Here is a 72089-nt window from a genome sequence, read left to right as displayed (position 1 = left end):
GCATTGCATTCAAAGTCAAAAAAGTCTCAGTGCAATTCTGACGTGGAGTTGCATGAAAGAATCTAGTTTTCGCTGAGTCAAGTTTTAATTTCAATTCAATCATCCATTGTTCAGTTGTTAGAAATACCTCAGCAATTATAAGCCTTGACTGGGAAATTGAGACTGTAATAGGAATCAGGATAGTTGTATCATCAGCATAGCTGAATATCTTAATTCCTAACTTAGATAATTTTAAACCTAACGAAGATAGGTAAGCATTAAAAAGTAGACGAGAGAGCGGGAAGCCCTGAGGCACACCACACGGATTACTCCAATTCCCAGAATAGTCATTATTGAAATGAGCCTTATAACTACGAGACGAAAGCCTTGGAACCAATCATAAACTAAGTGCACTTTCCCCTCTGTTTTAGCACTCACATATGTGAATAAAAATTCTAAAATTTGTGCACACACATATCCCCCCCCCCTTTAAATGACAAGCAAAGGTGGAATTAAAGGGTGCAAGACCCAGACTGTTGAGGACAGTGGTAATGTATCTCATTAACATTTGACCTGTTCATGCAAACTGCTCTGAGTGTGGCTGCAAAAACTACAAAAAGGTGGTATACAAATCCTACTCCCTCTCCCTGATGTCATAATGCCTCATTCCACCAATGCCTAAGAGCCATCTGTGATGTCACAATGGCTTCATTGTTCTATATTTGGCTCACTTCTGATATTGTAGTGGAGGAGAGTGCGGTGTAGCGCTTAGAGCCATAGCCTTAGCACCTTGAGGTTGTGGGGGTCAAACCCTGTGCCGCTCCCTGTGATCCTGGGCAAGTCACTTAATCTTCCACTGCCCTCTGGGACAGATAGAGAAAATGCTTGAAGTACTTGTATGTAAACTGCTTTGAGTGTGGTTGTAAAACTACATAAAGGTGGTATACGAGTCCCAATCCCTCTCCCTGATGCCAAAATGCCTCGTTCCACCAATACCTAAGAGCCAACCTCATCAGTGATGTCACAATGGCTTCATTGTTCTATACTTGGCTCACTTCTGCTATTGCATTGGAGGAGAGTGTGGTGCAGTGGTTAGAGCCATAGTCTTCGCGCCCTGAGGTTGTGGGTTCAAACCCGGCGCTGTGACCCTGGGCAAATCATTTAATCCTCCACTGTCCCAGGTACATTAGATAGATCGTGGGCCCACCAGGACAGATATGGAAAGTGCCTGTATGTAAATCTGCTGAGTGCGGTATACACGTCCCAAGCCCTTTCCTAGTGCTCCCTGAAGCATCCCTCTATTACTTCCTCTTGTTAAAGTTATGTTTTAAAATGTATAACCACCTTGAAATAAATGATAAGGTGGTATACCAAATTTTTAATAAACTTGAAACTTGAGACATAGCTGCGGCGTGGCAGGACCTAGATCAGAGACGTCACAGAAATGGAAATGGAGGAGATTCTGCGCTCTAGGATTCATGCCAGACAAAATACTAGAGGCCAGGAGAATAGTAAAAAGCCCCATTGTTCTCCAGAAGGCAGAGATGAACATGTTATTTCTGATCTAAGAGGCATGCCCGCTACATCGCAATGTAGCCTGAAGGATCAGGTCTCTCTCCATCATCACTTTATCTGTAGCAGTGTCTCCAGCTGCTGAAGCCTGTCGGTCTGTGTTGCTCCTGGAAGCTCCAAGAGCTGCTCTGTGTGCCTCATTAATATGCACATTAGCAAGGCACAGTGTAACTGGCTGTCTGAGAGCTGCTCCCTCTGCAGACAGCTCGGCACATGCAAATGAAGCCCTTGACAAGGTACATGCAGAAATATGTGTCGCCCAGTTGCATAGTCAGGACTGATTTTGTTGGTGGGGCTGGGTTAAGATGGATGGCCAGTGACCGGCGTGGATGTCGATACTGCCCCCCACTTCTCCCCTCGACGGATTGGTTCTGCCATTAACTGGATCGGTCTGACTCCAAGGTGTAAGACCCTCTATCCTCCATTGTGGCTATGCCCCTTGTCGAGGCGGGAGCAGGAACGTCGCATTCCATCCTATACAAACACCTGACTAGATTAAGGTTGCCAACTGGATCCAGATTTGCAGGACAGGGTTGGTCCAGCCTTGGGTTTATCCCAGTGCATGCAGTGACTCGTAGTTCTGATTTCCCCATTGCATTCCATAAGAAAAGCAAGATTTCAAGGCTCACGCTGAGCCCGGGACTGCGACCCTGTCCTACAAATCTGGATCCAGCCTTAAAATAGATGCAATGCCGTCTTCAATAATAATAACAACTTTATTGTCTATACTGCCAACCCCCAAGAGTTGTAGGCAGTTTACAAATAAGAGAACTGGACATTCAGTGATGACATACAAATTTGTAAAAAGCGCAAATACAGTACTTAGTTGAGTAGAAATTTTTTTGCTAGTTTCCTAAAAGAACAATATGATGCAGCTTGATGGATCATGTCATCTAACCAGGATTGGACTTTGTCTGCTTGAAAGACCAATGTTACATAGAAACATAGAAATTGACGGCAGAAAAGGGCCATAGCCCATCGAGTCTGCCCATACCAGTGACCCACTCCCTGATTCTTACTCTCCTAGAGATCCCACATGAATATCCCATTTCCTCTTGAAATCTAACACGCTGCTGGCCTCAATCACCCGCTGAGGCAGCTCGTTCCAATGATCGACCACCCTTTCGGTGAAGAAGTACTTCCTAGCATCACCCTGAAATTTCCCTCCTCTGATTTTCAGCGAATGTCCTCTGGTTACCGAGGGCCCCGTAAGACTGAAGATATCATCTTTCACCACTATACGCCCAGTAATATACTTGAAGGTTTCAATCATGTCTCCTCTCTGTCTTCGCTCCTCCAATGAGTACATCCGCAGTTTTTTTAACCTTTCTTCATACGTGAGATCCCTGAGCCCCAAAACCATCCTGGTAGCCATTCGCTGAATCGACTCAATTCTCAACACATCTTTTCGGTAGTGTGGTCTCCAGAATTGAACACAATACTCGAGATGAGGTCTCACCATGGATCTGTACAGTGGCATTATTACTTCAGGTTTTCTGCTGACAAAACCCCTACGGATACAGCCCATCATTTGTCTTGCCTTGGACGAAGCCTTCTCTACTTGATTGGCAGCCTTCATATCGTCGCTAATGATCACTCCTAAATCACGTTCCATCGTGGTCCTGGACAAGGTTTCACCATTTAGTGTGTAAGTTCTGTGTGGATTTTTTTTGCCTAGATGCATTATTTTACATTTTTTAGCATTGAAGCCTAGCTGCCAAGTTGATGACCACTGCTCGAGCTGTCTTAGGTCCTGCGTCATAAAGTCAGGCACACTGCTTTTGCCAACTATGTTGCATAGTTTGGCATCGTCGGCAAACAGTGATACTTTTCCTCTAAGTCCTTGGGTTAAATCTCCTATGAATAAATTAAATAGAATCGGCCCTAAGACGGAGCCCTGAGGTACTCCACTCATCACTGCTGACGTTTTGGAGGGGGTACCGTTTACCATCACCCTTTGAAGCCTACCATCTAGCCAATCCTTTACCCATGTAGTGAATGTATCCCCTAATCCCATTGATTTTAGTTTGTTCAACAGCCTGCGGTGTGGGACGCTATCAAAAGCTTTGCTGAACTTCTTGTAGCGGCAATTTTTAGGATTCGGAAAAGTAAATAAACAAGTACAAACTCCAATAAGCAAAACAGTTACACTAGAAGCTTAACATGGTGATACAAGAAATAATAGCGCCAACAGTACAACCTATAGGCAGAAAGTTTAGAAGAAATGTGATAATAAGAAACATATCTCGCAACTTCTTCTTTTATCCAGATCTACAATAGAAGCCCCCCCCCAAAAAAAAACAACAACAACAAACATTCCCCAAACCCACTATACCCATCTGTATACAAGCTGAATAGCTCTTATGGCTGCAAGTGGCACCTATATGGCAATAGATAAGTGTTGGGTGGGGATGGGTGGGGGGGCTCACATTTTCCACCATGAATGTAGTGGTTAAAGTGGCTTATGGGATTTGCTTCTCCTCGCTTAGGGCACCTTTGTGGCATTTAGACCCTTCTAAAACAGGTCTAATTCCAAACATATAGGTTCTGTCTAGGATATCTTGCAAAATGTTTGATTATTGCTGCAAGACGTCCATGTCTAACCCACTCTTGAGATTGCCCAAAGCCCGCCCGGACCATTCAGGTCTTTATCTGCTGTCTGTGACTGTTATGGCAATGCGTGGGCTCCGATTCTGAGGCCATAGTCCTTTCAACTTTCTGGACTATTAATACTACCGTGCACTGCTAGGTATTTGCAGTATTTAGTTCTGTTTTTCATTTAATATGTTACCATACTATGTTACTATGTTACATAGCACGCCTCCACCATGCCCATCTCGTGCTCTGACCATACAGAGGTTGGAACACCCCGCTTGACGTATAGAAAAGCGATTTTGATTACTGGCACTAGGACATCCTGGTGATTAGGGCGTCCAAGTGCTGATTTAGGATACTTTTTGGACATCTACGTTTTCTGATTATGGGCCCCCACAGGCAGTCTGCAGTGAAATCACCGTCTTACAAGCTCTTAGAATTCTCTCTCTGATGGAAGAATGGCCAGTCCAATTGTAGTTGCCTCTTAGGCAGATGTTGGGTCTCTGTGGTCATCTGTGGAGATGACACAATGCCAATAACTCAGTGTTTAAACGATTACAAACATCCTTTGCCCGGGTCCTGGAAGAATTCACAGAAGGCATGTATTTCACAAAGTTGGGCCTCACAGATTTGGGTCAAGGGCTGTGTATCATATGTAGACAAGAATGACTTTTTGTGGAATGTCATCTTGCTTTTGCCATTTCTTTTTTTTTTTTTTTTTTTTTTTAAACTTGAAATTTTATTGAGTTGTAGTGAAATCCAAAAAGGAAAAAGGTGTACAAGGACAAGGGTGAAAAGGTACCATATGTTGTCTTGATTAATAATAATAATAATAATAATTTATTTCCTATATACCGCTATACCGTGAAGTTCAAAGCGGTTTACAGTGAAGATACATTTTGTCAGTAAGTGGGATACAAGTGGTTTACAATAAAGATACATTTTGTCAGTAAGTGGGATACAAGTGGTTTACAGTAAAGATACATTTTGTCAGTACATGGGATACAAGTGGTTTACAATAAAGATACATTTTGTCAGTAAGTGGGATACAAGTGGTTTACAATAAAGATACATTTTGTCAGTAAGTGGGATACAAGTGGTTTACAGTAAAGATACATTTTGTCAGTACATGGGATACAAGTGGTTTACAATAAAGATACATTTTGTCAGTAAGTGGGATACAAGTGGTTTACAATAAAGATACATTTTGTCCGTAAGTGGGATACAAGTGGTTTATAATAAAGATACATTTTATCAGGACATGGGATACAAGGGGAGAGAGGGTAAGAGTTAGTCTCAAATCTAGAATTGGGGTGGTGGCGAGGTAGAGAGGAGTGCCGTAGCGAGGGATTTTCTAAAGTCCGTGTATGTAGTGGCCTCAAGTATGGGTTTTCCAAGCCACATGTTCAGCCTGGCTGCCTGGAAAGATAACATTCTATCTAGAAACTTTTTGTATTGGTAAGATTTCAGGGAGGGGTAATTAAATAGGTTTGTCCTGCGAGTGCTCTTGTTGGAACCGTTACGATAGCTCTCTAGGTGTTGTAACACCTGAGTGGTAGCAATTGAGCTCAATCCCACATAATTCGCTCCATTCAAAATTAGCCTATCTTTTGTGCTAAGATAAAGCATAGCCACATTGCACAATGGCATCCGTCATCCCACGGCGCTACAAACCATTCCATCCAGACTCTCAGGGAATCCTTGCAGAGGAGCATTAACTCGGCAACAAAGAGTGACAATTTTCTGCTTGACTACTGAAATGCATTCCGTCCCAATTATCAATTATTCACCTGCTGAGTTAGTTATAACTCGCTTAAAACTTACCAGTACGGTGAAGTAAAAGTGGAATATGGAAGGAATTTTCTGCATGTTGCAATAAAATCCGGTCCCCTTTAACTAGGCCCCAGGATTTATTTATTTATTTAGATTCCTGTCCCGTCCTCCCACGAGCTCAGAACAGGTGACGTAAGCGCATCCACAGTAGATTACAGTACACTTCCCCCTCCGTATTCGCGGTGATTAGGGGCACAGCCGGCCCGCAAATATTTAAAAAACCGCGAATAATATTTGGGCCGGTTCTGCCCCTAACCCCCGCTTCCCCCAGCTATTTTAAGCACCGTAAGCCCCCCCTTAAGCCTTCCCTTAAGCCCCCTTAAGCCTGACTCCACCCCCAGAATGTCCCTCTGGGCCTAGTTCCAAAGTGGCCAATTAAAGGCCAAGATAAGTGCTGCTGAATATCAATGGATAGCTGGCCTCAAGTAATTTAAGTAGGCAGGAAAGCAGAACTTGGGTGTAATTATATGTGATGATCTTAAGTTGGCCAAACAGGTAGAAAAGACAATAGTGAAAGCAGGAGGGATGTTTAGGTGCATAAGGAGAGGCATGGCTAGTAGGAAAGAGGAGGTGATGATGCCCCTGGATAAGTCTCTAATGAGATTTCATTCAGAGTTCTTTGTACAATTCTGGAGGCCACACCTTCAATAATATTAACAGGATGGAATTGGTCCAGAGGATAGCTATTAAAATGGTCAATGCTATTCATCATAAAGCATAAAGATCTCAATATGTTTATTTTAGAAGAAAGGTGGGAGAGGGAGCATATGATAGAGATATTTAAATACCCCTAGGGGGCGGAGCCTGCTGAGCAAAGCGAACAGACGCATGGAGTGATGGCTCCTCCACACCCGCACCATTTTCTTGATCATTACGTGTTCCAGCTGCATTTACAGTGGCATCCTGCACTCTTCTGACCGAGTCCAACCTGATCCATGTCACCACCGAAAAACTCTAAAGGCGACTCGACCCCCTTCTCAGCCGCTCAGTGGCAAACGGCCCAAGACAGACTTGCCGGAGAAAATGGCGCCGAAACACGAGGAGTCGCAGCTCGACATTTTAATCAAAGAAATGCGCTCCTTCAAACAGGTGATGCAAGAGCAGGTTGAGCAGACCAAACTAGTTCGCGAGGAGAGAGAATTGCTAAACTCCCAATTTGTAGATGCCAGACATCATCTCGATGCATTGGAGGATTTAAATACCCCTGTGGCGTAAATGCACAAGAGGCAAGCCTCTTTCAATTGAAAGTAAGCTCTGGATTGAGAGGGCATACGATGAAGATGAAAGGGGAAATACTTCACCAGAAATGGCTGCCTTGAGCTCCTGTCGTAGTCTTGAGAGGCGATGGGAGCTCAAGGCAGCCATTTCCTATGAGTGATCTGCATTGGGCAGGAGCGTGGGAAGATCGCTCCTGCCCCGAAAACCCGCTAGACCACCAAGTAAGACTTAAGGGGGGGGGGCTTACAGGGCTTAAAATAGCCTGAAAAATGAAAATGCATTTTTTGGTTTAAAACCAGGAATAAGCAAATCTGTAGATACGGAAACCGCGATAAGGAGGGGGAAGTCTAGATACATACAGTCAGTTATATTAGACATTCACAGTACATTACATAGGACAATCATAGGAATTTAGGACATGACAGGTTGCAGAGAGATGTTCATAGCAACACAGGAGATGTTTCTTGTTAATTAATTAATTAATTTTTATTTCTTTATTCGTTTATTTAACCTGTCCTCCCAAAGGAGCCCAGAACGGGTTACAAAGGTACATTCACAGAATAGAAGGACAAAATTATTGAAAGACATTTTTAGCAGACATAGCTTGGAAGAATTTGTGGCATTCGTAGAAGATATTACACGGCATCATATAGATTTAGGACAGCATTCACTGTACTAACAGAACAGAACATAATTGTACTAAAGTTTTAATGTTGTAAGCGAGTACATGATTGGTGGTCGGCAGTTTAGGTCCTGTGAGTAGCGTTGGTCATTAAGGAGCTCGTGAGTAGCATTGGTTATTATGGAGCTCCTGAGTAGCGTTGGCCATTAAAGAGCTCGTGAGTAATGTTGGTCATTAAGGAGCTCGTGAGTAGCGTTGGTTATTATGGAGCTCCTGAGTAGCGTTGGTCATTATGGAGCTCCTGAGTAGCGTTGGCCATTAAGGAGCTCGTGAGTAGCGTTGGCCATTAAGGAGCTCGTGAGTAGCGTTGGTCATTATGGAGCTCCTGAGTAGCGTTGTACATTCAGGAGATGGATTTGTGAAGAGGAAGGTTTTCATGGCCTTCCTGAAGTTCCATAGATTTTCTAGCGATCTAATGGATGTGGGGATGATGTTGTATAACAGTGTTCGTTGAAAGAAGAGAGTGTAGAGGAACTGTTTGGTGGAGGTAGTTCAGTTGAAAAGGAAGGCTTTCACTGCTCTTCGGGAGGTCATCAATGAGTTCAGCAATCTGATCTGTGCAGGCAGTTGGTTCCGTAGCCGTAGGACAAAATGGCTAAGGGAGCGCTTACGGGCGGTTTACATATGGAGAGATCTCCCTGGGGGATGCAAAGCCACCTCTCTGCCTCGGAACGGAGAGGGTGGGCAGGGGTGTACTGCTGTGGTTTGCAGGTAACATAGGCTGGTGTGATGAGGTGGAATTGTTTGTGAGCTATTACTAGGGCCTTGAATGTGTAGCGTTTGCTGTTCTGCCTGGAAGGCTGGGGAGGTGGGGGGGGGTCACGATCGAGACTGTACAGAAGGCGGATTGCTGATTTTTGAACCCACTGGAGGCGTTTGAGTTCCGTGGTGGTCAGTCCATTAAACATGGAGTTACAGTAGTCCATCCTGGAGAGTACAAAGGCGTAAAGAAGCTGAGCTAAGTCAGGTTTGGAAATGTAGGGTTTGAATCCTTCTCAGATGGCACAGGTAGTAAAAGTACAGAATGAAGGGGGTGGGTGCGAGATGGGGAAGTGGGGCATATAATGTTTACTTGTGATTGATGCCTGGACATTATTATTGCTTGCTCTATAGCTGTGTTTTTGCTGTATACTCTTGTGCAGGGGTGGCCAAAAGGTCAATCGCAAAGACAATGCAAGTCGATTGTAGAGCCCATCCCTGGTTCCGTGATAGACTCACGTTGCCTTCACATTCTACCTACTTCCTGACACAGAAGCGCTGGGCCAACCAGCTTTCACCCCCCCCCCCCATGTCAATTCTGATATCAGAGAGGAAGTTCTGGGCTAGCCAATTTCTGCCTGGCTGGCCCAGAACTTCCTCTCCAACATCAGAATTGGTGTGGTGGGGGAGGAGGAAGGTTGTAGGCTCAGCGCTTCTACATCGGGAAGCAGGGAAAGCTTGGGGCGGCAGTGGTTTGGGGGCCTGTTCCCCAATGGCAATGACAGTGGCATGGGGAGGGCAATGGGAAAGAAAGAAGGGGGGCAGGGAGACAGAAAGAAAGAAGGGAAACAGAAAGAAAGAAAGAAAGGGGGGATAGGGAGACAGAAAGAAAGAAAGGGGGCTTGAGAGAGAAAACCAGACAGAAAGAAAGGGGGCAGGGAGACAAAGAAAGACAGACAGAAAGAAAGAAGGGGTGCAGAGAAAAAGAAAGGGGAGGGGGTAGAGAGAGAGAGGAAGAAAAGGTTGGCGGAGGGAATGAGGTCTGGAAGCATACAGGAGGCTGAAAGAAAGGAAGAAATATTGGATGCACAGTCAGAAGAAAGTGCAACCAGAGACTCATGATTTTATTTTCAGTTTAGTGATCAAAATGTGTCTGTTTTGATAATTTATATCTGCTGTCTATATTTTGCACTATGGCCCCCTTTTACTAAACTGCAATAGCGGTTATTAGTGCATTGAGTCTATGAGCGTTGAGAGCAGCGCAGGGCATTCAGTGCAGCTCCCTGTGCTAAAAACCGCTATCGTGATTTAGTAAAAGGGAGGGGGTATATTTGTCTATTTTTTGTATAGGTGTTACTGAGGTGACATTGCATAAAGTCATCTGCCTTGACCTCTTTGAAAAAAATCCGGAATATAAATGATAATTAACATTTTCTCTGTGTACCGTGTGCTTTGTGTTTTTGTAAAATTTTATTTACACTCTTTATGGTTTACCTTTACAGTCTTTATGGTTAAACTCCAAGATTCAAGTAGGTGGTACTGAGATTGCCTGAAAAAAAATGGATGCAGGCAGGTATTCGGACATTGGATAATGTTATATCTGATGAGAAACTGCTTGATTTTTCACGGCTGCAACAATCATTTGGCATTTTAAAGTCTCAGCAATATAGATGGTTGCAGTTGAAGCAGGCTATTCAGAGTGGGCTCCCTGAATGGAAAAACTTAAAAACATATAGCCTGCAAATCCTTTGTAACCACACAAATTTAATAGGATATCAGCCCCCCCCCCCCAGGGGTACAAATTAATTTCTGAATTTTTGAATAAAAAGCCAAAAAATAGTCTCAGAGACATTTGGAGCATCAAGATAAAACAATATATATTTCTGTATCTCGTTGGCCACAAATTTGGACTTGGAGGTTGAAATGTACAGCGTCAGCATCTATGAGACAAACATGGCTATTTTTACTGCATAGAATTTTTGGTTCATAGACAACGGCGCGAAAGACAAAGGCGCGCGCCGACAACTGAGCGCAAGATGGAGGCGCGCGCCGAAGAAAATTACAGTTTTTAGGGGCTCCGACGGGGGTTTTTGTTGGGGAACCCCCCCCCCCCACTTTACTTAATAGACATCGTGCCGGTGTTATGGGGGGTTTGGGGGGTTGTAACCCTCCACATTTTACTGTAAACTTAACTTTTTCCCTAAAAACAGGGAAAAAGTTAAGTTTTCAGTAAAATGTGGGGGGTTACAACCCCCCACACCTCCCACAACGCCCCCACAACGCCCCTCCCACGCCTCCCCCTCGGAGCCCTAAAAACAGTAATTTTGAGCGGTGCGCGCCTCCACGCTGCGCTCAATTGTCTGGGCGCGCCTTTGTCCCGGCGCGCTTTTGACCTGACTCCGAATTTTTTGGACCCCGGTTCAATTGCAAAAATTGGACAATTCCAAGTCTAATAGATTCTGGCATTGTCCTATTAATATAGGGACTTTGGATCATCTGTTATATTTTTGTCCTTTGATACTTATTTTCTGGAGGTCAATTTGGGGACAAATAAATCTTATTCTTGAGACAGATATTCCATTAACATATGAAGCCATAATATGTGGAACGTTACTACATGTTAAGCCTACTTTAGACAAATATAAAAGCCGTCTTTTCATGAATATGGCAGGTATAGCTATCCAAATGATCACACGTAATTGGAAGAATCATGACGGACTTAATTACACCTTTAGTTGGGCGAATGTGTGTATCACGTACAAATATGAAAGAATGAATGTGGAGGGTTGGGGGTTTAGCAGCCCATTTAATAAAGTGTGGAGCCCATTGACTAAATTTGTTACTTTACAATAACGATCATTTATCTTTTCTTCTCTCTTCTTCTTAAATACCTTTACACATCCAGGGTAGGGGGGTGGGGGGAGGGAAATAAACCTTGAAGACTAAAACTGTGTAATTTAATATTATCATAACATATTAAGTCTTATGTTCTTCATAAATGAATGAAGGGTGGGAGAAAATGATTGTTATATGTATTATCTGTATAATTAATAGTGCAATGTATGTAGTATTTGGTTTTCTCTTGTTTGTAAGGCACTGTCATAGTTTGAAAATCAATAAAGATTTATTAAAAAAAAAAAAAAGAAAGAAACCCCCCCGAATATAAATGATAATTAACATATTCTCTGCGTACAGTATGCTTTGTGTTTTTATTTTAATTCTATTGTTGGTAGATCATTTTGACTTGGTCATTTTAAAAGTAGCTCGCAAGCCCAAAAAGTGTGGGCACCCCTGCGCTTGCGGTGTTCTGCTTGATGTGGTTTTGTAGATGTCTGTTGTCATCAATAAAAATAGTTTCAACACTAAATGTATCTTTATTAGTTTTACCTCACACAATACAGTACAATATAGAAATCACCTTACCCCCACCGACCCTCTCCCTCCCCCCCCCCCAAAAAAAATCAGCAAAAACTATTGTAACAACAGGTTAGGAGCTTGGAACAAAGAAGCATTAGCCAAATGACAGAAATCATCCAGAGGAGCCCAAACCTTTCTAAATCGCTGAACTCAAGAGTGGCTTACAGCAGCCACATCTTCATATTTACGTACGAGACAAACCCCAGCAATATGTTCCATAGTGAGGGCCCAGCAACTGAAGAATCAGGCAGAAACCTCTAACAAACCATAATTTGATGGCCTGAACAAACGTGTTGGTTTGTAGACTTTCAATGACGATGCAGTTGCCAAAGGGGCATCGTTACTCGGAGCTTTATAGAGTACCATTTAGAATTTTAAACTTTATACACCACTCAATAGATAGCTAATGAAAAAACTTCAAAACTAGTGTATCACTGTAGAGCGCCACTGTTTATCTACCACCTCTGGCTTCGGGCCGCCTCTTTGCGTCCAGATCAAAATTCTTACTCTAATCCATAAAGGCTTACAGTACCCTTCGATTCTCTTTCTTATCTCTCCTCTCTCGTTCCTTCCCGTGCTTTTTAATCTATTAATGATCAGCACCTTCCCATGTGATAAGTAGTACATTCAGAGTTCCACCCTAGAACGCCCATAGCTGGTACGTTAGATGTTGGAGAGTCCCTGGACGTCGTATACCTGGACTTTAGCAAGGCATTCGATAGCGTACCTCATCGCAGGTTGCTAAGCAAGATGAGTTCCATAGGTTTGAGCGACACATTGACGAAGTGGGTTGGGAACTGGCTTGGAGGTAGGGTTCAAAGGGTGATGGTGAACGGCACCCCCTCTGCAATGGCGGAGGTGATCAGCGGGGTGCCCCAGGGCTCTGTCTTGGGCCCGATACTATTCAATATCTTTATAAGGGACTTGGCAGAAGGGCTCCAAGGTAAGATAACATTATTTGCCGATGACGCCAAACTAAGCAATGTAGTGGGCAAAAGTACAACAGAAAAAAATTCAATGCCCGACAATATGATGCACGATCTACTCTTACTAGAGACCTGGTCTAAGACATGGCAGCTCAGCTTCAATGCCAAAAAATGCAAAGTTATGCACCTGGGTACCCAAAATCCATGCAGGACTTATACCCTTAATGCCGAGATCATAACAAGAACGGTAGCAGAACGGGACTTAGGGGTGATCGTCAGTGAGGACATGAAGGCTGCCAATCAAGTGGAGCAAGCCTCTTCCAAGGCAAGACAAATCATAGGTTGCATACACAGAGGTTTCGTCAGCCGTAAGCCTGAAGTCATTATGCCTCTGTATAGATCCATGGTGAGACCCCACCTGGAATACTGTGTGCAATTCTGGAGGCCGCATTACCGTAAGGATGTGCTGAGGCTGGAGTCGGTCCAGAGAATGGCCACCCGGATGGTCTTGGGACTGAAGGATCTCCCGTACGAAGAACGGTTAGATAAATTACAGCTATACTCGCTCGAGGAGCGCAGAGAGAGGGGAGACATGATTGAGACGTTCAAGTATCTCACGGGCCGCATCGATGCAGAGGAGGATATCTTCTTTTTCAAGGGTCCCACAGCAACAAGAGGACACCCGTGGAAAATCAGAGGCGGGAAACTGCGTGGTGACACCAGGAAATTCTTTTTCACCGAAAGGGTGGTTGATCGCTGGAATGGTCTTCCACTTCAGGTGATTGAGGCCAGCAGCGTGCCTGATTTTAAGGCCAAATGGGATAGACACGTGGGATCTATTCGCAAAGTAAAAGCAGGGGAGGGTCATTAGGGTGGGCAGACTGGATGGGCCGTAGCCCTTATCTGCCGTTAATTTCTATGTTTCTATGTTCTGAATTAGTAAAAAAAAAAAAATAATAATAATAATAATACAGGAGCAGGTCCGAACAAAATATTTCATCAGCTTCAATTTATCAGCAACCAAAGCAAAGCATATCAGTAAAAGCAGTGCCACACACTCAGGAGCAATCCCAGTTATCAGCAGTGAAAAAATATCACAGTCATCCTGTATCGGCAGTGTCACGCTTCTAGGCAAACTCGCAGTCTATCAGCTGTCAGCATGCTTCGCAGTCGTAATTAACAGCAAAGCAGCCAAAGTCACAGCTCATCCATAACTGCACTGCATAATCAGGAAATGTTGCATAATCGTCAGTCACAATGTGAAGAGGTTGTTGACAATATGACAGCACCCATCACGGTAATGAATGAGTCAATGATCCGTGGATATTGGCAAGCACGCTGCAGAAATAATCAAGTGGTCTCTATATCGGCCGCAATGACATGGCACCACCATCCATCACAGGCTAAACCAGCAGAAAAGAAATTACAGTGTAGCAGGAACCGCAGTACAGCTGGCTTCCTGCATCAGCACAGTCTCTCTGGGGGGGGTCAAATTTCCAAAAGCTGGCACTGGCATATAATAACCAGATAAATCGAACAGGCTCGTTTTGCTAGTTAAAAATTATGAAGCCTACGAGTAGGCGCCAAAGGCCTGATTCTTTAAACAGCGCCTGACTTTACTGGATTCAGACTGTGAAAGTTTGCCCGTTCATATTCTAGTTAGAGATCCTCTGTGTTCATCCTATACTTTTTGGGAATTCCATTAACGTTTTCCTCGCCACCGCCTGGGCAGGAGTGGGGTTGTTTTAGTTGTCTTACTGAATTATGTATGTAATGATATGTATGTAACAATATGTAAACAAACCAAAACTGCAGACGTGTACAAGAAGCAGGCAATAATAACAGAATATATCGCCAAAGGTCACAGACCGCTATGAATAGTCTGTGACCTTTGGCGATATATTCTGTTATTTCTCTAGTTTTTTTGTGACAAAATTTTCTTTTCTTTTTTACCATGGACCCCTGATGAAGGTTGTCCGAAACACGGGCCGTGTTGGATCCAACGTTTGGTAAAAAGGTTTTTAGATATATTTTAATTGTCACAATAAATTATCGCCTGCTTCTTGTACACGTCTGCAGTTTTGGTTTGTTTGCTCCTGGTTGGTTTTTCACTGCAGACAAGGTTGGACCCCTGCTTTCCTTTGGCTTTGCTGTGTAACAATATGTAAACCGTTTAGGTCTAAATGGTATATAAATTTTTAAAATAAATACTTTTGACATACATGATACAGGAGGAGTTAGAGGTGGGGAAGATTAATAATTACATCAATAAATAAAAATAAGGGAAGGTATGAGGGGAGGAGAATGAACATCAAGGAAGGGAAGGTCACTTCTTAGAAGCGGTTCTCATGAGATAAAGAAAAATGTGCTGCTCTTGGAAAAACTATTTTATCTTACGGTTTTCGAATGCGTCCTGAAACAAAAAAGGTTTTAAAGGTTGGCTTTGAATTGATTGAGAGAATTTTCGTGGCGGAGGCGAGATGGCATGGCATTCCAGAGTTGGTGTAATTTTGGATCGTACCCTTACTATGAAAAACCAGGTTGGACTCGCTGGTCCGAAAGGGTTTCCATACTTTATGGAAACTAAGAACTATTAGAGCATGCTTTGATCTTAACTTCTTTCGATTGCTGGGTCAATCGCTGGTCCTTAGTCAGTTAGATTATCGTAATGTTGTGTATCTTGCTGGCACTCGGAAGAATCTTCGGAGACTGCGCACGATTCGGAATGCAGCAGTCAGATTGATTTTTAATTTAAAGAAGTATGATCATGTCACTGATTTCTATCAGTGCCGATTGCACTGGCATCCGGTTGAGGCTCGGGTTAAATTTAATCTCGGCTGCATTTGTTACAAGGCACTAACAGGTTCAATTCATGAGTATCTTACGGAATCTTTTATCATTACAAATTGTAAACATCCTAGAAAATCTCATTCATTATTCTCATCCCCTTCTGTAAAGGGCTGTAAATATAAGAAATTTCAGGATCGTTTGCTATCTTTTCAAGCAACCTCATGGACTAGGGATTTAACTCACATATTCAAAATCTCAAATTCGTACCAACAATTTTGGCGTGCCTTAAAGACGTATCTTTTGAAGAAATTTTTGTAGGTTAGATATAGGAGGTTTATTCATTTGTATTATTAGTCTTTGTGAACTGCATAGAACTCAAACCCTAATACCACCAGATCCTCCCACAAATTAAAACTATCCTTCCCCTCGCTAAAAGGCATTTCCCACACAGGAAAGCTAGGGACCTCCCTCCACTTCAAAATCACTGAGCTCTGGAACAACCTTACCTCCCCTCTTCGGAACTTGAGCTCTCTCCAAGTTTTCCGCAAACATCTGAAAACCTGGCTTTTCTCAAAAAATGTAAGTCTCCCTTCAACTTAGGAATCAAGGAAACTCTTATATCTTGGCATCCCAAGTCCTCTAAATTTTCTTCACACTTCTACCTCTAACCCTCTGTTGTACTTCCTTCCTATTTCTCCTACTGTAAACCGCGTCGAGCTCTACGAATGTGGAGATGATACGGTATACAAACCTAAGGATTAGATTAGATTAGATTAATGGTATTTGCAGTATACAAGTGAGTTTTATGTTATGTTATGTTAGGGGCGGTGACAGAGAAATTTGTGATCTTTAATGGGAGGAACGGTTAGTAGTTTCTGGTCAGCGGATCAGAGGGCCCTGGACGAGGAATAAGGAATGATGTGTTGGATGAGAAAAGCTGGAGAACGGGTAAGTTTTATTTTGAAGAGGGGCAAAAGAATTTTATGTGTGGTGCGATGTGAGATTGGTGGCCAATGCGCTTCTCGAAGGAGGGGGGAGACGTGATCGTACCACCCCCTCAATCTCAATTTATGTACTCTAGTTTTACCAATTTATGTCCTATTTGATCCTGATCTGTCTTTTTGTCAGTTTCAGGACACAGACCATAGAAGTCTGCCCGGCCACTGGATTCACTTCTCATCAAATCCCATCCAGCCCATGCTGATCTGTTTTGCCCTACGGGACGTGTTGAAGTGGAAGAAGATATTTTCTTTCTCAAGGGACCCTCGGCCACAAGAGGGCACCCGCTCAAACTCAGGGGCGGAAAATTTCATGGCGACACCAGAAAGTATTTCTTCACAGAGAGAGTGGTTGATCAATGGAACAAGCTTCCAGTGCAGGTGATCGAGGCAGACAGCGTGCCAGACTTTAAGAATAAATGGGATACCCATGTGGGATCCCTACGAGGGTCAAGATAAGGAAATTGGGTCATTAGGGCATAGACAGGGGGTGGGTAAGCAGAGTGGGCAGACTTGATGGGCTGTAGCCCTTTTCTGCCGTCATCTTCTATGTTTCTACTTCATTGCTTGGCTTTTGCATCTGGCCATGGGGTTTCCTTCCCTTGTGCTTCTTTTCTGCGTTTTGCCCTATATGGAACACAAACCATAGAAATCGGCACTGGTATAACCTCCCCACTGCTGGGGTTCTCATTTAACTAATGTATCAATTTCAGTATATGATGAAGATGAAGTCATTATCAATACATAAGTTTTTAACTACTGTATATCCTTTGACTGAGTTCATTTATATGCCTATTGATATGATATAAAACCAGTCTTTGATCCAAAAGTGAGACCTCAGGTAACACACCTGAAATCCGTACTTGAACTTGCAGATTTGGTCTTTCTTTTCTCATTTGTTTCTTTTGCGCTTAGGTTCGTTTGTCTTCCAAGCTTTGGGTGGCCAAGGAATAGAGCTGCCTTCGAGGTCATCCTTCAAACTGTTGAGGCCTAACAGAAAACAAGAACAGAATATAACCTGAATAATGACAACTAGTAGAAAACTAGTAAAAACAAACTTGTTCAACCAATTTGTATCCTTATTGCTCCCTTTATCCTATCACTTTACTCCATCTGATTTTTACCACGATCTCTCATTCCCGCTCTGCTCTCGGCCTACTTGTATTGATGTCTGTCCAGTGCCCCTCTCTCACTGATTGTTTGCAGCAGGTTCTTGCTCTCTTATTCCTGTATCACTTCATGTACTTTAAAACCTTCTTTGTACCTATCTTCGCTGATTGTCCAGCTCCTCTTATTGTAAACTGCCTCGATCTACTATGGCTTTGGCGGTATATAAGAATAAAATTATTATTATTATTATTATTACTGTGTGTCACAATTGCAGTATAACAATTACATAAGTTCAACTGTAGTCACAATGTCTCAGTGATCTCGGCTTTAGCAGTCCCAGAAGATCATTAGAGTTAGTTGACTGTGTATCAGCAATCCGGTCCATGAGATGCCGAGAAGGCCTTTGATTGGGTGGAGTGGTCTTTTACGTATAAGACGATGTGGTGGTTTGGTATTGAATCTGGTTTTTATTCAGATGGTGAGCACTTTGTATAGCTCCCCCGCTACTAGACTGTATATTAATAATGTTCTCACTGAGCGATTTTCTCTTGCACAAGGGGTTGCCCATTCTCCCCGTTATTATTTGACATTGTCTTAGAACCTGTATTGTTGGCCATTCAACAAGCAGTAGATATACAGGGGATTCCCTCTGGGGGTCACATGTATACAGTTTTGGCTTATGTCGATGATATTTTGTTAGATCTTACAAATCTGGAGCAGTCTATTCTGACTTTGCTCCAGTTGATTGACCCTTTTGGTGCATTTTCTGCTTCGGCAGTCGATCGAGAATACAATGCTTGTGAATAAAATTCTTCTATTCACAGTACAGAAGATGTGTGATCAGTGGAACCCGCTCCACCTTTCCTGGTAGGGAAAGGGTTCACATAGTCAAGATAATGATAGCTTCTGTTATCTGTTATCAAATGAGTATGTTACCTGTATTTTTTCCTGCTTCCTTTTATAAACAGCTAAATCAGCTTCTTACGAGATTTTTATGGATGGGTAAGGTTCCTAGAATTGCTTTGTCATCCTCGCAGAAGACCCAGGAACTTGGGGGGATTAATTTTCCTAATTCTAAACTTTACCATTATGCGTATATATTGAGACAGGGTATGTATTGGGTTCCAACTGAATTGTAAGATGACTTTCCTGACTGGTTATTTCTGGAAATGAAATTAATGGCTCCATTGTATCTTAAACCTTTAATAGGCATATGTCTCCCTAAACTTTATAAGGATAATGCAATTTTTTTACTCCACTTGGAAAGCGTTGATTTATCTGGATCATTTGTTACCTACTCCCGACTAGGCGAACCACACAGCTGTCTTTATGGCTGAACCCCTCTATCATCATAAATGAATCTAAAGTGTTATGAAAGCGCTGGCCTGGAACTTCCTCTCTGACGTCAGAAGTGACGTTGGGGGGGGGGGGAAAGCTGGTAGAAAGCAAAGACAACGCGAGTCTATCACAGAACCCCTTAGGCGGTATATAAATAACTTAAAAATAAATAAATAAATGTTGGAAATGCTCCAATAATGGATGAATCTGTTGTAGTAACAGTAAGATGCCTGAGCAGTCCCGATCCAAGATGGCTGCAGTCTAGCTTTGCTGAGCGTCACGCGTCGGTGAGCTCGCTACGGACCAATATTTCTTGTTAACGTTACCCCAGTAACGATGCCCAAACGGAGAGGAAAGAGTTCAGCTGGGGCCTCGCGGCGCTCCGGAGTCTTTGGTTCGGGGACTATAGAGGAGCTCTTTCGACGCATGCAGCGGCCCGCTTTTAGCTCGCCTGTCCCGCTCCTTCTTAAACGGGACATTTTGGCGTCCCGAAGCTGTGCGTGGGGACAACGGGACAGGCGAGCTGAAAACGGGATGGTCCCTTTCAAAACGGGACGTATGGTCACCTTACGTATGCTGCACAAGATAAGTGCTGGTCTTAAAGTTTTCCGCTATCTTTTTTGCATTTACGTTTATTTACTATTGAATATTTTTTCTGCGTTTTGCACTTTCACATTAAAGTATCACATGGGGTTTTGACCAGTGATTGAGACATGACCTGTTTCATTTGCGAACTTTAAGCAGCATTGTGGCTTTGTAAAGGTCTCTGAGGCCTTTTAATCCTCAGAGCCTTTCACCTCACAAAGAAAAGCTGAGCTACGATAAACCCGCTAGGCCTCGTCAGTCCCTCATTCAGACAACTCACCTGTAGAGCCCTGAAATTTCACCTACAATAGCAGCTTCATCCAGTCAATGTCATTAGTCCAGTAAAAAGTTATCACCAACACCGAAAGATCCCACATAGCTCTGCCAAAGCTCAGCGTTCAACAACTCTGGCTACACAAAGTCTTTCCTTCCCGAGACCTAGGCAGAGGAACAGTGGAATTGAAACCCTTCTCTCCTTAGAAAGAGTTAACCTATGGCTGGGGCAAAATCACAATGCAGCAGTAATTAGTAATTTGCCATGAATTACTTTCTAGGGAAAGCCCTCAGCAATTTGTCACTAATTACATCTTGGGATAAGTAATCAATGATCTGTTAGTGATTGCTAATTCCAGAGCAGAGCTCCGAGCCCTGCTCCTTTGCTGAATAATATTAGCAGAGTGCTGGGGGGAAAAAATTTGGAGAAGAAAGGTCCTAAATAGTGAGCCCATCCACATATTATGGTAATCATGTTTCATCTCTGGTCTGGTGGTTCATTCCTTTGTGCTTCCAGCTCAATCGGAGCCTACCCGGGCTTCTGCTTCCCCTCAGTTTCAAACAGGGCAGGTGTTTCCAATAGCCAAACTAAGCAGCCACCTACAGTGCAGTCATTCTGGGGGCAGCAAACAACTTGGACCCGATATTCAGCCAGTAGTGATCAGTGTTTTGTTGACTGTGTCTACTGGCACTGGCAATTTCTGGAGTCAGCTAACATATAGTGGGAGAGAGTGTGGTACAGTGTTTCAAGCTACATCTTCAGTACCCTGAGGTTGTGGGTTCAAACCCATGCTGCTCCTTGTGGCCCTGGGCAAGTCACTTAATCCCCCAGGTACATTAGATAGATTGTGAGCCCACCAGGACCAAGAGAGAACAATGCTTAAAGTACCTGAATAAATTTATGTAAACTGTTCTGAGTTCCCTTGGGACAATGGTATAGAAAATTTAATAAATACATAAATAGCCAGCTTAAGTCAGTATTTAGCACTTAACTGGCTATAGTGCACCAGATAAGATAAGTGACTTTTCTGCCATCCTATTTATGTAGTTAGCCCGGGGGTAGGGAACTCCAGTCCTCGAGAGCTGTATTCCAGTCGGGTTTTCAGGATTTCCCCAATGACTATGCATTGAAAGCAGTGCATGCAGATAGATCTCATGCATATTCAGTGGGGAAATCTTGAAAACCCGACTGGAATACGGCTCTCGAGAACCGGAGTTCCCTACCCCTGAGCTAACCTGTTCAGTTCAGTCCTGAATACCATCACTTAAAAGGGCCAAGTGTTGACACTGCCCCTGGCACTAACTCAGGGATCTCAAAGTCCCTCCTTGAGGGTCGCAATCCAGTCGGGTTTTCAGGATTTCCCCAATGACTATGCATTGAAAGCAGTGCATGCACATAGATCTCATGCATATTCATTGGGGAAATCCTGAAAACCCGACTGGAATACGGCTCTCGAGAACCGGAGTTCCCTACCCCTGAGCTAACCTGTTCAGTTCAGTCCTGAATACCATCACTTAAAAGGGCCAAGTGTTGACACTGCCCCTGGCACTAACTCAGGGATCTCAAAGTCCCTCCTTGAGGGTCGCAATCCAGTCGGGTTTTCAGGATTTCCCCAATGACTATGCATTGAAAGCAGTGCATGCACATAGATCTCATGCATATTCATTGGGGAAATCCTGAAAACCCGACTGGAATACGGCTCTCGAGGACCAGAGTTCCCTACCCCTGAGTTAGCCTGTTCAGTTCAGTCCTGAATACCATCACTTAAAAGGGCCAAGTGTTGACACTGCCCCTGGCACTAACTCAGGGATCTCAAAGTCCCTCCTTGAGGGCCGCAATCCAGTCGGGTTTTCAGGATTTCCCCAATGAATATGCATGAGATCTATGTGCATGCACTGCTTTCAATGCATATTCATTGGGGAAATCCTGAAAACCCGACTGGATTGCGGCCCTCAAGGAGGGACTTTGAGATCCCTGAGTTAAATCATACTGAAGGTGATGAAAATGTGTGACAAGACGGTGGCTATAGCCAGAAGGATGCTGGGCCGTATAGAGAGAGGTGTAACGAGCCGAAGAAAAGAGGTGTTGATGCTTGAGGCCCCATTTGGAATACGTTTTTCAGTTTTGGAGAGGGATACCAGATTTTGCTCCGGTAAAATCCAGACCCATAGCCCCGCCCCTCCAGGGCCTGCACCGTTCCACCCAGCCCCACCCTGTTACACCCAAGTCATGCCCCAGCTCCGCCCCCCCCCCTCAATCTGTTCTCGTCCCTGGGAGGGCGCATGCGCAGATGCAATGCGCATGATGTCACCACGTTGCATTCCCGCTTGCGCTGGTGCCCTCCCCAACCTGGTCCCGAGGTGGCAGCTTTTCAAAACCCGGACAAAGTGCTGGAAGGGGGCAAGAGGAGGTACTAACACCTTCCCAGTTGGCGATGAGAACACAGCAAACTCAGGAAGATTCTTCCTCGATTGAGGCGGTTCTTGGTACACTGGGTGCTGCAGGGAGCTCCCGAGCAGAAGTTGTTCCCTTACAGAGGCCCAAGGTCTTCACAATGGAATCGATATGGTTTGCTATATCCAATATGCAATCTTCTCTAGGGAATCAAATTCAGCAACTTTCCACACGATGTACTACAGTACTTTCAGAAAATTTTGAACTTAAGACCAAGGTAACATCTTTAGAGAATAAAGTGACTGATTTGGAGACTAAGATAAAACCATTGGAAGTACAAGTTCTAGACAATCAAGTATACAGAAAGGAGAGGCATTAAAGAAAAACACACATTCCAAGTAAAACAATAATTATAATCAAAGCAAAAATAATCATAATATTCTTCTCAAGTCCTCAATTAATGGATCCAAGATGTAAAGCAGTGAGCCTAACAAGAAAATCTTAGTAATATATCGAAAAAAGAAAACAGGGACACTGTTAACTGAGGGAAGTGACCAAATCAAACAATGAACACTCATGTTATTTCAGGTGTGCAGCTGACAGAAAGGTTGTCAGTTGTGTAGGGTCAAAGAAAACATATTTTTGCTTTTGATATATTAACACACATTTACATGGGTGTCTTAAAAAAAAAGGAGGCTCCAAGAGCGATAACTCCCGGCTTCAGAATCAAAAATTCACGACGACGTCTCTGGGTATCTCGAGCCAGATCTGGAAATATTTGTATTTTAAATCCCAAAAATTATTTTAGCTTATTTTTGAAGTAAAGTCTCAGCAACCAGTTTTTATCCGGTGCCAAGGCAACAGTGAGAAGTAAAGTTGCAGGTGTCGCAATTTCCTTATCCGACTGTTCCAATATCAATGAAACATTTAAATTCTGTTGGACCTCTGTAGATAATTGTGGTTGTTGATGTTGTCCTTCAGTTTTTCATATAGGCAGGTAATAAACCTGGGTTAAAGGTGGAAGCAATTCTTCTGATATATCCAATATTTCTATCATATATCTTATCATCTCTTTCAGAGATATTTTAAGTTCTAACTTGGGCTAAGGACAGTGTTACTTTGCACTTTAAGCAAATGGAAAATTCTATTAGGAGATGCAATCTCTGGATTATTAATTTTCCTAAAGTCTATCCTTAGCAATGTTCAAAAAGTATTTGAGTGAAATTCTGAAAGTGCCCGAAACCTCATACCCACCTCTCTCAAAAATATATTACTTTCCTACGACAGTCAAATCTCAAAATCCTAACCAACAGAATGTGTCTGCTGATAGTTTGGATCTGACTAATTTCCTGGAGAGGTCGGATACTGAGGTCCAGCTACATTGATTGTACAGTTTGCTAGTGACTCTGCCCATCACCCACCGCTCTACCTATAAAATATTACTTTTTGCCTTCAAAACAAATAACACGCATCAACCAGCCTTCCTTGATAAACTTTTAATTCCATATGCATCTAGCTGGACTCTCCGATCTACTAATCAACAAAACCTACTCACCATTCCTCCAATAAGAGAACTCTTCTGTGATACTGCACGCAAATCCATCTTCTCTGTCACAGCTCCCACACTGTGGAATGCTCTTCCCACTGATCTTCTTCTAGAAAACTCTTTAGATAAATTAAAATCCAAACTTAAAACATTCCTCTTTAGAGACGCCTTTACCTTGTAAATACTACTTTCTTTGAAATTCAACCATCCTCTACAGAAATCTTAAGGCAACCATCCTCTCCTACTGTATCATGTACGTTCATGCGTAAATGTTTCCCCCTTTATTTTTCAGTTTTTATCCTTCTTTTAACTTTTACGATATATTATTGTAAACTGTTTAGATACCTGTATGATAAATGGTATATCAAAAATAAAGAAATTTGAATCTTGAATGGATGCTTAAGACGTTTTTTAAATATAAGGATGTACCTTTTCTGACAAATATTATAAGAATGTATCCAGATGTTTCTCGCTCCACCCAGAAGAGAAGGAAACAATTGATCATTTTGAGGCCCCAGGCAGTTCGGTTAGGGGCAACGTTTGCTCTAAGATACCCTTGTAAGTGCGTGTTGGTATATAAAGATAATAGATATATTTTTTATGAGCCGCAGGAGTTGTCTAAATTTGTTTCGGCTAGAGAACAGTCTGCATCCACTACACTTCTCCCTCTATATTTGCGGTTTCCATATCTACGGTTTCGCTTATTCTTGATTTTTCGGCCACCAACTCCGCCCCCCAAAAAACATCATCACTAAAGTTTTTTCCTTTTACTATACAGTACCGATAAAAAAGTTTATCACTTACCATTACTGTACTGTAATGCTGAAAATCGCTGCTTCCTAGCATCCCTAGAGAGAAAGGCTTCTTCCCAGCATGCCAGAAATCGCTGGTTGGTTGCCCTGAAATCGCTGGTTGGCTGCCTGCCCAGAAATCGCTGCTTGGTTGCCCTGAAATCACTGGTTGGCTGCCTGCCCTGAAATCGCTGCTTGCCTGCCTGCCCTGAAATCAAAAACCGCGAATAACAGTTGATATGTTATTCGCGGTTTGGGGAAAGTGACATCATTTTTACTATTGAAACCGTGAATAACATATAAAAAAGTTATTTGCGGTTTTTTCATATTTGCGCCTATTGCCGGAATGCATCCACCGCGAATGCGGAGGGAGAAGTGTTCATGAGTTTTGCTGTTTTCAAGATAGCTCAGGAAAATAATTATTCAAGAGCAGTCAGGCCTCCACTCGATATTTCCTTGTGATTTAATTTCCTATGTTCTATTTCAGTTTTATTTTAAAGAATATAGAGGACTAACTATATTTTGTAATAAGGAGATCTCTATAAACAATTTGGAGTTTTATATCATAATTTCACTTTACATTGTACCCTATTTTTCTTGTTTGACTTGTAAGATTGTCAATTGTTAAAACTATAAATAAAGAATTTTTTTAAAAAAACCATTGCACATAATTCTATGGACCGCCCCGCCCCACCCTGCCCCATGCCCCTCCCATAGCCTTTAAGATTGCAGACAAGAGGATTTATGTGCCAATCATAATAGGGTCGAGTTCTTATAGCCCTTGATGCAGCTCCTGGAGGGGACGAAACATGATTGTGTCGGCCTACTGTTGATGGTAGTTCCTTAATAAATATTTGTTTAAAGGACTTTTCCAACTGATCTGCTTTCTTTTCTTTCAGCTTCTCTTACTATACAGTTTTCAATTTCTTTTTTTTTTTTTTTTTTACTATGTCTACCTACAGTTTGTCATTCCATTCCCTCGCTCTGGCTTTCCTCTTTCACCCCCAGTTTATTAAAATTTATTATTTATTTTTTACTACGAACCCCTGAAACAGGTGCTGTTTTGCCTGTGTAGGGATCAGTCAATAAAGTGAACTCTGTTATCCCAATCCAAGAGGCCCTCGGTGCTGTTTTTAGTCCACAGTATGCGATCGAGCCAGGATACCGACACAATGCATAGACTCACGTTAGGAGACTGAAGAAGCTACACAATCTAATATAATAAAAGCCTAAGTGCGCATGCGCACTCTTACCAGCATGTTCCCGTTTTCCATTCGCTGTAGATCCCCGCAGGTAGGAGTGCGCATGCACGCTTCCACTCATATCTCTCTCTCCCAAGGCGGATGTCGGCTTCAGGCGGCGCGGAGGCTGTTGGCCGCGGCGGCTCATGGCGTCCGCAGGCCACGGTGGCTGTCGGCGCCTGCAGGCTGCCGCGGCTCTTGGCGGCTGCAGGCCACGGCGGCTATCGGCGACTGTCGGCGGAGGGCAGACGCGAGGTAAGGGGTGCTGCTGGACAGGGGAAGAGATGGGGGGAGAAAAAGGAAGGGAGGCCTACTGCTGGACGGGGGAGCATGAAAGAGGTGCTGCTGGACAGGGGAAGAGAGGGGGGAAGAAAAAGGAAGGGAGGCCTACTGCTGGACAGGGGGACAGGAAAGAGGTGCTGCTGGATAGGGGGGGAGATAAAAAAAAAAGGGAGAAAGGCTGCTGCTGGATAAGGGGAGCAGTGAAGGGGTGGTGGTGGACACAGGGAAGGTAAAAGGAAGGGAGAATGGGTGGACAGCCGAGGAAAAAGACAGACAGACAGAAAGAAAGACAGAAATACAGAAATCGGCTAAGGAGAGAGAGAGAGAGAGAGAGAAAGAAATATAGACAGACACACACATATATATTCTAGCACCTGTTAATGTAACGGGCTATAAGACTAGTATATATATATATATTTTTAATTCTTTATTGATTTTCTAAACTTCAAAAGTTCAATACACAAATATATATCATATAATAAGTTAATAAAAGCACATTCAACTTACAAATATGCATAACCAACCATTTTCTCCCCCCCCCCATCCAATGATTATTCAATAAAACACAGAAACATAGACTATCCCAATAACCTTACCCTATTCTGATTAAAAATATCCTCCCACCCTCCTTTCACCCCAGGTGGACATACTCGAAAGTCAAATTAGGACAGAAATAGCCCCCCCCCCCCTTCCTGGATGTGTGCGAAAATAAACCAAAACTGACTCATAATCAAAGACCTACTATATGACGGCCTCCAGACCAGCTTAAATAAATTACTGTGCCCCAAACTGAAACTGTTGCAAATAAGACGCTCATAGCCATTTCCAGACATCTATGGCAGGGGTGACCACAATTTTTGGCTTGCGAGCTACTTTTAAAATGACCAAGTCTAAATGATATACCAACAATAAAATAAAATAAAAAATGCAAAGCACACTGTACACAGAGAAAATGCTAATTATTATTTATATTCCGGGATTTTTTCAAAGAGGTCAAGACAGATGAATCTATGCACTGTCACCTCAGTAACAACTATACAAAAACAGACAAATATACCCCCTCCCCTTTTACTAAACTGCGATAGTGTTTTTTAGTGCAGGGAGCTGCACTGAATGTCCGTGCTGCTCCCGACGCTCAAAGGCTCCCTGCGGTTTAGTAAAAGGGGTCCATAGTGCAAAATATAGACAGCAGATATAAATTATCAAAATGGACACATTTTGATCACTAAATTGAAAATAAAATCATTTTTCCTATCTTTGCTGTCTGGTGATTTCATTAGTCTCTGGTTGCACTTTCTTCTTCTGACTGTAAATCCAATATTTCTCTTTCTTTCTTTATGCCTCCTGCATGCTTCCTCTCCTCTTGACCTCATTCCATTCCCCAACCAACATCTCTCTCTGTCCCTCCATGAGTCCAACTTTTTCTTCCTCTCTCCTTGCCTGGCCCCTGCCACCCGACACACTCCATTCCCTTCCCCAACTTTTTCTTCTTCTCTCCCTGCCCCTACCCTTTCTTTTTTTCTCTCTCTCTTCCTGCCCTTTCTTTCTCTCTTCCTGCCCCCTCTTTCTTTATTTCTGTCTGTCTTTCACTCTCCCTGCTCCCTTTCTTTTTTTCTGTCTATCTTTCTTTCTCTCTCCCTGCCCCCCCCCAAGTCACCACCGCTGATTTCTCCCTGCTTCCCCGATGCCACAACAGACCAGGCGCGTGCAGCAACTGCACAAACGCTGAGATCACAAGCCCCCCCCCCCCCTCTCCCGACATCAATTCTGACGTTGGAGAGGAAGTTCTGGGCTAGCCAGGCAGCAATTGGCTGGCCCAGAACTTCCTCTCTGATATCAGAATTGACGTCGGGGGGGGGGGGGGAAGGCTTGTGGGCCCGGCGCTTGTGCAGTAGTTGCACGCGCCTGACCTGTTGCTGAATCAGCATCAGGGAAGCAGAGAGAACGCAAAGACAATGTGAGTCTATCGCAGAGCCCAGGACGGAACTGTGGAATCGGGCATCCAAACTGACTATTGTTAATGATACAGCAGAACGAGGGATAAGCCTAATTGAAAAATATAACAATACTTTGATAAAAAATGAAGAACAGAAGCAGTTTGTTCTTCAGCTAGTGGTCAGCCACCAAAAGAAGTTTCCTTCTGCAGCAAAGGTGGCTCTTATGTCATAGACCATTGTTTGTTGAGTGCACAAGAATTACAATATACTGTTAAGCTTAGTGGTAGTTCAAAAAAAAACAGCGAAGGGGGGGGACCCCCTAAACTTTGTTTGTTTTAAATAAAATTTTATGTGTTTGTCATTTTTATATAAAGGAATAAAATTAGCCTTGTGGACAAACAAATGTGTTAATTTTTTGGGACCGCCCTAATGTGGGGGGAGTGGCCTAATGTGGGGGAGTGGCCTAATGTGGGGGGGGGCATGGCCTAGTAGTTAGAGCAGCTGCTTCCGCACCCTGAGGTTGTGAGTTCAACTCCCACTGCAGCTCTCTGTGATGTCGGGCAAGTCACTGATACTTCATTGCCCCCAGATACAAAATAAGTACTGCTTTGATCGTGTAAATCAGGTAGAGAAAGCGGTATATCAAGTCCCATCTGTTCATTTGTTTTCAAAGCTGTTACGTTCTTTGCTTCCTGGAGATGGACTTTGTAGCCAGGTCTAGGGGGGGAAAAATGTACAACCCAAAGCAGTGAGATTCAACCTGTTAAGATTAGTACTGCAGGTTCCGTAATGCACTGACAGGGCTGTCTTTAAGCAGTCTTATGTAAACACCACAAGCTGAGGATGAGTTTATTGATTCTGCATTAGCAGGTGTTATTCCCTCTATAGAAATGCATCGCAGAGCTCAAAGGACTGGAGGCTGAGAGTCCACCACAACAGGAATCTCTCAGCGGGGGGGATAGATGGGCCATCCTATGTCTTCCTTTCAGAATCAGAAGACACACACAGGTGGGGAGGAAGAGGCTGTAATGGATAAATCGTTGTGCTTGGTGTATTCCCATTACTAACGTGGACCTTTTAGTGATGTGCCTGTGAAAGAACAGAGGAACCGACCACAGTTGTTGTACTATAGCGATGGAGGGCTTACAAGCGGTGAGTTCTGGATTCGGTGAATGGTGCTGAAAGTAGGCGTCAGAAAAATTCATACTCAACGCTATTCATTACTAGTCATTCTTGGGTGGCGAAAGGGTGGAGGTGGGTTGACACAACAGTTGTTCGCTTTTATATTGTATATATCTTGTTCACTGTTTCCAAAAATACTAGAGCCAAGGGGCATGCGATGAAGCGACTAATTTAAAACAAACTGGAGCAATTAGCCAAACCTTTTTTAAACCCTGCTAAGAAAATCGCTTTCACCACATTCTCCAACAACAAATTCCAGAGTTTAATCACAGGTTGAGTAAAGAAATATTTTATCCTGTTTGTTTTAAATCTTCTACTTAGGGCTAGATTCACTAAGCAAACTGATCGTGTACCGATCGGTTTGCGACCCGATTTTACTCTAGCCCAATTCACTTACCTCTGTGCCGATCCGATCTGTGTATGCAAATGAGGGGAACGGCATGCAAAGTAGGCAGGGACACGATTCACTAAAGAAATCTTGGGAACCAACTGGGCTGGCTGATCAACTGCTGGGGACCAGTCGCAAACGTCCTTTCCGACTGTCCTCGGCCTGAAATCCCAGCCTACAGCCCATCTCTGCTGCTCTGCTCTCTGCCCCTTCCAGCTGAGCCCTGCCCTTGCCACCCTGACTCTCCTGCTCTGTGCCATCCTTCCCCGTAAGGTAAGCCCGTGGTTTTAAAGCCGGGGCAGCAAACTTGTGTCGGTGAAGGGGACTCTCCTGGCCCGATCTCTGCCCCAACTCTCCTGCTCCAGACCACGCCACGGGGCTTTGCAATAAGGTGACACTGCACGCTGATGAGAACTTGTTGCAGCCGACCCCTCGCCTGCACTTCCCGCTGCTCTTTTAGGCGAAGGGGAAGGAACGGCATCGGGCTTAGATGCTGGTTTGCAAGTGCTGTGGCTCCATGTTGCAGGGGATGGAGGAGAACCGAACTGCGGAGAAGTTCGCGGCTTGTGCCCAGAGCGACGACAGGCTCCCAAAATATAAAAAAAACAAAAACAAACCACGGACATCTAACACCTGCGCAGACCATCTGCAGGGAAAGCAGATGGTCTGTGCATGCGTCAGGATCACACACTAGCGATCCATGCGAGCGGAGGGGGGTGTTCCTCCAATCGCCCTCATTTGAATTTTGTCCCGTTGTGAATTGGTCGGGCCTTCTGGAATCGCCCACGGAAGTCAGGTTAGTGAATCTAGCCCAAAGTCGCTTCATCGCATGACCCCCTAGCCAGCACAGGCATCCTTGTTGAAATTTTATGGGGCATAAGAAACGGTATGGCATTAATAATCAATAACCAGCTGTTAGCAATCAATTACTAATGTTAATTGGCTCTAATTTGGATTTGCGCACAAATCTCGGTGCGCTCAATTCTATTATGATTGGCACATAAATCCTCTTGTGTGCAACCTTGTGAGGGGCATGGGGCAGGGTGGGGCAGTCCAAAGAATTATATGCAATGTTATAGAATTTGGGGGTTTGCTTACCCAAGTTACTCTAGGATTATCAGTGGTGTGTGGTGAGGGCCTCCAGGAGATTCAGTGAATCTCCAGCTCTACAGCCCTGCTTTTTAATTCTTTGTGTTCACTTTTTTGCTCGATGCAGGTTGATTTGTTAAGTAGGCAACCTGCTCGACAAAACTGCATCAAACAAACAAAAAATAGCAGGGCTCTTGGGCTGGGGATTCTCTGAACCCTCTGAAGGCCCTGACAGTACTGATCTGAATTTGATTGGTTGAGCAGCATCTGCCTGTTGTCTGTTCAACCAACGAAATTCAGAGCAATGCCCTCAGGGCCTTTGGGGTGGGGGCGATGATCCTGAAGGGCCTGACCACATGCCACTGAGGATTAGTGGGAAAAATTCTCTAATGTTCGTGGTAATATTTGACGGGTTGCTATCGCGGCCGCTATTGTAACGATTTCAAGAAGGCGAGTCATTCTTTAAAACACATACATGCAAATGAGGTTCACGGAGGGTTGCTAAATTTGCATGTGCCGATAGTTGGTGATAGTGATCGGCACATGCTCAGAATACACCCACAAATTTTTTTTTTTTTTTAAACCCAAATCAAAATCAGCTGGAGGGATGCCCACACCTTCCCACCACCGCTGCAGTGCCCCCGGTAACTGCACCCGTGCCTCCAATAACCTCCCGCCTTCCTACCACGTTCAAAGGCCTGTTGGAGGGATGCCTACTCCCTCCGGCCAGCAGCCCGCCTCTTCAAAATGGCAGGCCTTCCCCTCCCTGGCACATCCTCAGGCTCTGATAGACCAAGGTGCTTAAAGCCAATCAGTTTCTTATACCCCCATAAAATTTCAACAAGGATACCTGTGCTGACTAGGGGACATGCGATGAAGCGACTAAGTAGTAGATTTAAAACAAACAGGAGAAGATAGTTCTTTACTCAACATGTAATTAAACTCTGGAATTCGTTGCTGGAGAACGTGGTGAAAGCGGTTTTCTTAGCAGGGTTTAAAAAGGTTTGGATAATTTCTCCGGTATGTTTTAAACCTACTACTTAGTCGCTTCATCGCTTGCCCCCTAGTCCTACCTAGAACTTTTGGAAAGAGTAAACAAGCGATATACATCTATCCCGTTCCACTCCACTCGCATTTTATATACTTCTATTATATCGCATATGTACGGAAGACTGCAAGTGCAGATATTTGTATGAGGTGGAAGTTCTGAAGCACACGTAAATGAACAGTACACTTAGATGCACCATAGTTACAAAAACATACACATGTGAATGCACACGAATTCGCTTTGCAAGCTCACACTCATTCAAGCACACGTACACCCACACTCATATACACAGTTACATATTCTGTTACACACACACACCTCGCTCTTTTGTGTCAGAGAATCAGTAGATTGAGGCTTTTCTAAACTATGAAAAGCCGCTGAAAATAATTAATACCCTGCTAATAATATCCTTGTTTAATTTCCCTACCAGCCCTCAACGTTCAGTGCTTTCTGTGAGAGACGAGAGACAGCGTGGGTGTCCACGACTCACAGAGTCAGCCTACGTGCAGGGACTCCTGCTGTCTCTCACCGCTCCGGCAACTGAACCTGGCATTAATTGCTGGCGTGCAGAGGCTTAATTGGCATGTTCTGTGAATGTGGGTGTCCTTGGGAACCTCAGCCCTGGAGCTGCTCTGCAAAGCACAGTCCCGTACCCCAGGGCAGTGGTTTTCAAGCCAGTCCTCAGGGCATACCTAGTCAGTCGGATTTTCAGGATATGCTAATGAATATGCATGAGATAGCTTTCCATGCACTGCCTCCTTTCTAAGCAGATCTATCTCATGATTATTCATCGGGGATAACCTGAAATTCTGACCGGCTAGGTATGTCCTGAGGTATGCACATGAGCTCTTCACCCCCTAAACTGTACCATTCCCTCTGTTTTTTTGCAGCGTAGTGAGGGTAGGAGGCGCCTGGGGTGGTGTCACCCCTCTGCGTCCTTCTCTCTTCCCCCCCCCCCTGCACTGGTGGTTCTCAACACTTACGTGCCACTTGAGAGCATGTAACAGTGATGTTTGAAAGTGGCACTTAAGTGTTTGCGCTGCCACTTTCAAGCATAAGTGTAACATGCTCTCAAGCGGCACGTAAGTGTTGAGAACCACCAGCGCAGGAGGGGGGAGGGGCAGAGAGAATACGCGGAGAGGTGACACCACCCCAGGCGCCTCCTACCCTCACTACGCTGCAAAAAAACAGAAGGAATGGTACAGTTTAGGGGGGTGAAGAGCTCATGTGCATGACGGAAGAGCGGGACTTGGGTGGGATTGTAGGTGATGATCTTAAGGTGGCCCAACAGGTTGAAAAGGTGACGGCGAAAGCTAGAAGGATGCTAGGTTGCATAGGGAGAGGTATGGCCAGTAGGAAAAAGGAGGTATTGATGCCCCTGTATAAGACTTTGGTGAGATCTCATTTAGAATATTCTTTGTAGGTCTTTGGAGTGAAGGAATAGCCAAATGGTTAGTATAACAGCTTGAGAGTGAGGGGAGGTGGGTTCAACTCCCACTGCAGTTCCTCTGACTCTAAGCAACTCATTTAACCCTATGTTGCCCCAGGTACAAAATAAGTACCTGTATATAATATGTCCCTGTATATAATATATATATATTATATACTGGGACATATTATATATATGTCCCTGTATATAATATGCCCCAGTCACTGTCCTTCACTGTGGTGCTGCAAGGATTATAGGATGCTGCTGTTAATTTTTGACTCGATTTGGAAGATTTTTCTTTTGGATGATGTGTTAGATTTCTGTTCCCCCTCATGAACGGAGGCAGTGGGTTCTCTTTAATAATAATGGAACTGCAGTATTGTCAAATTTTCTCTGTGACTACTGTTCGTAATCTATCTCCTTTTCTGTTACAAGATTTATTGCTCGTGATGTTTTGTGTTAAAAGTGAGAAATATAAATTAAACATTTGAATAGGGGTCAGAGCAGCGTTCCTTGACCTATGTTCTTATGTTTGCAGAGATGCCACAGGTAAGCGCCTTACCTGAGCCTCCTGGGATGCGGCAGTTAAACATGACGAAAGCAAACACACAATTACCAGGACTGAATGCTGATGCCCTGCAGAAATAAGCTTTTTATTCCACCTCGTTGCCGAACTCTCACAATCCAATTTTCCATAGACAATTAGCTCAGTTGAAGACAGAAGCCCTTCGGTTTAATTACTCTTTTCCCCGTTTAAATACAAACAGTGCTCCAGCCCCAATCAGCCTCCTGTACCATGCTTGGGAGCTGCAGTTGGTGAGTTGCTACTGTATCAGAGAAGTTGACGAAAGAGAGACATTGGTTTGAATGACGACACGGGATATACATATCAGTGGGCCCCTGAGCCAGCACTGGTACAAGGGATCTGATGCCCTAGATCAGTGGTCTCCAACTCAAACCCTTTGCAGGGCCACATTTTGGATTTGTCGGTACTTGGAGGGCCTCAGAAAAAAAATTAAAGAAATGACAATTTTCCATGAGGTAAAACTCTTTATAGTTTATAAATCTTTCCTTTTGGCTAAGTCTTAATAATAATATTGTCATTTATAGCTAAAGAGACGTATAATCAAGAAACTGTTTTATTTTACTTCTGTGATTATGATAAAAATACTGAGGGCCTCAAAATAGTACCGTGCGGGCTGCGAGTTTGAGACACTGCTCTAGGCTAAGGCTCTTTACACCTGCATTGTGATGTCATAGAACAGATCAAGGCCAAATAGCTCATCCAGAGCATCCACTATCTCCTCCTCTCCCTATTGGCTAAGGCTCTTTACACCTGCATTGTGATGTCATAGAACAGATCAAGGCCAAATAGCTCATCCAGAGCATCCACTATCTCCTCCTCTCCCTATTGGCTAAGGCTCTTTACATTTGCATCTCCTCTTCCTATAGGCCACTGGTCTCCAACTCAAACCCTTTGCAGGGCCACATTTTGGATTTGTCGGTACTTGGAGGGCCTCAGAAAAAAAATTAAAGAAATGGCAATTTTGCATGAGGTAAAACTCTTTATAGTTTATAAATCTTTCCTTTTGGCTAAGTCTTTAAAAATAATATTGCAAAAGAGACATATGATGATCAAGAAACTCTTTTATTTTACTTTTATAATTATGATAAACATACCGAGGGCCTCAAAATAGTACCTGGCGGGCAGCATGTGGCCCCCCAGGCCACGAGTTTGAGACCACTGCACCCCCCTACATCTTTACACAGAGAGTTCTATGATTCTTGTAAGACAGGGCATGTGTTTTAAGCATGTTATTGATGTGATTTCATACAACTTTTTTTTTACGTCAGAGACTATGAGGTATTTAAATGTTGAAGCACATGGCCTGTCCCCAAGCTGAAAGGAAAATGGCATATCTGAGGGAAATTAAGAGAAGTTCCTGCATCGTAAGGGAATTGGGCACTGATAGGGTTACCGTATGGCTCCAGAAAAAGGAGGACAGATTGAGACATCTGGGTTTTACTTCCACTGAAAGCAATGGAAGTAAGGAAGACAGGTAGGGACAATGGAAGTAAAACCTGGATGTCTCAGTCCATCCTTCTTTTTCTGGAGCCATATGGTAACCCTAGGCCAGGGGTGTCATAGTCCCTCCTGGAGGGCTGCAATCCAGTCAGGTTTTAGGATTTCCCCAATGAATATGCATGAGATCTATTAGCATACAATGAAAGCAGTGCATGCAAATAGATCTCATGCATATTCATTGGGGAAATCCTGAAAACCCGGCTGGATTGCGGCCCTCCGGGAGGGACTTTGACACCCCTGGCCTAGGCGCTGGAGAGAATCAGGAGAGGGTCCCACATCTGGAAGGAATCATGCACTGGGGAGGAGGATGTTACACTTGTAGGAATCAGGAGAGGATTCCTCATCTGGAGAGATTCAGGAATTTGAGAGGTTCTTACATGTGGAGAAAATCAGAAGATAGGAAAGTATTCTATATCTGGAAGGATCCGAAGACAGGAGAGGATTCCACATCTGGAGGGAATCAGGAGCTGAGGAGGAGGATTCCACACTGGAGGGAATTGGTAGATAGGGGAAACTGAACAGGGAACAATTGGTCACATTTCTGATGTTAATTTTATTTTCTTTGATGCAGCACAGTTTAAAATATGGTTTCTTATTGATAAGAAGCTTCTTAATCAGCTGTATGTATTATTTGTGGGGCACAAAACGATTTGTATATAAATGGATTTCTTCTTGTTAAGAGGGGGGAGGGGGGAGAAAATATAGAGAGCATTAGTTCCTCCTAGAGGGCTTACAGTCCATGGGTGGGGGACTTTATATCTCCTTGCAGTTTCCTATTGAAAATCCTCCAAGTATGTACAAATGAAAGCAGGTGCATGAAATACCTGGAGTCCCCTAACCTGTCTGTGCCCACCCCCCTTTTTTGTCGACACATTAAAGTAAGCAAAGTGTAAACAGTATGTACATTTTCACCTCTACTGAAAGACGGAGACATTTTTAAAGGGGATTTTTCCCATAGAAAACACCCACTTCCAGCAGGAATCCCTTCCCCGAGTTAGCATGCAGAGAGTCAAACATCAGACTTCAAACTGGCGGGGAACAGCTTTAGAGCAGCTGAGAGCCAAGCGCACATAGAAAACGTTTCAAATGGTTAAAAGACTGGACGCAGAACTCTTGCTGCCAAATTAATGTCAGTTTCTTGAGAATAGCTATGCTGGTGAAATGGAAGAGACAGAAGCTCAAAGTTATGCTAATGAGCCTCCACTCAGTAACTCGCTGGCTTACAAGCAAATTGTATTGGTTTGCAGCATGGTAATGAGGACATGCCCGTGCTGACTGGCAGCTTCACATTGAACACATGACAACTGAAGGCCAGATCAAGCCCATCCACTCTGTCTGGTTTCATTTTTGGTTCAATGCCACAGCCCCTCAGGTGGTCTTTGGCTTTCCCTCCCCCTCTTCACCATCAGGGATCATTTGGTCTTTTCCTAGGATTTCTGGAACGTGTGGTCCTGTTTTCACCTCCACTGGAAGTCGTTGCATCCACCGCCCTTGAAACCACCCTTGCATCCACCACCCTGTGAAACAGATTCAGAGTGAGGGAGACCCACAGACCCACAGTCAGGATAGAACAGTGGTCTCAAACTCAAACCCTTTGCAGGACCACATTTTGGATTTGTAGGTACTTGGAGGGCCTCAGAAAAAAAATAGTTAATGTCTTATTAAAGAGTTTGAGACCACTGAGTTAAGGGGAACGGTTAATCTGCTGGCTGGGTTGGAGGGCAGAGGGGAGAACAGGACAATCAAGCCATTGTGACATCACTGATGAGGTTGGCTCTTATTGGTGGAATGAGGCATTATGACATCACAATCTCAGCTTTGCTTCCCAAAGACTGAAACTCTTCACACTACTACTATGAATTATTTCCATAGCGCTACCAGACGTACGTAGCACTGTACAGAGTCACAAAGAAGACAGTCCCTGCTCCAAAGAGCTTACAATCTAAACAGGCAAGACAGACAAACAGGATATCATGGATACAGTTAAGGGGAATGGTTAATCAGCTGGCTGGGTTGGAGGGCAGAGGGGAGGACAGGACAATCAAGCCATTGTGACATCACTGATGAGGTTGGCTGTTATTGGTGGAATGAGGCATTATGGCATCACAATCTCAGCTCTGCTTCCCAAACACAAACAGGATGTCATGGATACAGTTAAGGGGAACAGTTAATCAGCTGCCTGGGTTGGAGGGCAGAGGGGAGAACAGGACAATCAAGCCATTGTGACATCACTGATGAGGTTGGCTCTTATTGGTGGAATGAGGCATTATGGCATCACAATCTCAGCTCTGCTTCCCAAAGACAAACAGGATGTCATGGTTATAGTTAAGCCAGTGGTCTCAAACTCAAACCCTTTGCAGGGCCACATTTTGGATTTGTAGGTACTTGGAGGGTCTCAGAAAAAATAGTTAGGGCTCCTTTTATCAAGGTGCGCTACGGGAGTTAGCACGTCAGATATTTCATCATGCGCTAACCCCCGCGGCACACCAAAAAAACTAACGCCTCGTCAATGGAGGCATTAGCGACTAGCGCGGCAGGTGGTTGAACGCGCAGTATTCCGCGCGTTAGCCGCCTACCGCAGCTTGATAAAAGGAGTCCTTAGTCTTATTAGAGAAATGACAATTTTGCTTGAGGTAAAACTCTTTATAGTTTAATGTACATCATATTTATTAAATTTCAAATACAAACAAAACAGTAAAAAAAAATCATTTCAAATACAGCAAGAAGAAAAACAAAATTTACAGAGTTAATATATAATAAACATTATCACTAAAAGCAAATATACCCAATTCCCTCCCCTTTTTTCCCCATTTTAGAACTGTAATTTACATACTAAATAATATGCGAGTGTGTAGTGTTAATGTATCTAAATAAGGTTTCCAAATAGTACAAAATTGTCTTCCTTGTCTAGTGTCCCATTCTGATAATTGCATACTTTCCATTGTTAAAATGTGTAACATTCTAGAACGCCAATGACTCTATATGTTGGTCTTAAAGGTCCAATTCAAAGATAAAGTATGACTTTCACACCTGATAAGATTGTTATTTGAAGAAAGCCTTTTAGGCTTCTTGGAATAGGACGCTTAACATCAAAAATCCAAAATATATTATAACTATTTTATAAATCTTTCCTTTTGGCTAAGTCTTAATAATAATATTGTAATTTATAGCTAAAGAGACATAAGATCAAGAAACTCTTTTATTTTAATTTTGTGATTACGATAAACGTACCCAGGGCCTCAAACTAGTACCTGGCGGGCTATGAGTTTGAGACCACTGCTATAGGCTAAGGCCCTTTACACCTGCATTGTGATGTCATAGAACTTTATGGTTATAGAAACATAGTAACACGATGGCCATCCACAGCATCCACTATCTCCTCCTCTCCCTATTGGCTCTTTACACCTGCATTGTGATGTCATAGAACTTTATGGTTATAGAAACATAGTAACACGATGGCCATCCACAGCATCCACTATCTCCTCCTCTCCCTATTGGCTAAGGCTCTTTACACCTGCATTGTGATGTCATAGAACTTTATGGTTATAGAAACATAGTAACACGATGGCCATCCACAGCATCCACTATCTCCTCCTCTCCCTATTGGCTAAGGCTCTTTACACCTGCATTGTGATGTCATAGAACTTTATGGTTATAGAAACATAGTAACACGATGGCCATCCACAGCATCCACTATCTCCTCCTCTCCCTATTGGCTAAGGCTCTTAACATTTGCATCTCCTCTTCCTATAGGCCACTGGTCTCCAACTCAAACCCTTTGCAGGGCCACATTTTGAATTTGTAGGTACTTGGAGGGCCTCATAGAAAATAGTTAATGTCTTATTAAAGAAATGACAATTTTGCATGAGGTAAAACTCTTTATAGTTTATAAATCTTTCCTTTAGGCTAAGACTTAATAATAATATTGTAATTTATAGCTAAAGAGACATGTGATCAAGAAACGGTTTTATTTTACTTTTGTGATTATGCTAAACATACCGAGGGCCTCAAAATAGTCCCTGGCAGGCAGCATATGGCCCCCAGGCTGCAAGTTTGAGACCACTGGGATAGGACGGGAGAATCGCCACAGCAGTGACACAAATTTCTCTCAAGATCATATCTCCATGATTAACTGTATTTCTTAGCACACTTCAGACAGTCAGAGAAAGATCCATAGCACTGAGGAGCAAAATGTCTTGTCTTGTTTTTAAATCAGGTGAGTGACCTAGCAGATTCTTCTCGCGTCTTTGAACTTCTAGTGCAGACAAAACTTGCCTCTTCTGCTACAGTGCCTTGATCTTTCATTTGCAACTTGCAACTATCTGGTAGGTTTCCCCATACATGTATATATGCCAGTCCTAACTCAGCCATCATATTAATGGTCTGCAGCCAGGGGCCACAAATTATAACCCTGTCTAGATGGCCACTAGGTGTCACCATTGCAACAATGACTACTTCAAAGCATCCTCTTATTTGACTCATTGCAGAACAAATGACCCGATCTTGGAATCAAATCCAGCGCTTTCGGAAAATACAACTCTTGAGCCACTGGACCTGCTCACAGATGCATTTCCTGCTGAGACTAAAGTAAAATTATACAGTTGAGGTTATATGTTATTTGTCAGAAAGCTTTGCAACTCTGAGCTGGGTAAGAAACGTTATCATATGAAAAAACCAAACAGGTTAGCAAGTATTGAAACAGTGTTCATGTAATCTTCGGCAATAAAATGGATAATGAATCCAGAGTAGCTTTTTATTCTTCCAATCTACTCTCAGTGCTTTATGGGTTCCATGGAGCGGATTATTACTAGATCTTTGAATGTAAATAATTACAGAAATGTGAATAGACAGTGATATTGTTATTCATCTTGGAGCAGCAGAAAAGGATAAGCTTCTGCTTTTCTGCAGCAAAAATATATTTCAATAGAATACTGAGTAGGGTGGAAAGGGGTAGATGTGAAACCTTTGTTCACTCTTTCCAAAAATACTAGGACTAGGTGGCATGAGATGAAGCTACTAAGTAGTCAACTGGAGAAAATATTTCTTCACACAACGTGGAATTAAACTCTGGAATTTGTTGCTGGAGAATGTGGTGAAATCAGTTAGCTTAGCAGGGATTAAAAAAAAAAAGTTATAGCTAATTGCCTATAAGAGATGGCCATAGGCCACTATTGAGATGGCTTGGGATAAGCAGCATAAAATCTGTTTTACTACTTGGGATCTAGCTAGGTACTTGGAACTTGGGAAACAGGATACCGGGCTTGATGGATATTCAGTCTGTCTCCATCCGCCTTCGCAATCAGTTAAGCTCCTATTGCTGACCTACAAGTGTGTTCATTCTGCTGTCCCTCAATATCTCTCCTCTCTTCTCTCTCCTTATACACCTCCCAGAGAACTCCGTTCCTCAGATAAGCTGCTCTTAGCTGTACCCTACTCCTCCACTGCCAATTGCAGACTTCATTTCTTTCATCCAGCTGCCCCCCCTATACCTGGAATAAATTACTTGAGTTTGTCCCCAAGTCCCTTCCCTTCCTTTGTTTAACCCTTTATTTGGCATTGTTGCTCTTATTTCCAAATGTCTGTTTCTTGGCACTGTTGCTCTCGTTCATCATCAAGTTACGTAAAGCACCCATTTATACCATCTGCCAATAGCAAACTGAAAACCCACCTTTCTGATATAGCCTTCAATCCATAACCCTGCTCTCCTCTGTATCCATGACATCCTGTTTGTCTGTCTTGCCTGTTTAGATTGTAAGCTCTTTTGAGCAGGGACTGTCTTTTTTTGTGACGGTACAGAGCTGCATATGTCTGGTAGCGCTATAGAAACTGATGACATCACTGATGAGGTTGGCTCTTAGGCATTGGTGGCATTATGACATCACAATCTCAGCTCTGAAATGTTGTTACTCTTTGAGTTTCTGCCAGGTACTCATAACCTGGGTTGGCCACTGTTGGAAACAGGAGACCGGGCTTGATGGGCTTTCAGTTTGTCCCAGTATGGCAATTCTTATGTTCTTAAACAAAATAAATCCTGATACCTCTGCATTACGGTGTAGAGTTGAGAAGCAGCAGAGAACCAGTGAACATAAGAACATAAGCAGTGTCTCTGCTGGGTCAGACCAGAGGTCCATCATGCCCAGCAGTCCACTCATGCAGCGGCCCATCAGGTCCAGGACCTGTATAGTAATCCTCTATCTATACTCTTCTATCCTCTTTTCCTTCAGGAAATCATCCAAACCCTTCTTGAACTCCAATACCGTACTCTGTCCTATCACACCCTCCGGAAGCGCATTCCAGGTGTCCACCAACCTATCAGTGAAGAACTTTCTAGCATTGGTTCTGAATCTGTCCCCTCTTAATTTTTCCGAATGTCCTCTCGTTCTTGTAGTTTTCGAACGTTTGAAGAATCTGTCCCTCTCCACTTTCTCCATGCCCTTCATGATCTTGTAAGTCTCTATCATGTCCCCTCTGAGTCTCCGCTTCTCCAGGGAAAAGAGCCCCAGTTTCTCTAATCTTTCAGCGTATGAAAGGTTTTCCATACCTTTTATCAATCCTGTCGCTCTTTTCTGGACCCTCTCGAGTATCGCCATATCCTTCTTAAGGTACGGTGACCAATATTGGATGCAGTACTCCAGATGCGGGCGCACCATCGCTCGATACAACGGCAGGATAACTTCTTTCATTCTGGTTGTAATACCTTTCTTGATAATACCTAGCCGACGGCTTCATTGTCTTGTCCACTATTACCCCCAAGTCCCTTTCTAGGGTACTTTCACCCATTACCAGCCCTCCCAGTGAAGCCAGAATTCAAGTCCCAAAGAAGCTCCTTGTGGTCTTGGGCAAGTAGATTAACCTTCTATCTATTGCCTCAGGTACTAAACTTAGAGGTTGGTATTCAAAGCAAATTTAACCAGCCAGAAAAGACTCCTGGCCAGTTAAATTGCATGCTTAGGAATGGATATTTTGAGCGACAAAGAACGCCTCGGAAAACTGGGACTGTTCGCCTTCGAAAAGAGGAGACTGCGAGGGGATATGATAGAGACTTTTAAAATACTAAAAGGATTCGACAAAATGGAGCAAGAAGCACCGTTATTCACATTGTCAAATGTGACACGAACAAGAGGTCATGGACTGAAACTGAGGGGCGGCAGGTCCAGGACAAATGTCAGGACGTTCTGTTTCGCACAGCGAGTGGTGGACGCTTGGAACGCTCTCCCGGAGGAGGTGGTGACGGAGACTACCATTTTAGGATTCAAGCGCAAGTTGGATGCCTACCTTCTTGCAAATCACATTGAGGGATACGGGTAATCAAGGTCTCCATCAGGGAGCACCTAGCATTGGCCTCCGCGTGTGCGGGTCGCCGGACTAGATGGACCTAAGGTCTGATCCGGTGAAGGCGTTTCTTATGTTCTTATGACTTGTGTTTGACTCCTAGAAGTAATTTTTTATTTATTCAGTTTTTTTATACCATTCTCCCAGGGTAGAACAGTTTACATGAATTTATTCAGGTACTCAAGCATCTTTCCCGGCAGGCTCACAATCTATCTAATGCACCTGGGGCAATGGGGGATTAAGGGTTCCTAGCGTTTTTAGCGCACGCACAAAATTGCCACACGCTAAACCGCACGGTACGCTTCTAGAATAACGCCAGCTCGATGCTGGCGTTCAGATCTAGCGCGCGCGGCAATTTAGCGCACGCTATTCCGCGCGTCAAGGCCCTAACGCACCTTGGTGAAAGGAGCCCTAAGTGACTTGCCCAGGGTCGCCAGGAACAGCGTAGGTTTTAAACTCACAACCTCATGGCGCCACACTGCTGAAAATGTCCGGTTAGCGCCCAACATGAAATTGACCATTAGAAACATAGAAAGATGATGGCAGAAAAGGGCTACAGCCCATCAAGTCTGCCCACTCTACTGACCCACCCCATTAAGTCTGAGTGCTAATGACCTAGTTCCTTAACTCGACCCTCGTAGGGATCCCACTAGGACGTCCCATTTATTCTTAAAGTCAAGCACGCTGGTGGCCTTGATCACCTGCACTGGAAGCTTGTTCCAGTGATCTACAACCCTTTCTGTGAAGAAATACTTCCTTACGTCACTATCAAATTTCCCTCCTCTGAGTTTGAGCGGATGCCCCCTTGTGACCGAGGGTCCTTTGAGAAAGAACATGTCTTCTTCCACCTCGACACGTCCCGTGATGTATTTAAATGTCTCAATCATGTCCCCCCTTTCCCTGCGTTCCTCTAGAGTGTAGAGCTGCAATTTGTTTAGTCTTTCTTCATACGAGAGACCCTTGAGCCCTGAGATCATCCTAGTGGCCATCCGCTGAACCGGCTCAACTCTAAGCACGTCTTTACGGTAATGTGGCCTCCAGAATTGCACACAGTATTCCAGATGAGGTCTCACCATGGTTCTGTACAGTGGCATTATGACTTCAGGTTTGCGGCTAATGAAGCTTCTATTGATACATCCCATAAGTTGCCTTGCTTTGGATGAGGCCTTCTCTACTTGTTTGGCGGCCTTCATGTCTGCACTGATGATTACTCCCAAGTCTCTTTCTTCTGAAGTCCTAGCTAGTGTTTCTCCATTTAAGGTGTAAGGTTTGCATGGATTTCTGCTTCCGAGATGCATAACCTTACATTTCTTAGCGTTGAAGCCCAGCTGCCATGTCGAGGACCAGTTTTCCAACGTAAGCAGATCCTGCGTCATACTATCCTGCAGATTGCTTTCACTTACTATATTACATAGTTTGGCGTCATCAGCGAATAGTGTTACTTTACCCTGAAGCCATTTTGTGAATGCTCCAGGGAGCAGAGTCCGACAAGGTACAGTAACTGCGTAAATTGGACCATATAAAATGCAGTCCTATTTGTATGCAGTTTGCCATAGCCAGTTAAGCCTTGCATGTTGCATTTAACCAGCTAATATTTGCGCATAACCAGCTGTTTTCACCAGCTCTGTGTACCCAGAAATTCAGTGAAGGAGCCCATACACGACCTAGAAATGGATTTCTGGGGATAATACGAATGCTGTATGCCTCCAACTGAATTTTGGGCCGTTAGATTGTAAGCCCTCCATTTAAATCTAAAAAAATATAAGAAAATGATATTGCTCTTCTTTTTCATATGGCTCTATCTTTCGTTTTGGATAAGTAGTGTGGTTGGAAAAAAGATGGTTAAGAAGGTATATGATTGAGGTCTGTTAAATCTTGAGTGGTGTAGAACCGGTAACAGTGAATTGATTTTTCACCCTTTCCAAAAACGAGGAGACACTCAATGAGATTACACGGGAATACTTTTCAAACAAAATAGGAGGAAATATTTTTTTACTCAAAGAATAGTTAATGTAATGTAATTTATTTCTTATATACCGCTACATCCGTTAGGTTCTAAGCGGTTTACAGAAAATATACATTAAGATTAGAAATAAGAAAGGTACTTGAAAAATTCCCTTACTGTCCCGAAGGCTCACAATCTAACTAAAGTACCTGGAGGATAATAGAGAAGTGAAAAGTAGAGTTAGAGGAAAAATAAAAATAAAATAAACATTTTAACAAGACAGCATTGATCTAAATACTTTGGAAGGTAGAAGAGAGGAGAGAAAGGAATAGAAGCAGAAGGGAAGAGTTCACACTCTTGGTAGGATCGGGTCTGTGTGCTCTCGGTGGTTGTGGCTGGTCTCGTTGCTGCTTAGGTGTAAAAGCAGTTGATCTCCACTGCTGCTGATATTTAAAAGCAGGCAGATTGATCTCTCCAATGGATTGCAGGGGGAGGAGTTCAGCCCTTGAAACTCTTTGCCAGAGGAGGTGGTTACAGCAGTTAGCGTAGCTTGGTTTAAGAAGGGTTTGGATAAATTCCTGGAGGAAAAGTCCATAGTTTGCTATTGAAACAGGCATGGGGGAAGCCACTGCTTTTCCTGGATTGGTAGCATGGAATGCTGCTACTATTTGGGTTTTGTGACCTGTATTGGCTACTGTTGGAAACAGGAGACTGGGTTTGATGGACCATTGGTCTGACCCAGTATGGCTGTTCTTATGTAATCATGAAGCTTTATTAAGCGCTAACACATACTTAATGCAGGGGGAGAAAAAGGCCCATTTGTTTTGCAGTCGTTTGCATTTTAACATGTGCAAATCATGTGGGGGTTTTAAAAAACATATTTCGAGAGATGACAGGGATAAAGAATGTAAAATAGTAATGTTTAATGCTCAATGCTTAAAAAAGTTCATATTATGCAGCTATGATTAACTTCGTATATCGTCAGAGACCTCAGCGATGACTCATTTTACGCAAGTTCAGCTGCCCGTGAGTCGCCCGAATCGTCATCAGTCTCACTTTTTTGATTTTTAATCTACAATCCACTAAGCCAGTGGTCTCAAACTCAAACCCTTTGCAGGGCCACATTTTGGATTTGTAGGTACTTGAAGGGCCGCAGAAAAATAAATAACAATTTTGCATGAGGTAAAACTCTTTATAGTTTATAAATCTCCCCCCCCCCCATACGAAGGCCTGCATGTTCCCCCCTTCTTTGCAGTGTCCTCCAGCTTCCTCCCTGGCCTCCCGATCTTAGTTTCAGCTAATTACCACAGCCTGCAGAGAAGATCGCTGGTGCTGTAGCGTTCCTTGCAGGCTGCCATCAGCCTCCGCAGCACGTTCCCTCTGCCATGGTCCTGCCCCTCCTCTGACGTCAGGGGCAGGATCGCGGCAGAGGGAACGTGCTGCTGAAGATGACGGCAACCTGCAAGGACCACTACAGCACCGGCAATCCTCTCTGCAGTCTGCGGTAATTATCTGAAGGTAAGAGTGGGAGACCAGTGGGGAAGCTGCAAAGAGCTGGCAGCACTAGTATAGGCAGCAGTAGTACAGAGCACGGGCCGCAAAATAGTATCTGACGGACCGCATGTTGCCCCCGGGCCGCGAGTTTGAGACCACTGCACTAAGTAATAGTACTTAATTTACCCCCCTCCCCTCCCCCCGCTTTTTTACAAAGTCATGTTAGCGGCTGCTGTGCGGCAAAGCCCTGAAGTCCTATTAATCACTACAGTTACAGCAGCGGCAGTCGCAAGCATGGCTTTGTAAAAAGGGGGGTGGGGGGGGGTTATGATGTTTATGTTTGAAGACCAGGACTACATAGCCTGGCATGACATGGTGGTGACTTCAGAACAAGCATTTAAACATGGGTGACCTGGGCCTACATAGAGTGGTGGGTGAGGCTCTAGTCACCTTGTTGGACAGACTGGATGGACCGTGGGGGGGTCTTTTTCTGTCGTCATTTACTGTGTTACAACCGAGCAAAGGTGTACAGCAGAGAAGGTGATATGGGGCTTGAGCCAAAAGACATATGAGAAGAGACTTGAAGACCTCAATATGTACTTTACGTCTTAGAGGACGGGAGGGATGGGGTTTATGATGCATATGACAGGGAAGTGGTAGATGTAGAGGTCATGAGTTGAGTTTGCAAGTTGGGAGACGTCTAAGCAGTGTCAGGAAATACTTTTTCACAGACAGGTAGTGGATGCCTAGAATGACCTCCCATGGATGGTTGTGAAGGCCAAAATGGTGAGAGAGTTCAAGAATGTGTGGGATAAACACAGAGGGACTTCACTGGCTCCCAGTAATTTCTAGGGTTCACTTTAAAGATCTTGCATGGCATTCTTCCTCCTATTTGGCAATTTCTCGGAAGAATATGCAGCAATTGCGATTGGCTGATCTTTGGGCTGAAGATATTTGGTCATGTCCCACCTTCTTATCGACTTCTGCATTGGCTGCCGATGGAGGCGTGTGTGAAATTTAAGTTTGGCTGTTTCTGTTTGTTGTTTTTTTTTTAAACTTTTTTTTTTTTTTTTTTTAAACTTTGGCTGTTTCTGTTTTAAGGTTTTATTTGGGTTAGCTCCTAAATATATAACTGACCTTTTCTCTTTTTCAACCAATAGACTTAAGAGAAGTTCACACTTGAACTTTGTCTCCCCACCAGTTAGAGGATGCAAACTTAAAAAATATCATCAACATCTTTTTTCATATCAGGCAGCATTATGGGGTAAAGATTTTGAAAAACTGCTCTTGCTTACTAATACTTATGAAGAATTTAGGAGACACCTAAAAACATATTTGTTCCTGAAGCACGTAGGTAGCTGATTTCAAAATTTTATACCTGGAATACTGTGTGCAATTCTGGAGGCCGCATTACCGTAAGGATGTGCTGAGGCTGGAATTGGTCCAGAGAATGGCCACCCGGATGGTCTCGGGACTGAAGGATCTCCCGTACGAAGAACAGTTAGATAAATTACAGCTGTACTCGCTCGAGGAGCGCAGAGAGAGGGGAGACATGATCGAGACGTTCAAGTATCTTACGGGCCGCATCGAGGTGGAAGAAGATATCTTCTTTTTCAGGGGTCCCACGGCAACAAGAGGACACCCGTGGAAAATCAGAGGCGGGAAACTGCACGGTGACACCAGGGAAATTCTTTTTCACCGAAAGGGTGGTCGATCGCTGGAATGGTCTTCCACTTCAGGTGATTGAGGCCAGCAGCGTGCCTGATTTTAAGGCCAAATGGGATCGACATGTGGGATCTATTCGCAAAGTAAAGGCAGGGGAGGGTCTTTAGGGTGGGCAGACTGGATGGGCCGTGGCCCTTATCTGCCATCAATTTCTATGTTTCTATGTTTCTATGATTGATTTGTAAGGTTTTAGTTATGAGCTTTTAGCTTTGTAAGTTTTATTCAATCTGTAGCATTTTTAATTATTGTAAAACACATAAAAATTTACGGTCCTGCGGTATATAAACTTTTTAAAAAAATTATTATTATTATTAATTCCACTATCTTGGAATTCTGTGAGACCTGATATTACCAGATCTATCCAAAAGCTTCAATTATCTTTCCCCTCACTAAAAGGCGTTATCTATGTTGGAAAATTAGGGAAATCTCTTTACTACAAAATTACTGAGCTTTGGAATAATTTTCCTGCCCAGCTGCGGAATTTGGGTTCCTTCCAATTATTCCGAAAACATCTGAAAACTTGGCTGTTCCCAAAAATGTAAATCTCGCTGCTCTCTATACAATCACTAATTCTTATTATGGTTTTCCTTCTTTCTAAATTTCCTGTAAACCGGGCCGAGCTCTATCTTTATAAAGAAGATGCGGTATATAAGCGTGAGGTTTAGTTTAATTTAGAAAAGGGATGGCCACGGGTAACACAATGCAAGGCAATACAGAAATTCGTAAAAAAAAGAAACGGGATGGCATCCAATTAGAGCAAGAACTTAAATGATATCATAAATGGAGTGAGCTTTGACAGCAGACTTCGATGGTCTGTGCCCCACAATAGGGAGGTAGAAATAGAGATTAAGTATACCAGTGTTTAATCATGAAGAAGTGGAACATATTTAGAGTTTCAGATTCAACACTGATCACTTTGTTGGGCAAACTGGATAGACAATGAAGGTCTTTATCTTCCGCCATGTACTGTTACTTAAAGAGATTTCTGAGTGACCATATAGAACGGCTCAAATTTTGAGCACCTTTGATACTTTTGGCAACTTCTTAACTGTATTTGTCTCATTGCTTTCATATCCTTTTTAAGAACATAAGAACATACTGGGACAAACTGAACGTTCATCAAGCCCAGGTCCCAAGTACCTGGCAGAAACCCAAAGAGTAGCAACATTCCAGAGCTGAGATTGTGATGTCATAATGCCTCATTCCACCAATGCCTAAGAACCAACCTCATCAGTGATGTCACAATAGCTTATAATATACTTAAGAACATAAGAAGTTGCCTCCGCTGGGACAGACCAGAGGTCCATCCTGCCCAGCAGTCTGCACCCACGGCGGCCCATCAGGTCCATGACCTGTTGGGTGTTCCTTGACTTGGCCCTATAATCCCCTTGCTTCTATCTATACTCTTTCTATACCCTATCTCTACCTCTATCTGTACCCCTCAATCCCCCTATCCTTCAGGAATTTATCCAATCCGTCTTTGAATCCCCGTAGTGTACTCTGCCCTATCACAACCTCCGGGAGCGCGTTCCATGTGTCCACCACCCTCTGAGTGAAGAAGAACTTCCTAGCATTGGTTCTAAACCTGTCCCCTTTCAGCTTTCCCGAGTTCACCCTTGTACTTGTGGTTCCCTGTAGTCTGAAGAATCTGTCCCTTTCTACCTTCTCTTTGCCTTTTATGATCTTGAAAGTTTCTATCATGTCTCCTCTAAGTCTCCGCTTTTCCAGGGAGAAGAGCCCCAGCTTTTCTACCCTGTCAGCGTATGAAAAGTTTTCTATACCTTTTATCATTTTCGTCGCTCTTCTCTGGACCCTTTCAAGCATCGCCATGTCCTTTTTGAGGTACGGCGACCAATACTGGACACAGTACTCCAGGTGCGGGCGCACCATTGCACGATACAGCCTCATGATGACATCATTCGTCCTGGTTGTGATACCCTTCTTAACGATACCCAACATTCTGTTTGCTTTCTTTGAGGCTGCTGCACATTGCGCCGATGATTTCATTGTTGTATCCACCAGCACACCCAAGTCTTTTTCACGGTTACTTACCCCCACAATGATCCCCCCATTGTGTAGCTGAACATCGGGTTCTTTTTCCCTATATGCATGACCTTGCATTTCTCTATATTAAAGCACATTTGCCATTTATTTGCCCACTCCTCCAGTTTGCTTAGAACCCTTTGCATTCTTCCTCTGTTCTAACCCTGCTACGGAGTTTGGTGTCGTCCGCAAATTTTATGACTTCACACTTCATCCCCGTTTCTAGGTCGTATATGAATATATTGAACAGCAGTGGTCCCAGCACCGACCCCTGCGGAACACCGCTCGTGACCCTCTGCCAGTCCGAGTATTGGCTCTTCACTCCAACCCTTTGCTTTCTGCCTGCCAATCAGTGTTTTATCCATCTGTATACATCCCCTTCTACCCCATGGTTCCACAGCTTCCTAAGTAGCCGCTCATGGAGTACCTTGTCAAAGGCTTTCTGGAAGTCGAGGTAAATGATGTCTATGGATTCCCCTTTGTCCATCTGGCTGCTTATCCCTTCAAAAAAGTGCAGTAAGTTTGTTTGGCATGATCTTCCCTTACAGAAGCCATGCTGGCTCGCTTTCAATTGTCCATTTCTTTCTATGTGCTCACTGATGCTGTCCTTTATCAGTGCTTCCATCGTCTTACCTGGAACCGAAGTCAAACTTATCGGCCTTTAGTTCCCCGGGTCGCCCCTCGATCCCTTTTTGAAGATAGGTGTGACATTTGCTATTTTCCAGTCCTCTGGGATCTCCCTAGTTTTCAAGGATAGGTTACAAATTTGTCGGAGTGTTTCCGCTATTTTGTTTTTTAGTTCTTTTAGTACCCTTGGGTGGATTCCGTCCGGGCCCGGTGATTTGTCGCTTTTCAATCATCCTCATGGCTTACCTCAGTTTTTCATCTTGATCCCCACTTATGATCTCCTCGGGTTCTGGTACATTTGATGTGTCCTCGCTCGTGAAGACCGACAAGAAGAACTTGTTTAACCTATCAGCTACCTCTTTTTCCTCCTTTACCACTCCCTTTCTGTCTCCATCATCCAGCGGTCCCACTTCCTCCCTTGCCTGTTGCTTCCCCTTTACATATCTGAAGAATGATTTGAAGTTTCTTGCTTCCCCAGCCAGCCTCTCTTCGTATTCTCTTTTTGCTTTCCTAACCACTCGGTGACATTCTTTTTGGTGTTTTTTGTGCTCCTTTCAGTTTTCCTCAGTTTGGTCCTTTTTCCATTTTCGGAACGAAATTTTCTTGTCACCTATCGCCTTCTTCACTTCATTTGTTATCCACACCGGGTCTTTTGTTCGATTTTTTTTTTGCACCCTTTCCTAAACCTGGGGATGTACAGGTTTTGTGCTTCTTGCACCGTGTCCTTGAGTAGGGACCAGGCTTTCTCCACGGTCTCCATCCTTCTTGAGCTGTTTCTGAGTTTCTTTCTCACCATTGCTCTCATAGCATCGTAGTTCCCTTTCTTGAAGTTGAGTGTTGTCGCTGTGGTTCTCTTCACTTTTGATGTTCCTACTTCTAATTTGTACTGGATCATGTTGTGATCACTGTTTCCTAGTGGCCCTACTACTTTCACTTCCTTTACAGGTCCCCCTAGCCCATTGAGGATTAGGTCAAGAGTGGCATCCCCTCACGTTGGTTCCTTGACTAGCTGTTCCATGAAGCAGTCCCTCACAGCCTCTAGGAATTCTGTTTCCCTCGCGCAGTTGGAGTTTCCAAATTTACTCCAGTCTATCACAGGGTTGTTGAAATCCCCCATCACCTTCACTCTTCCGCTTTTGCATTCCTGCCTCAGTTCTGCCTTCAGGTCATGGTCGTTTGCTTCTGGCTGTCCAGGTGGGCGATAGTACAGTCCCAGTTTCATGTCAGCTCCATTTCTTCCTGGTAATTTAACCCATAGTGATTCCAATCCTTCCGCCTTTGCTGCTGTACATCGCCTAGAATTTGGAATAGGCGATTAATCAAATTCTATAGTAAACTTGAAACTTGATGAGATCTATTTGAATGCACTGCTTTCATTATATGCTAATAGATCTCATGCATATTCATTGGGGAAATCCTGAAAACCCGACTGGATTGCGGCCCTCGAGGAGGGACTTTGACACCCCTGGTCTAGCAGCTTTCCCTCCCAGTACTTTGAAGCCACAGACTGCGCCATTCAGAGACCTTTATTTCAGTACCTAAGAAGATGCTGCAGCCAGGAGGTTAGTTTCTGCCACCTTGCATTGATGCTAAAGCATTGGCCAGGGGCTCCAAGCCCAAAAAAAAACTGGCTCCCTTGCCGAGAGCTTCACTGACCGGACTTCTGAAGCCAAAGACTTTGAATCTCTTCTGCACTGAGGATTTATACCAGACTAGATTTCCCCTTCCAGGAAGGTCTCCTCCTGCCATGTCAGTCAGGAAAGAAAACACAGCCTCTGTTCCAGGAAATATGAGGTGGGGTGTGGGGAGGGGGTGTGGGGAGGAAGGTCAGAATTTATTTACTCTAGTAGAGCAACTAGAGATTCCTGCACTATTCAGACAGACCTTTAGCTGCCTCTACACCAGTTATATTGCTAAAGTTGGTTCTTTCACGGTGTAACTCATTCTGTCTCTTCTGCTGAGGCCTGGGGTCCCTGCTGACAGCCAGTCTGCCCATCAATCTGCCGCTACCAGGAGTGAAACTGGGGCCCCATGCTGACTTCTAATGACACTTCCACTTCAAAAGCTTGGCAGTGAGCGAGCAAGGACTGCTCAGAAATGAACCACTTCAGCCTCCCTCCCGCTGCCGCACTTTGAAGCTTAATGCCTGCATTGCAATTACGACAGCCTGCCCTGTAAGAAAGAGTGACAGAGAGGGAGAGAGAGAGTGACAGAGAGGGTGGACAGCGATCCAGAGGGAGAGTAGGAACGTCATTTAGCAGTTTGCAGTGGTAGGGCAAGGCCAGGGGGTGTTTTGAGGCGCATTTCTTCCTGGGAACATAAGAACATAAGAATAGCCTGGTCCATCAAGCCCAGTAGCCCAGTCTCATGGTGGCCAATCCAGGTCGCTAGCACCTGGCCAAAACCCAAAGAGTAGCAACATTCCATGCTACCGATACAGGGCAAGCAGAGGCTTCCCCTATGTCTTAATAACAGACTATGGACTTTTCCTCCAGGAATTTGTCCAAACCTTTCTTAAAACAAGCAAACTATCCTGTTTGGCACAACGGAGGAAGGCTAGCTGTCACGTAGCCTGGCGCCATGTCATGCACGGATTTAAACACTAGCATCAGGTCCTTGAACGTTTGGCTACGGGCAGCCAATGAACGACAATAGAGCCGGGAGATGGAAGGAACCTTAGGAACACATGTAGAATCACATCCCTGAATTCACCCTGGATGGATCAACCATGTGCATATTGTCAGAACTGATTAGACTGCACACTCTTACGGTTCATAGACAACGGCGCGAAAGACAAAAGCGCGCGCCGACAATTGAGCGCAGTGCGTGCCGCTGCGCCGCTCTAAATTACAGTTTTTAGGGGCTCCGACGGGGGGTTTTGTTGGGGAACCCCCCCCAGTTTACTTAATAGACATCGTGCCGGCGTTATGGGGGGTTTGGGGGGTTGTAACCCTCCACATTTTACTGTAAACTGAACTTTTTCCCTAAAAACAGGGAAAAAGTGAAGTTTTCAGTAAAATGTGGGGGGTTAGAACCCCCCACACCCCCCACAACGCCCCCACAACGCGGCGCGATGTCTATTAAGTAAAGTGGGGGGGTTCCTCCCCCACGCCCCCCCGTCGGCGCGCTAAAAACAGTAATTTAGAGCGGCGCGGCGTTGCGCGCTGCGCTCAATTGTCTGGGCACGCCTTTGTCCCGGCACGCTTTTGACCTGACACCCACTCTTACAGTATGCAATTTCACCCACAAGGATGCCCGGTAGTGATCAGAGGCACATATATATAGTATACACATATATGCACACCTCTGCAGATAGAGAAATGCATTTTAATTAAGATCCCTGAAGGACGATTTCAGACGCATGCCAAAAGAAGCAACCTCAATAATAAGCCCTGAAAAGCTGGTGCAAGTAGGGTTGTCTATAGCATGACTAATAGATTGACCAACACACAAACCCAGTAAATTATATATAGTCAGAACCAATCCTTAAGATGTCTTTTTAAGACTTTGCTAGATGCAGGATCTCAGTTCTGCACAGAGACACTTGCAATTGCCTACAATAATTAGACACCGAAGCGCAGTTTGAGATCTCTTGCTACATTATTTTTCTAGGTTACAGTCTACTTTAATATTGATGATATGGAGAGCGGTTATCATTTCAGTTTTTTGGCACAGGGTGCATTACACTCTGAAAAGGCCACACAGGATGGAAAAACGTTCTAACAATGTCTGGCAGAGGCGGAGCTGACCCCGGGACTCGCATTCATATGGCTCAGTTCTTTCTTACAGGGCTGTGTGCGGAGTAGAGAGTTGCGCGGGTGCAGAAATCAAACCCGTCCCTGTCCATCCCCGCTAAGAGTCAAACCCATCCCCACCCGTCCCCGCTGGAATCAAATCCGTCCCCGCCCGTTCCTATAAACTTCAGAAGTAGTTATTTCATGTAATTATGCTACCAAATTAAAGGCTCTGGTAGAGACCCATTTACAAATCAGCAAAGACACTTTAACTAATTTGGAAATATTAATTGAGAAGAATACATACTTTGTAAATGGGTTTCTATCAAGGCCTCTAATGTAAATATACAGTGGTGCCTCGCATAACGGACGCCTCGTACAGCGAACGCTGCGCATAACGAACTTTTTGTCTTGCTCCCTATAACGAACTTCGTTTCACACAACGAAGTCGCCCGAGGGGCCCGGGGGGGGGGGGGCGGAAGTACTCTCGCCGAAGCCGGGAACAGCAGCACCCTCCTGTCTGAATGCAGTGTTCCGTCATCTCCCTCCACCTTACCTTAGATGCCGAGTTTTCCGGCTTTCTTTTTCGGCCAGCCACACACTTTCAAAGAGCAGCACATGCGCGCATGCTCTGTTGTTCAATCTTCTCCTCTGACGCAACCGGAAACCGGAAGTTGCAGGAGAAGAGAACATTGATCAACTTCAGCAGCTGCGCGTGCACAGCTTTTTGAAAGCGTGCGGCTGGGTGAAAAAGAAAGCTGGCAAACTCTGCATATAAGGTGAGGTGGAGGGAGGGAAATGTAGGGCTGCAGAACGAATTATTTTCTTTTATATGTATTCTTATGGGAAAACAGGGCTGCAGAACGAATTATTTTGTTTTACATGTATTCTTATGGGAAAACGCGTTTCACACAACGAACGTTTCACATAACAAACTTGCTCCTGGAACGGATTAAGTTCGTTGTGTGAGGCACCACTGTAACATATAAATACTCAGCTGATGAGAACCCCCAAGCTGTCAGCTGAGGACTTCCTCTGCAGTTGGCCGGGGGTCCCTTTTGCCAACCTCAGCAGGCAGCAGTAGCGTCCGAGTCACAGATGCTTGAACCTCAGTGGCTCATGGATGCTGCCAGCGACTGCTGAGCTTGGTGGAGGGGAGTTCTGGCCGTCTCTAGAGGAGGTCCTCTGTTCACGGTGCTTGGGGATCCCCACCAGTCACAGCAAGGGTCAGCAAGTACTTCAACACTGTAGAAATAAAACCAGAAATGCTTTTCCTTTTCTTTTGAACACAATACAAAGACATCTGCTATATACATTTCCCAAAGCTAACATATTTTAGTCAACAAATTCCGTTTTTTACCTTTGTTGTCTGGAGACTTATTTTTCCATCAAGTTGGTCCCAGTTTCTTTTTTCCGCTTTTCCGTCTTCTGCAAATTCTTCTGTTGCTGTCCATTGGTTCCTCCTACCATGGTCCAGCATTTATCCCTTTATCATCCCCCGGACCATGTGCAGCATCTTTCGCCCCTGCCCACCAGTCCCATGCCCAACATTTCTCCTTATATCACCCCTCTCCAGCACCATGGCATATCTCTCCCTCCATTCTCTTCACCACTATGTCTAACATTTCTCCCTCTTCATCCCTTTCAATCTGTCCCACTGTTCCCTTTCCACCACATTTCTCCCTCTCATCTTTCTCTTCCCTATCATCTGTACCTTCCTCCCTCCCTATGACCAAAAATTATCCTTTCTTCCATTCCCCGTGTACACCATCTCTCTTTCCCTCTCACTAACACAACCACGCCCAAATCTCAATTTCTATTCCCTTCCCTCCACCTCAGCATCTCTTTTCCTCCATTCTTCCATCCTCTCTCCCAAGTTCATGCCTTCTGTGTTCAAAAACACATTCTCTTCCCCCTTATGTGTCCCGCATTTGGGCCTCTCCCATGTCCCAATGTGCTTCCTCTTTGTTGCAATGCATGCGTACTCTCGCTCCCTCCCTCTTTTTCTGTCCCACCCCCACCCCAGGGTCCACCAGCTCTCCCTTTCTCTTCCCAACTACCCTCCTATCCAGTGTCTCTATCCCCTCCCCCATCCCATTCTTTGTGTCCAACTTCTCTCCCTTTCTGTTCCTTCCCTCCCTAAATCCCATTGTCCACCATCTCTCTTCCTCTCCTGTTTTCAGAGCCATTATTTCTTCCCCCCCCCCTCCAAGCATATGCACGTGGACTCCCTCCCTCACCCTTCTTTGTAGTGTCCTTCCCCCCTCCTCTCCTCTTTGCAGCATCCTCCGGTTTCCCCCCTGGCCTCCCGGTCTCACCTTCAGCTAATTAGGGCAGCCTAGATCCTTTTCCTAGGCGGTGTCTCCTCTGAATGAAATTTTTTCTCTGCCCTCTCTTCTCTGTAGTGCTCTTTCAGCACCATATCCAGCTTGTCTGACCCAAATTCCCCTTTGCACCAGCGATCTTTTTGCATGCTGCCCTAATTACTGTAGCTGAAGGGCAGCACTTCTCAGGGCAGCGGGCCCTGCACGCTGCACGTAGCTGAGGTGAAGAATTCCCTCCGACATCAGCATTGACGTCGGGGAAGACTTCCGGGTCAGCTACTGGAGGCGTGCTGAGAGCGCTGCACGCTACAAAGAAGACTACAACATGGAGGGCAGTTAAAGGTGCGTATCAACTATCAACCGAGCTCCATCCAACCCCGCGGGATCCCCACAACCCGAGGGGGTGACCCTATGGGATCCCCACGACCCGGAGAGAGAACCTGCGGGATTCCCAAGGGTCCCGCGGGATTCCCATCATCCCCGTTCCCATGCAGCTCTCTAGTGTGGAAGAAACTAATTTGTTTTGCTGTCTAGTTTGTTTCATTTTAGGAATATGCCATTTTTCCACAACAATCAGAAGAAAAAAAAAAAAAAGTATGGGAGAAGTTCCTGCCAGCAGGGACACAAGAAGAGAAAATGGTAAAACTAGAGGGCATAATTTGAGGTTACAAGGAGGAAGACTCTGGAGCAATATTAGGAAATTCTTCTTCACAGAGAGGGTGGTAGAAGCCTGGAATGCCCTCCGAGGGAAGTGGTGGAGAGGAAAACGGTGATGGAATTCAAAAAAGCATGGGATAAAAATAGAGGATCTCTAATTAGAAAATGAAGGATGTAAATTAAGGAACTAAGGCCGGTATTGGACAGACCTGCACGGTCTGTGTCCCAAATATGGTGTTTCGGTGTAGGATGGGCTGGGGTGGGCATCAATGGGAACTCCTCTAATATGGAGCATGAGGATGTTACTGGCCAGACTTTACGGTAGATGTCCTGCAAACAACAAGATGGTTGAATAGGCTGGCGTGAGCTTGGATGGCAACTTCAGCATTTGGAACCTAGGACGATACCAGACTTTACAGTCTACAGCCCAGAAATATCAAAGACGAGACATGTTAATCTAATCATGTATTTTTTAATGGATATAACTTATGGGCAGACTGGATGGACCGTCCAGGTCTTTATCTGCCGTCATTTGCTATGTTACCAAGAATACAACCACAATCCCTGTATGTCAGATCATCAAAAGGTGCACTGGACCAAATTTATTAGATAGCCAACACCGTAAACTTCTTCATAAAACTGATTATTTTGGATAAGCACTTTTCTATTCCAATTCTGTTAGCATTTTATATACTTTTCAATTAGAAAATGAAAATAAGCTTATCGTAGTAATGATCTAGCAATCAGGTGACCATGCAACCTGACCTAAGTTTCGCAAAGGGGACGGATCCTGAGCTCATGCCCACAAATGGCAGAAGGGATGCCCATTCCCTTCTGCCACCCGATGCTCCCCCCCCCACCACGCCAAACTTAAATATGGCAGGAGGGATGCCCGCTCTCTCCTGCCACCACAATGCCCCTCCTGCCCCCTCCCTACCCCGCCCCTGAGGATGGCCTCTGTTTTCTATTCTTCCCCCTCCATGTAAGGGTTGGAGCTCACAGCTGGAACAGCCAGGTGGCCCTAGATCAGAAGAAACCAAGAGGACTTGGCAGAATATTATGCTCTTTATTTTAATTTCGGAGGGGGAAATATGCAATGGTGCAATAAGTGGTCAAACAAGCACTTTTAAAAAAAAAAAATCTGCGAGAGAGCAATTGTAAATCCCAAGGTTGAAATAATCAGGACGTGCACATGCATTCCCTTTCTGAAACAAGAAATACACAGGTAGATTTTGAGTCCACCTAAACCCCGCCCAAACCACACCTCCTTGCAATCTTGATGCGTGTAACAAAAGCCTTTCTAAAATCAGGTTTTACACATGTATGCTGATATATGGAGAAGCCCGATTGGTCTGCAGACATGGAAGTCTCCCCTGGGAGTGACACCTCGAGTTGTCGGAGATGGCCTACGGCAGATGTGCTGAGGATGATGATGGCGGTTCCCTGGCCGTTGCACAGAAGAGGATGGTGATGGTTAACCAGTTGATATTGACGTGCAGCCGATGGGATAGCCATGTTGGGGATGGCTGACTGCTGGATTTTCATTTCTCTCCCTTCTTGAGGCACCCGGTGTGCTGGCAAAGATCGGCTGTCACCTGCAGAAATTTGGCAGCTTAAGCAGTGAAGTCATTTCAAGCTGGACTTCAGTCTAGACTGTTTTTGATTTTATTTCTCACTTTCTTTCCATTTTATGAATTATTTTTTAATTTCATTAATTGTTTTGCCCCTTGTTTTGTTTTTATTTTATTATTTAAATTTCCCCAGAATTCTATTGTTTAACGGTTCCTCCCTTCTGCATCTATCCCTATCTCCCCTATTTTTTCCAACCTTTCAAAGTCCTTTAGACCATTGTAGTCTTATTAGAATGTTTATTTTCTTATTTTTCTCATCTATTCTCTATTTTATTTCTTTATTACTCTACTAATTGTCATTTTTCCAGGTACTTTAGTTAGATTGTGAGCCTTGGGGACAGTAAGGGAATTTCTAAGTACCTATTTTACTTATAATTTTAATGCATCCTATTGTCTATTTTCTGTAAACCGCTTAGAATCCTAACAGAGTTTAGCGGTATATAAGAAATAAATTACATTACATTACATTTACACATGGAAATTGTGAGTGGGGCTTCCAAAATAAGCATCATACTATTACATTTTGTCAGAGTATTAATCCAGCATCTTCTGTTACACATTTCCTGCAGCTGGTCAGTGACAGAAAAAAATTTGGGGTCTCTGAAGCACCAGCTACTTAGCGCAATGCTGTTCTGGATTTGGACAAAAGGAAATTCTTTCTTCTTCCATCTCCTTTCCTCTCTCTCTCTCTCCCTCCCTCCCACCCTGCTAATCCCCCACAAATGCTAAGATATTTAAATGTGGTATTTTCAAATCTAATCAGTGCTCCAAAGCTGTTCTGCCGCCACTCAAATTTAATTTGATCCTTTTTCTAGCTTTGTGGCACATCTCATCAGAAAGAAATGACAATTAGCCCTAATCTCCAACATCACCGGCAGAGATTCTGTGCAACAAGAGGAGACGTGAGAAGGATATTAGCTTATGCCTACAAGACAGATCCTGCCGGACAACAGTGAGGAGGACAGGTCAACCCGAATCTTCACCTTCAGAGCTGGATGTGTCAATGCGACAAGCACTGAACTTCCGAAAGAGGGAATGAGACACATTCGCTTGCATAGCCCGAGAATATCTATCTGAGACAGCTGCTGTCTCCTCGCGTACAGTTGGACATCATTGAATAGAAGCTATTTATCTTTGCATTTTTTTTTTTATAGGACAGCATGTCAAAACTCTGGCTATTTCCTTTCGCTGGGCTCCGAGACACAGAAGAGATAAGCTCGTCTGCTACTACATAGAAACATAGAAACATAGAAGATGACGGCAGAAAAGGGCTACAGCCCATCAAGTCTGCCCACTCTGCTTACCCACCCCCTGTCTATGCCCTAATGACCCAATTTCCTTATCTTGACCCTCGTAGGGATCCCACATGGGTATCCCATTTATTCTTAAAGTCTGGCACGCTGTCTGCCTCGATCACCTGCACTGGAAGCTTGTTCCAATGATCAACCACTCTCTCTGTGAAGAAATACTTTCTGGTGTCTGCAGCAGCCACTCTCTCCTCCTCTCCCTATTGGCTAAGGCTCTTAACATTTGCATCTCCTCTTCCTATAGGCTAAGGCTCTTTACACCTGCATTGTGATGTCATAGAACTTTCTGATTATAGAAACATAGAAACATGATGGCAGATAAAGGCCAAATGACCCATCATAGAAACATAGAAGATGACGGCAGAAAAGGGCTACAGCCCATCAAGTCTGCCCACTCTGCTTACCCACCCCCTGTCTATGCCCTATGCATATATGTGTGTGTATATGCATGCGTGCATACACACAGATCCAATGCACACCTGCGCAAATATAAATTTATTTGGTTTCATATCCCGTTCTCCTCAAAGAGCTCAGAACGGGTTACGACTAAACCAATTTATAAAATTACAAGATTGGATGAAGAAATTCTCTAAGCATTGCATAGTTTTAGAGGAATCTTGGATAGGGTCCCTTTAGAATCAAGTGAGAGGTACAGGTAAGGTGTACAGTGTTCCCCCGGTCATTCGCAGTCGGCGGTTCGCGGTCCCAGTCATTCGCGGTATTTTCCGACCTATACCGCCGACCAGAAGAGGACAGCTGGAGAGGCAGGAGAGAGCAGCCGAAGCACCGGCGAGTGAGGGAAATCACTCGCTGTATGCTCCGACCGCCTCTTCCTGCACTAAAGTCGGGCCTTACCAATCAGGAGCTGTGTGTCAAAGCAGCTCCTGATTGGTAAAGGCCCGACTTTAGTGCAGGAAGAGGCGGTCGGAGCATGCAGCGAGTGATTTCCTTCACTCGCCGGTGCTCTGGCTGCTCTCTCCTGCCTCGCCCGCTGCCCTCTCCAGTCTCCCCCACGAAAAACCGTATTCCTGGTTTTTCAAGATTTGCGGGGGTTCCTGGAATGGAACCCCTGTGAATTTCAGGGGAGTACTGTATAATAAGGGGACACAACGAGGGAGTCATGAGGACAGGATGTCAAGAAATCAGCCAAGGGTGTATAGTTCAAGAAAGATCCTACTGGTGATCTTTAGTTTCGCTTCGGACACTAGTTTTTCTTCACTTTTACTGACACCTTTACAGCGCGTCTACCCGAGTGCACGTATGCACTGTGCCATATTGAAGCCAGACTCTTGATAAAGGCACAGATGCCAGTGCCGAGTCTTTTGAGCCATTGTGGCATACCCGTCAATAAAGTGACTTTTTTGAACTATACACCCTTGGCTGATCTCTTGACATCCTGTCCTCACGACTCCCTCGTTGTGTGCTTTTTGTCCCGTCGTTGAGGTCCGTCCTTGGCTTCTGATTCAGTATAAGGGGATACATGATCCTGTCTGATTACTTAATTTCAAGACAAAGTTGGAACGGTTCCTGCTGAACTGGAACGTGCGCAGGTGAGGCTGGACTCATTTAGAACACTGGTCTTTGACCTGGGGGCCGCCATGTGAGTGGACTGCTGGTCAGGATGGACCACTGGTCTGACCCAGCAGCGACAGTTCTTAACAAATAATTGAATCTAGCATAAATGTGACATACGATTTGGGCATAGTTTATGCACATAAGATCTTCATCTTCGAGTGTCTAGTCTTTATGTCGCAGTCCATGGAGAATTTCGCTTGTGTAATACGGAGAGATAGGATGGGGGTAGGTTAGGGTAGAGGGAATGGCTAGGCAAAGATTTTCTAGTTTAGGAGTTCTTTGAGGTAGGCTATTCCAGAGGTTTGGTAGGAAATGGGACTAAGATCATTTCTGGGCTGTTTGGAGCTGGAGGGCATGTCCTGAGGGTGAATGTAAGCGTATTTCATCCGGCGGGGGGGGGGGGGGGGGCATCACACTCTCCTTGGAGTATAGAAAGGAAGTTTGTGTGAGAAGTATCTGGGTACAATGTTGTAGAGGGATTCATATGCTAGCACTAGGCATTTGAAGATGCAGCGTTTGGTTTGGGCAGCCAGTGGGCCGATATCAGTGCTGCGGAGACTGGGTCATGGGCTTGTAGGTTTTTCAGTAGTCTGATTGCTGCATTTTGAACTCACTTTAGTCAGGTGTTTTTTGCTGTTAGATCATTGAATAATGCGTTGCAGTAGTCTAAGGATGAAGGCATAGAGTAGTTGGGTGAAGTCTTGTTCCACGAAGTAGTTTCTTATCTTCTAGAGCTGGCAGAGGTAGTAGAAAGATAAGGAGACCACTTGTGAGAGTGGTAGGTTTGAGTCGAGCATAATTCCTAAGCTCTATGCTTCGTCTTTGGTCGTCAAGGTAGTCGATTCCCATTTTAGGGAAGGGCAGGTGTAGGAGCATTTTTCTTTCCTGATCCATAGTAGTTCTGTCTTGGAAGTGTTCAGTTGACGTTTGTTCAAGGTCATTCAACAATTAATTTCAGATAAGCAGCTCAATATTGTCATAGGGCTACCCCTGTTCCTAGTGACGAAGCCTTGCCAAAAGAGGGAGGTAAAGTTAAAAACATTAAACGAATTCCTAAGCCTGCTAGTTTAACCCCCAAAGCAGCCCCTAGGCATACTCACAAGCCAAGCCTTGCTGCAGTGAAACCTCTTCCAGCCATGTCTAAAGCACCCAGAACTGGTTTAAGTTTCAAGTTTCAAGTTTCAAGTTTATTAAGTCTTGATGAATCGCCTATATAATTTGCTAGGCGATGTACAATAAAAATAACATGTATTAATAAATGAAACAAGTACAATGTTAAAAATGACATGAAAACAAATTTGTTGTGTAGACATATAACATACTATACAAACTAATCAATAACCTAAATTCACAATCATGTGAGGGTAAAAACATACAAGACATGTGAGGCTAAATAGGGAAATAGTTACAATTTTGATAGATTTCCCCAAGCCAGGAAACAGCCAGAAAGACTACATGTCCCAGCAGCCACAGAGCCAGGGAAAGGGAAAAGCAGGGGTGGCATACAAGCCACACTCAATCAGGCTGATACTGTTTTCAGGCCAGATTAGAAGGCTTCAGAGAGCAGGCTAAGTCTAACACACCACTGCAGTGAAAGAAAAGGGAGTAACTAGTGATAATGCTGTTTTTGTGCACGATTTTGAAATGGTTGACAGTAGAAGTTCCTATGGCATGGAAACGGAGGGAACTGATTTGCCTAGCTCAGAAGGCATGAAAATAAGCTGAAGGCTATGGATAAAGGGGGCTGGATGTAAGAAAAGTTTGCCCAAGATTACTGCGAAAAGTGAAGTTTTTTTGGGTGAACTTTGATGTTCAATAATTTTTATTGAGTTTTAAAAATAAAATATACATAGCAAAAATTCTTACAAAGAATATCATCTCAACTCAGTTAGTACATTGTAGATATATAAATTCAAAGAAATCAACAATCAATTATCATCGCAATACAAACACGCTAAAGTACCTAACAACACTCCTCCCTTCCCATCCCCCTCCACCCATCCCATTTCCAAATATTACTAATAAATAGTGCTTCACTTTCTGATTACAAATGCAATGAGTTCACTACAAAATTGCGTGCTCTGACTGATAATTGCTGTATATAAGGTTCCCAGGTCATCTAAAATTTACTCTTTTTTTTATAAGATGGGGAGGTCGCCCTGGCTTCCATACTCATAAGAGCATGAAATGCTACCCTCCAATGCCAAAATGAGAGTGGACTTTCTTCCAACCAATGTTGTAAAATACATTTTTGACCTATAATAAAGGATTTACGAGATAATTCCCTAACCCCTTTCTTAAAAATCCTGTCCCATTGAAGAAATAATACCATCTGTGTGAACTTTAAAGTATAAGCCATAGGCAGCCATTTTGTTGGGATCTTGGGAGGGGATCTTCCAAGCTGATCCACTGAGGGAAAATTATAGGAGAGGATCCCTTCCTTCGGGCATTAAGCCTAACCCCAAGGGAGTTTGAACCTTACCCAAATAAATTGCACCAACGTTTAGAACTCTTTTATTTTTCAGCATTACCAAGCTATCAAACAGCTTCGCAAACCGCTCGGCTGAGGTTGGTGTAGACTCAGTTAGGCCACTTGCTGAGCCCAGCTTGACTGCGCCCTGTCACAATATGTACACCAATATACTAAATATACATATAGAAACATAGAAACATAGAAGAAGGCGGCAGAAAAGGGCTACAGCCCATCAAGTCTGCCCACTCTGCTTACCCACCCCCTGTCTATGCCCTAATGACCCAATTTCCTTATCTTGACCCTCTTAGGGATCCCACATGGGTATCCCATTTATTCTTAAAGTCTGGCACGCTGTCTGCCTCGATCACCTGCACTGGAAGCTTGTTCCAATGATCAACCACTCTCTCTGTGAAGAAATACTTTCTGGTGTCGCCATGAAATTTTCCGCCCCTGAGTTTGAGCGGGTGCCCTCTTGTGGCCGAGGGTCCCTTGAGAAAGAAAACATCATTTTCCACTTCGACACGTCCCGTGAGGTACTTAAATGTTTCGATCATGTCTCCCCTCTCCCTACGTTCCTCAAGAGTGTAGAGCTGCAATTTGTTCAGTCTCTCTTCGTACGAGAGACCCTTGAGCCCCGAGATCATCCTGGTGGCCGTCCGCTGAACCGATTCAATTCTGCGCACATCTTTACTGTAATGTGGCCTCCAGAATTGCACACAGTACTCCAGATGAGGTCTCACCATGGCCCTGTACAACGGCATTATGACTTCAGGCTTTCGGCTGACGAAACTTCTATTGATACAACCCAATATCTGCCTTGCCTTAGATGAAGCCTTCTCCACTTGATTGGCAGTTTTCATGTCTGCACTGATGATTACTCCTAAATCTCGTTATGCTGAAGTCCTAGTTAAAGTTTCTCCGTTCAAGAAGTACGTCCTGCATGGATTTCCGCTTCCGAGGTGCATGACCTTACATTTCTTAGCATTGAAGCCTAGCTGCCAGGTTGAGGACCAACTTTCCAATGTAAGCAGGTCCTGCGCCATATAATTCTGTAAACTGCATTCACTTACTATATTACATAGTTTGGCGTCATCGGCGAATAGTGTTATTTTACCTTGAAGCCCTTGAGTCAGATCCCCTATGAATATGTTGAAAAGGAGTGGACCCAGGACCGAGCCCTGCGGCACTCCACTGGTCACCTCCGATGTTTTAGAGAGGGTACCATTAACCACCACCCTCTGAAGTCTGCCACTCAGCCAATCATTGACCCATGCAGTTAGTGTCTCTCCTAACCCCATCGATTCCATCTTGCTTAGCAGCCTGGGTTGTGGGACACTGTCAAAAGCTTTACTGAAGTCCAGGTACACGACGTCCAAAGACTCTCACAAGTCCAACTTTCTTGTTACTCAGTCAAAGAAGCTGATGAGATTGGATTGGCAGGACCTACCATAAGTCATGCTTTTTTAACACAAGTTTCATTTTATGCAATGAGACCTTGTTACTAATAACTGGGGTTAACAGCAAAATAGCACATCTTAATAATTTCCTTCCTCAATTAAAGAAAAAGAAATGCTTCGAGAAATCAAAATTACTGTTCTATGTAATAAATGTGAGCCACATATAGAACAGTCAAGCCATTGTGACATCACTGATGAAGTTGACTCTTAGGCATTGATGGAATAAGGCATTATGACATCACAATGTCAGCTCTGGTTACCAGAGACTGAAACTCTTTACAGTAAGGAGGAAGCAGCCAGAACCAGGATCACACCTGAACTCCAGCTTAATCAGTTAGGCACCGGGGGAGAGATTTGCATTTGCAGGCAGCTACACACTGGGAAAACAGAAGAGAGAAGGGAGGAAGCCGGCCCTTCTCTGCCAAGAACCTGAGGAGTCCAAGAGCCAGACCCACTGCAAGCTCAGATCAGTTTCTTCACGATTTGAATCATTTGCTCCACATTCGCATATTTTGCCAACAAATCCTCTTGGATCCTTGAGGAAGGCTTGTATGCCGAAACACGGCCCGTGTCGGGTCCGTCGAACATCACTGCAATCAATGTGGATAAGTTTTTTTAATTTGTTTAAAGATTTTTGCACGAAATAAAAGGAAAGTCAAGAACATTGCAGTTTCCACAGTTCTTTTGTGTTTGGATATCAAATCTCATCCCTTTCCTTATCTGGACATATCAATAGCAGATTTAACTTTAAATAGCTATGTTTTCCATATTTAATAGTGGTGTTTTAGCCAGAAAGGCTAAAGCGACTAGGGCTCTTCAGCTTGGAAAAGAGACGGCTGAGGGGAAGATATGGTAGACATCTATAAAATACTGAGTGGAGTGGAATGGGGTAGATGTGAATCGCTTGTTTACTCTTTCCAAAAATTCAAGGACTAGGAGGCTTGCAATGAAGCTACCAAGTAGAAAATTTTCAACAAATCAGAGAAAATATTTCTTCACTCAACATGTAATTAAATTCTGGATTTCATTGCCAGATAATGTGGTGAAAGTAGTTAGCTTAGAAGGGTTTAAAAAAAAGGTTTGGACAATTTCCTAGAACAAAAGTTCATAAGCCATTATTAAGATGGACTAAGGGATATCTGCTTCTTATTCCAAGGATAAGCAGCATTCTACTCTGGGATCTTGCCAGGTCCTTGTGACCTGGATTGACCACTTTTGGAAAGAGGATACTGGGCTTCATGGACCTTCAATAATAATAATAATAATTTTATTCTTATATACAGCCAAAGCCATAGTAGTTCGAGGCGGTTCACAATAAGAGGAACTGGACAATCAGCGAAGATAGGTACAAAGAAGGTTTTTAAAGTACATGAAGCGGATACAAGAATAAGAGAGCTGCAAACAATCAGCGAGAGAGGGGCACTGGACAGACATCAATTCCAGTAGGCCGAGAGCAGAGCGGAAATGAGAGAACGTGGTAAAAATCAGATGGAATAAAGCAATAGGGCAAAGGGAGCAATTAGGATTCAAATCGGTTGAACAAGTTTGTTTTTACTAGTTTTCTAAAACTTAGATAGGAGGAAGAGTGCGTTATAAAGGAGCTCAGCTAGTTGTTCATTTGGCCTGCTTGTAAGGCAAGTGTTCTGACTAGGTATCTTTTGTATCGGCAGGCCTTTATTGATGGGTGGGTGAACATGTGGACTCTGCGTGTAGGCCTGCTGGGGCAGTCCAAATTGAAATGTGTGACCAGGTATGTGGGGGCCGAGCCAAGTATAGATTTAAAACATAGACAGGCAAATTTGAACAAGACTCTTGCCTCCAGGGGCAACCCATGAAGTTTTTGGTAATAGGAGGGTTATGGGGTCCCATTTTTTTATGCCAAAAACCAGTCGGATGGCTGAGTTTTGGATGATCTGGACAACTCTACAGGCAAATGTTATAGACACAGTTCTATAAAATGGGTGTTAATATATACATGCTAATTATCCCCCCTTTTACTAAACCGCAATAGCAGTTATTAGCGCAGGGAGCCGCGCTGAATGCTCTGTGCTACTCCCGACACTCATAGAGTGCCTATGGAAACTGGGGGCAACGTGGAGCATTCAGCGCGGGTCCCTGCGCTAATAACCGCTATCGCGGTTTAGTAAAAGGGGAGGTATGTGAATAAATGGTTAAAATAATGTTATATATGTACATAGGCATGCACATATGTGCATAAAAAGCAAAAAGAAACAAACACTGTGTGCTCTTTTGTAAATAAATGCATATCTTATATAGCATGTATTTATTAGATAGGCATATATCTAGGCAGAATCTGAGCAGAGCACGGGCAGGATTCACGCTTACAAGCGTAATTTAGAAAATACAGTAAGTTGCACACGAATCTTTGACATATGGGAAGCAGATGTTAGAAGGAACGCGCAAGTCAGTACATCGCTTTTGCCCATCCATTTCTCATCCATTTAAGAAAAAGAGCTGCTGACATATAGCCCGAGGCGACCCCTTCCCTCGCAATGCCGCTGCACTTGCCGCAACTTGAGGGCCCCTATTACTGAGCCGCGTTGGGGCATTAGCGCGCGGAATAGCGCTCGCTAGACGCTGTCGCCAGCATTGAGCTGGCTTTAGCTCTAGCCGCGTAGCGCGGGTTTAGCGCGCGCTCAAGTGCTGCGCGCGCTAAAAATGCCAACGCAGCTTAGTAAAAGGAGCCCTTAGCAAAGGGCCTGGAATCAATAAAGTAGAATCCTTTCCATGCCGCATAACGGTATTTTGATATGTCTTCACTTTGGCTCCTTCAAATATTGTGCATTGTTGTTTACCAAATATTATTGAACACTGTCATGAAAATGTGCTTGCCCAGAATATTATTTCAATTGCTGATGATTGCTATTCATATTTGAATAGTTACAGTTTTTAAAAAAATATTTGTTACATAATTTTTTGCATTAAGCAGATTCTCAATAGCTGCAATATTCCCCTGGATTCCATACATGGGGATCAAAGTTGCCTGCGCAAATTTGGGTGCGTGCCTAATTTATGCACTGAAATTAATCGAGTAATGAGCCAATTAGCCCTGATAATTGAGTGCTAATAATCAGTGGCATTGTATGGGAGGGGGAGCAAACTGCCCCGGTCGCTGGCACCTCTCCTTTCTGCCCCTCCACCACTCCTTTCCACTCTTCCCCTGCCACTCATGCTCCTCCATTTCTCCCCTACCGTACCTCTAAGCAGCTGCTTATGCCGGCCTCGGTGCTCCCCTCTGACATTACTTCTGGGTGCCGCAACCAGGAAGTGATGTCGGCGGGCGAGCCAACGCAGGCAGCAAGTTGGAGTTGCTGTTCATGCCAGGGAAGCTAAACAAGTATGGGGGAATGGAAGGGTCGTGCAGGGTGGGTGGGGGGGGGAAGGGAGGCAGAGAAGAGGACGAGAGGGGGCCACTGCCCCGCGCGCCTCCCACTCTCGCTACATCAGTGCTAATATTCAATTATTGATACTATTGGCCACAATTTGGATTTACACATGCCAGTACAGGACTTTCATACAATGATAAGTGCAATTTTGATTCCTACAATTGATTATTGTAATGCCCTTTACTTAGGCTTACCAAAAAAAATGTAATTCGAATGTTGCAACTGATACAAGATGCAGCGGCCCGCTTGATTGTGGGGGCCTCAAGATTTGACCACATTACACCAGTTTTAGTTCATCTTCACTGGTTACCAGTAGCTGCTCGAATTGAATTTCAAGTTCTTTGTACGATTTACAAGCTGTGGCAGAGTAAGTGGCTAGCAGGGATGAGTAATCTTGTTCATCAATATTTGCCAAGTCTAATCTAATCCATTTGTGAGTCGCACAAACCTATACAAGCTCAAGGCGACAGATCAAATAGGAAGTGGAAAAGTAGGGGTGGGGGCATAGTGAAGCAAGGGGAGGTGCCTAGAAGTAAGAGCTATACAGAAGCTGAAACGGTTAATTGTCAAAGAGGTGGGTCTTCAGGTGTTTCCTGAATGCGGTGTAGTTTGTCTCTTTCCTGATTGCTTCTGGTAGGTCATTCCAGGTTTTTACACCCAAATAAGTTAACATAGAGTGGAAAATTCGCTTGTAGTGGAGATATTTTGTGGATGGCAGGTTTAGTTGGATTCGGTAGTTGCCTAATGAAGGTTGTGATTGAGTCAAAGTTCTTTAATTTGTAGATTAGTCTAACTGCTGTGTTCTGGATGAGTTGTAGTTTGTGGATGAGAGAGGTGTTGATGCCAAGGTAGGCGGAGTTGCAATAGTCCAGTTGAGTTACATTGCGCTCTGGTGAACAGTATTTCTTGGAGATTCCACCTCTGAAGCAACTGAGACGAATGTGTCATCGTCGCTAGTGGTGCAACGCCTTACCGCTTGACGTCAAAGAGGCTTCATCTTTATTAAATTTTCGGAAACTGATCAAAACAGTATTGTCTTAGCGATGCTACTCGTGCAAATGGGAATGATGAATTTGAGGTTTTGCTGGTTTTATGTATGAATCTGATTTTAGGATTACTGGCTATGTGAGACGTCATTGATTGTACTTGTCTATGTTTGCATTAGGTATGTTTTCTGTAACTTGCTCAGAAATGCAGGACGAGCGAGTACGAAATTTTTAAAGAAAAAACAAAAAAATCTTTTATCGTGCAACTGAAAACAGGACATGGCTACAGAATGGGCACGGGCAGGTCAGGGGCGTTCACTTAAGATGCGCGCTCTGTTACAGAATTCAGGGTTCTGCGCCTAATTTAGGCACAAGGATTTATACCAGGTTTCAGTTGGTATAAATCCTCACGCCCAAAGTTGGGTGTGGATCCCAGTGCTGAGCGCTATTCTATAAATGGCGCTCATTTGTAGAATGGCACTTGGACCTTGATTCAGTAAACAGCACCTAAGCTCGGTCGGCACCACTATGTGGCTAGATCAACGGTGCCTAGCCGAGTTCCACACAGAACTCAAAATTGTTTAATTAGCGAGGTAATTGGAAACACCATTAGAAGAAAATGAAATAGAATTTTTAAAAAAATAATTACGTTCCGCATGGAACTCCAGCCCCTACCTGAAAAGTGGGCGTGGTTAGGGGGCGGAGAATGGGCGTAGAATGACTTAGGTAGTGGTAAATTAGGCCAGGAAAACCGTGGCGCCTAACATGATGCCTACCAGCACTGCTAGGCCTGATTCTATAAAAGACGCCTAGCAGTTGACTGACTACCATATCAAATGGCGCCGTTTAGAGAACCAGGGCCTCGGGGGGAAATTCGCCTACGTTAATCGACAACTGCCATTTAAGTTTATGCGCCTGATGGCGCTGAAATAATAGGCCCTGGAATCGCACCTATTCAGGCGTTTTATGGCGCTTAATGCCAATATGAGCTTGGCTAACACGATTCATGACAAAGATAGGCGCCAGAAATGAAGGCCTGGAAAACCTTTTCACTCTTGGGAGGCATGAATCACTATACGGCACCATCATGTGGTTTACATGTGATCGGTGGCCGCTTTTTAGGCGGCCATGGATGTGTGGAGCTCTACTAGGCTTTCCTATGCCAGGTGCTGATGTTCTGGAGGCAGGCGGGTACGTTTTTATTCCGATTTGTATGGCGGGGGGGGGGGGAGGAGTCGGTGATCACTGGGGGAGTGTGTGGGGGTCTGTACTTTGCCCCTGCAGTGGTTATCTGGTCACTTTGGAAACCTTCTGGGCACTTAAGACCTGTTTTTAGATCACCTAAGTCACAACGTATGAGTTCCGTCTAGGCAGTCTCAAAAAAATTTCGATTATCACTGCAGGATAACTAAGTCTAGGCTGGCCAACATCCCGCCCTAAACACTCCTCGAAAAAGGCTCCTTATCACTCTGGGCGCACAGTGGCAGTGAAAAGGCCTAAGCTGCTTTTACAAACGTCTAAAACCCGTTTCGATTATCGCTACTTGGATGACCTGTCGTTTAGGTCGCCCAAGTACCGATTTAAGGGGATTTTTAGACGTATTTATGTTTCAATTATGAACCTCTTAGCTTATAACAATAATGGCCTCACAATGCAGGTGTAAAGAGCCTTAACCAATAGGAAGAGGAGATAGTGGATGTTGCAGATGGACAGACTGGATGGGCCATTTGTCCTTTATCTGCCATCATGTTACAATGTTTCTATAACCATAAAGTTCTATGACATCACAATACAGGTGTAAAGAGCCTTAGCCTATAAGAAGAGGAGATGCAAATGTTAAGAGCCTTAGCCAATAGGGAGAGGAGATAGTGGATGCTGCGGATGGACAGACTGGATGGGCCATTTGGCCTTTATCTGCCATCATGTTACAATGTTTCTATAAC

This window comes from Geotrypetes seraphini, chromosome 8 (genome assembly GCF_902459505.1).
Source record: "Geotrypetes seraphini chromosome 8, aGeoSer1.1, whole genome shotgun sequence".
NCBI classification, from domain to species: Eukaryota; Metazoa; Chordata; class Amphibia; order Gymnophiona; family Dermophiidae; genus Geotrypetes; species Geotrypetes seraphini.
This window is presented reverse-complemented; position numbering follows the sequence as displayed.